General features: G+C 45.6%; 1 protein-coding gene and 1 pseudogene across 2 annotated transcripts; one reads left to right on the top strand and one right to left on the bottom strand.

Moving 5' to 3' along the window:
- Window positions 1–27816: 27816 nt before the first annotated feature.
- LOC125550324 lies at window positions 27817–30160 on the top strand. Of its 2 annotated transcripts, XR_007301580.1 has the most exons (4): window positions 27817–28138; window positions 28622–28707; window positions 29093–29174; window positions 29263–30160. XR_007301580.1 is itself a non-coding variant. In XM_048713295.1 (3 exons), the coding sequence occupies exons 1-3, from the start codon at window positions 27956–27958 to the stop codon at window positions 29127–29129; spliced, it is 306 nt and encodes a 101-aa protein (XP_048569252.1). In that variant the 5' UTR covers window positions 27817–27955; the 3' UTR covers window positions 29130–30160. The 2 variants fall into 2 exon arrangements, 1 of the variants encoding a protein (XP_048569252.1); XM_048713295.1 differs by having other exon boundaries at window positions 29093–30160.
- A 3231-nt stretch (window positions 30161–33391) lies between these two features.
- On the bottom strand, window positions 33392–33528 carry LOC125555121 (annotated as a pseudogene).
- Between the last annotated feature and the right edge of the window lie 38561 nt (window positions 33529–72089).

Below are 72089 nucleotides of genomic sequence, written 5' to 3'. Positions count from 1 at the left end.
ACTCAACTAGTGAGCATGTGCTTAGATTGTCTGGGTACTACAATCGCTTGAATCAAGTGGAAGTTAATCTTCCAGATAAGATAGTGATTGACAGAATTCTCTAGTCACCATCACCAAGTTAGTAGAACTTCGTGATGAACTATGATATGCAAGGGATAACGGAAACAATTCCCAAGCTCTTCGTGATGCTGAAATCGACGAAGGTAGAAATCAAGAAAAACATCAAGTGTTGATGGTTAACAAGACCACTAGTTTCAAGAAAAGGGCAAAGGAAAGAAGGGGAACTTCAAGAAGAACATCAAGCAAGTTGCTGCTCAAGTGAAGAAGCCCAAGTTTGGTCCTAAGCCTGAGACTAAGTGCTTCTACTGCAAAGGGACTGGTCACTGGAAGCGGAACTACCCCAAGTGACTGGCGGATAAGAAGGATGGCAAAGTGAACATAAGTATATTTGATATACATGTTATTGATGTGTACTTTACTAGTGTTTATAGCAACCCCTAAGTATTTGATACTAGTTCAGTTGCTAAGATTAGTAACTCGAAACGGGAGTTGCAGAATAAACAGAGACTAGTTAAGGGTGAAGTGACGATGTGTGTTGGAAGTGGTTCCAAGATTGATATGATCATCATCGCACACTCCCTATAATTTTGGGATTAGTGTTGAACCTAAATAAGTGTTATTTGGTGTTTGCGTTGAGCATGAATATGATTTGATCATGTTTATTGTAATACGGTTATTCATTTAAGTAAGAGAATAAATTGTTGTTCTGTTTACATGAATAAAACCTTATATGGTTACACACCCAATGAAAATAGTTTGTTGGATCTCGATCGTAGTGATACACATAATCATAATATTGAAACCAAAAGATGAAAAGTTAATAATGATAGTGCAACTTATTTGTGGCACTACCGTTTAGGTCATATTGGTGTAAAGCGCATGAAGAAACTCCATGCTGATGGGCTTTTAGAATCACTTGATAATGAATCAGTTGATGCTTGCGAACCATGACTCATGGGCAAGATGACTAAGACTCCGTTCTCCGGAGCGAGCAACTGACATATTGGAAATAATATATACTGATGTATGCGGTCCGATGAGTGTTAAGTGTTGGGAAACGTAGTAATTTCAAAAAAATTCCTACGCACACACAAGATCATGGTGATGCATAGCAACGAGAGGGGAGAGTGTTGTCTACGTACCCTCGTAGACCGAAACGGAAGCGTTGACGCAACATAGAGGAAGTAGTCGTACGTCTTCCCGATCCGACCGATCCAAGCACCGTTACTCCGGCACCTCCGAGTTCTTAGCACACGTACAGCTCGATGACACTCCCTGGGCTCCGATCCAGCAAAGCTTCGGGGATGAGTTCCGTCAGCACGACGGCGTGGTGATGATGATGATGTTCTACCGACGCAGGGCTTCGCCTAAGCACTACAACGATATGATCGAGGTGGAATATGGTGGCAGGGGGCACCGCGCACGGCTAAGGAACGATCACGAAGATCAAATTGTGTGTCCTAGGGTGCCCCCTTGCCTCCGTATATAAAGGATCCAAGGGGGGGGGGTGCGGCCGGCCCTAGAGGAGGCGCGCAGGAGGAGTCCTACTCCTACCGGGAGTAGGACTCCCCTCCCTTTCCTTGTCCAAGTAGGAGAGGTGGAAGGAGAGAAGGAAAAGGGGGGGCGCCGCCCCTCCCTCCTTGTCCAACTCGGACTAGGGGGAGAGGGGGCGCGCGACCTGCCCTGGCAGCCCCTTCCTCTTCTCCACTTTAGTCCCATGAGGCCCATTAACCCCCCGGGGGGTTCCGATAACCCCCCGGTGCTCCGGTTTTATCCGAAACTTCCCCGGAACACTTCCGGTGTCCGAATATAGTCATCCAATATATCAATCTTTATGTCTCGACCATTTCGAGACTCCTCGTCATGTCCGTGATCACATCCGGGACTCCGAACAACCTTCGGTACATCAAAATGCATAAACTCATAATAACTGTCATCGTAACGTTAAGCGTGCGGACCCTACGATTCGAGAACAATGTAGACATGACCGGGACACGTCTCCGGTCAATAACCAATAGCGGGACCTGGATGCCCATATTGGCTCCTACATATTCTACGAAGATCTTTATCGGTCAGACCGCATAACAACATATGTTGTTCCCTTTGTCATCGGTATGTTACTTGTCCGAGATTCGATCGTCGGTATCCAATACCTAGTTCAATCTCGTTACCGACAAGTCTCTTTACTCGTGTCGTAATACATCATCTCACAATTAACATATTAGTTGTAATGCTTGCAAGGCTTATGTGATGTGCATTACCGAGAGGGCCCAGAGATACCTCTCCAACAATCGGAGTGACAAATCCTAATCTCGAAATACGCCAACCCAACATGTACCTTTGGAGACACCTGTAGAGCTCCTTTATAATCATCTAGTTACGTTGTGACGTTTGGTAGCACACAAAGTGTTCCTCCGGCAAACGGGAGTTGCATAATCTCATAGTCATAGGAACATGTATAAGTCATGAAGAAAGCAATAGCAACATACTAAACGATCGGGTGCTAAGCTAATGGAATAGGTCATGTCAATCAGATCATTCAACTAATGATGTGATCTCGTTAATCAAATAACAACTTTTGTCATGGTTAGGAAACATAACCATCTTTGAATTAACGAGCTAGTCAAGTAGAGGCATACTAGTGACACTCTGTTTGTCTATGTATTCACACATGTATTATGTTTCCGGTTAATACAATTCTAGCATGAATAATAAACATTTATCATGATATAAGGAAATAAATAATAACTTTATTATTGCCTCTAGGGCATATTTCCTTCAGTCTCCCACTTGCACTAGAGTCAATAATCTAGATCACATCACCATGTGATTAACATCTATAGTTCACATCATCATGTGATTAACACCCATAGTTCACATCGCCATGTGACCAACACCCAAAGGGTTTACTAGATTCAGTAATCTAGTTCACATCGCTATGTGATTAATACCCAAAGAGTACTAAGGTATGATCATGTTTTGCTTGTGAGAGAATCTTAGTCAACCAGTCTGCCACATTCAGATCCACATGTATTTTGCAAATTTCTATGTCAACAATGCTCTGCATGGAGCTACTCTAGCCCACTTTCAATATGTATCTAGACCAAGACTTAGAGTCATCTAGATTAGTGTCAAAACTTGTATCAGCGTAACCCTTTACGACGAACCTTTTTGTCACGTCCATAATCGAGAAACATATCCTTATTTCACTAAGGATAATTCTGACCGCTGTCCAGTGATCTACTCCTAGATCACTATTGTACTCCCTTGCCAAATCAGTGCAGGGTATACAATAGATCTGGTATACAGCATGGCATACTTTATAGAGCCTATGGCTGAAGCATAGGGAACATCTTTCATTTTCTCTCTATCTTCTGCAGTGGTCGGGCATTGAGTCTTACTCAACTTTATACCTTGTAACACAGGCAAGAATCCTTTCTTTGCTTGATCCATTTTGAACTTCTTCAAAACTTTGTCAAGGTATGTGCTTTGTGAAAGTCCAATTAAGCGTCTTGATCTATCTCTATAGATCTTAATGCCCAATATGTAAGCAGCTTCACCGAGGTCTTTCTTTGAAAAACTCTTATTCAAGTATCCCTTTATGCTATCCAGAAATTCTATATCATTTCCAATTAGTAATATGTCATCCACATATAATATCAGAAATGCTACAGAGCTCCCACTCACTTTCTTGTAAATACAGGCTTCTCCAAAAGTCTGTATAAAACCAAATGCTTTGATCACACTATCAAAGCGTTTATTCCAACTCCGAGAGGCTTGCACCAGTCCATAAATGGATCGCTGGAGCTTGCACACTTTGTTAGCTCCCTTTGGATCGACAAAACCTTCTGGTTGCATCATATACAACTCTTCTTCCAGAAATCCATTTAGGAATGCAGTTTTGACATCCATCTGCCACATTTCATAATCATAAAATGCGGCAATTGCTAACATGATTCGGACAGACTTAAGCATCGCTATGGGTGAGAAGGTCTCATCGTAGTCAATCCCTTGAACTTGCCGAAAACCTTTTGCGACAAGTCGAGCTTTGTAGACAGTAATATTACCGTCAGCGTCAGTCTTCTTCTTGAAGATCCATTTATTCTCAATTGCTTGCCGATCATCGGGCAAGTCAACCAAAGTCCATACTTTGTTCTCATACATGGATCCCATCTTAGATTTCATGGCTTCAAGCCATTTTGCGGAATCTGGGCTCACCATCGCTTCTTCATAGTTCGTAGGTTCATCATGATCTAGTAGCATGACTTCCAGAATAGGATTACCGTACCACTCTGGTGCGGATCTTACTCTGGTTGATCCACGAGGTTCAGTAGTATCTTGTTCTGAAGTTTCATGATCATCATCATTAGCTTCCTCACTAACTGGTGTAGGTGTCACTGAAACAGTTTTCTGTGATGCACTACTTTCCAATAAAGGAGCAGGTACAGTTACCTCGTCAAGTTCTACTTTCCTCCCACTCACTTCTTTCGAGAGAAACTCCTTCTCTAGAAAGGATCCATTCTTAGTAACGAATGTCTTGCCTTCGGATCTGTGATAGAAGGTGTACCCAACAGTTTCCTTTGGGTATCCTATGAAGACACATTTCTCCGATTTGGGTTCGAGCTTATCAGGTTGAAGCTTTTTCACATAAGCATCGCAGCCCCAAACTTTAAGAAACAACAACTTTGGTTTCTTGCCAAACCATAGTTCATAAGGCGTCGTCTCAACGGATTTTGATGGTGCCCTATTTAACGTGAATGCGGCCGTCTCTAAAGCATAACCCCAAAATGATAGCGGTAAATCAGTAAGAGACATCATAGATCGCACCATATCTAGTAAAGTACGATTACGACGTTCGGACACACCATTACGCTGTGGTGTTCCGGGTGGCGTGAGTTGCGAAACTATTCCGCATTGTTTCAAATGTACACCAAACTCGTAACTCAAATATTCTCCTCCGCGATCAGATCGTAGAAACTTTATTTTCTTGTTATGATGATTTTCAACTTCACTCTGAAATTCTTTGAACTTTTCAAATGTTTCAGACTTATGTTTCATTAAGTAGATATACCCATATCTGCTTAAGTCATCTGTGAAGGTGAGAAAATAATGATATTCGCCACGAGCCTCAATATTCATTGGACCACATACATCTGTATGTATGATTTCCAACAAATCTGTTGCTCTCTCCATTGTACCGGAGAATGGTGTTTTAGTCATCTTGCCCATGAGGCATGGTTCGCAAGTACCAAGTGATTCATAATCAAGTGGCTCCAAAAGTCCATCAGTATGGAGTTTCTTCATGCGCTTTACACCGATATGACCTAAATGGCAGTGCCACAAATAAGTTGCACTATCATTATCAAATCTGCATCTTTTGGCTTCAACATTATGAATATGTGTATCACTACTATCGAGATTCATCAGAAATAGACCACTCTTCAAAGGTGCATGACCATATAAGATATTACTCATATAAATAGAACAACCATTATTCTCTGATTTAAATGAATAACCATCTCGCATCAAACAAGATCCATATATAATGTTCATGCTCAACGCTGGCACCAAATAACAATTATTTAGGTCTAATACTAATCCCGAAGGTAGATGTAGAGGTAGCGTGCCGACCGCGATCACATCGACTTTGGAACCATTTCCCACGCGCATCGTCACCTCGTCCTTTGCCAGTGTTCGCTTAATCCGTAGTCCCTGTTTCGAGTTGCAAATATTAGCAACAGAACCAGTATCAAATACCCAGGTGCTACTGCGAGCTCTAGTAAGGTACACATCAATAACATGTATATCACATATACCTTTGTTCACCTTGCCATCCTTCTTATCCGCCAAATACTTGGGGCAGTTCCGCTTCCAGTGACCAGTCTGCTTGCAGTAGAAGCACTCAGTTTTAGGCTTAGGTCCAGACTTGGGTTTCTTCTCTTGAGCAGCAACTTGCTTGCTGTTCTTCTTGAAGTTCCCCTTCTTCTTCCCTTTGCCCTTTTTCTTGAAACTAGTGGTCTTGTTGACCATCAACACTTGATGCTCCTTTTTGATTTCTACCTCCGCAGCTTTCAGCATTGCGAAGAGCTCGGGAATAGTCTTATTCATCCCTTGCATATTATAGTTCATCACGAAGCTCTTGTAGCTTGGTGGCAGTGATTGGAGAATTCTGTCAATGACGCAATCATCTGGAAGATTAACTCCCAATTGAATCAAGTGATTATTATACCCAGACATTTTGAGTATATGCTCACTGACAGAACTGTTCTCCTCCATCTTGCAGCTATAGAACTTATTGGAGACTTCATATCTCTCAATCCGAGCATTTGCTTGAAATATTAACTTCAACTCCTGGAACATCTCATATGCTCCATGACGTTCGAAACATCGTTGAAGTCCCGATTCTAAGCCGTAAAGCATGGCACACTGAACTATCGAGTAGTCATCAGTATTGTGACGCCCCCGATTTAATCGTACACCAATCATACACGCAAACGTGTACGATCAAGATCAGGGACTCACGGGAAGATATCACAACACAACTCTACAAATAAAATAAGTCATACAAGCATCATATTACAAGCCAGGGGCCTCGAGGGCTCGAATACAAGAGCTCGATCATAGACGAGTCAGCGGAAGCAACAATATCTGAGTACAGACATAAGTTAAACAAGGTTGCCTTAAGAAGGCTAGCACAAACTGGGATACGGATCGAAAGAGGCGCAGGCCTCCTGCTTGGGATCCTCCTAACTACTCCTGGTCGTCGTCAGCGGGCACCACGTAGTAGTAGGCACCTCCGGTGTAGTAGGAGTCGTCGTCGACGGTGGCGTCTGGCCCCTGGACTCCAGCATCTGGTTGCGACAACCAGAATGAAAGGAAAGGGGGAAAAGGAGGAGAAAGCAACCGTGAGTACTCATCCAAAGTACTCGCAAGCAAGGAGCTACACTACAATGTATGCATTGGTATCAAATGGAATAAGGCTATTATATGTGGACTGAACTGCAGAAAGCCGGAATAAGAGGGGGATAGCTAGTCCTTTCGAAGACTACGCTTCTGGCCACCTCCATCTTGCAGCAAGCAGAAGAGAGCAAAAGGTAAGTTCACCAAGTATCATCGCATAGCATAATCCTAACCGATGATCCTCCCCTCGTCGCCCTGTGAGAGAGCGACCACCGGTTGTATCTGGCACTTGGAAGGGTGTGTTTTATTAAGTATCCGGTTCTAGTTGTCATAAGGTCAAGGTACAACTCCAAATCGTCCTGTTACCGAAGATCACGGCTATTCGAATAGATTAACTTCCCTGCAGGGGTGCACTACATACCCCAACACGCTCGATCCCATTTGGCCGGACACACTTTCCTGGGTCATGCCCGGCCTCGGAAGATCAACACGTCGCAGCCCCACCTAGACCAACAGAGAGGTCAGCACGCCGGTCTAAACCTAAGCGCCTAGGGGTCTGGGCCCATCGCCCTTAGCACACCTGCACGTTGCGTGGGCGGCCGGAAGCAGACCTAGCCTAGTGGCGTTCCAGTCCAATCCAGCGCGCGCCGCTCCGTCGCTGACGTCAAGAAGGCTTCGGCTGATACCACGACGCCGGGATACCCATAACTACTCCCGCGTAGATGGTTAGTGCGTTTAGACCAAATGGCCAAACTCAGATCAAATACCCAGATCTCGTTAAGCGTGTTAAGTATCCGCGAACGTCGACCAGGGCCAGGCCCACCTCTCTCCTAGGTGGTCGGAACCTGCCCTGTCGCTCCGCCTCAAAGATCCACACAGAGGGCCGTTGGGACAAAGGTCCTTTTAGCCCCCAATCCGTGAATCACTCGCGGGTGCTCCACAAGCCGACCCGTCTTTAGTCACCACATGTATCATGTATAAAGCATATAGTATATACCCGTGATCAACTCCCGAGTGATCACGGCCCGATAGTATAGCATGGCAGACGGACAAGGATGTAGGGCCACTGATGAAAATACTAGCATCCTATACTAAGCAGTAGGATAGCAGGTAAAGGTAACAACAGTAGTAGCAAGGACAGGCTATGCAGCAGGATAGGATTAACGGAAAGCAGTAACATGCTACACTACTCTAATGCAAGCAATATAGAGAGTAGAGTAGGCGATATCTGGTGATCAAGGGGGGGGGCTTGCCTGGTTGCTCTGGAAAGAGAGAGGGGTCGTCAACTCCGTAGTCGTACTGGGTAGCAGCGGCCTCGGTCTTTGTGTATATCGAGAGAAGAGGGGGGAGAAACAATAAATATTTAAGCAAGCAGATGCATAGTGATGCATGACATGACAAGTAACGGCGTTAGAGGTGCCCTAACGCGGTATGAGGTGATACCGGTGAATGGGGGAAACATCGGGAAAGTATCCCCGGCGTTTCGCGTTTTCGGGCAGAGGGGCCGTAGGGGGAAAGTTGCGAGTTGGATAGGTTAGGAATGTGTGGCGGACGAACGGGCTGCGTATCCGGAATTGTCTCGTCGTCCTGAGCAACTTTCATGTTGAAAATATTTTAATCCGAGTTACGGATTAAAAGATATGATTTTCTAAAGATTTTAATAATTTCTGGAATTTAATTAATTATTTAAATCTAACATTATCCAAAACAGTGTTTGCTGACGTCAGCATGACGTCAGCAGTCAACAGGGGCGTTGACTGGTCAAACTGACGTGTGGGTCCAGCGGGGCCCACCTGTCATACCCTGTTTAGGCTAATCAGGTTTTAGCTAAACTAATCACAGTTTAATTAGACTAATTAGTTAATTTGATTAATCTAATTATGATTAATTAACTTAATTAATTCCTTAATTAATTAATTAATTATTTTTATTATTACTAATTTTAATTCCTTTTTTTAATAAAACGTTCTGGGGCCGTGGGGCCCCCATGTCATTGGCACTAGTGGCCAGAGTGGTTTCGGTGTTAGCGGGCGCTGGGCACCCGCCCGAACTGGCGCAGCGGGCGCCCGTCCGCGGCCAACGGGGAAGGGGGGGCACGGCGAGCCGGGGCGCAGGCTCGCCGGCGACGGCGACGGCGCACAGGGCGGAGCGGGGGAAACAGGGGCGCCACGGGGCCGGGCGCCGTGTGCAGAGGAGGCGGGGCACAGGCGGGTGAGGCCGGCAGGTAGCGGTGGTGGCCGGCCGCGGGCGTCGGCGACCAAAGCCACGCGTAGGCCGGCGTGGAGAGGCGAGGCCAAGGCGAGGGGAGACGAAGCGGGACGCGGGCCACGGCGAGGGAGGACGGCCGGGGCGCGCGAGGCCATGGCGCAGTCGGCACGGAGGGGGGGCGAGCAGGGAGGAGGGGCGCCCGTGCGGGCGGTTGACCAGGCGAGACGCGTCGGGACGGGGCGACGGCGCGCGGCCAGGGCGCGGCCCGAACGCGGTGAGCGCGAGTGCGCGCGGTAGAGGAGGTCGAGGCGTCGGGCGCGTGGCCTGGACGCGCGAGGGGCGCGCGGCGCACGCCGTCGGGCGCGGCGACTGGGTGCGGACGTCGCCGGCGACAGAGGGGAAAGGGAGGAGAGGAGCTCACGGGGAGGGACGCGTAGGGTCTCGGGAGCGAGCTCGGGGGAGGTTGGGGAGGCCGCCAGGGACGAGCGGGCGACGGGGAGCAGGCCGGCGGGGTAGGAGCTCCGGGCGGCGGCGTCGTTCCACGGCGAGGAGGACGGGGGCAGGCCGGGGCGCGGCGCCGTTATCCTCCCGATCCAATCGGGAGGGAGGAGGGAGAGTGGATGCGAGTGGGGGGGGTGGCTAGGGTTTCGGGGTCTCACCCGGGGGGAATAAGGAGAGAGGGGTGGGTTTGCCAGGCGGCCCGGTGGCCTGCTGGGCCGAAGCCCAGTGGGGGGGGAGGGAGGGGGGGTTCTCTTTATTTTTTTTTCTTTTTTGATTTTCTGTTTTTCTTTGCTTTTGTATTTTCTTTTATTATTTCTTTTTTCTGTTAAAAATCATTTAACCATTTAGCCATTTTATAAAAATATGTCTGTTGCACTATAATTACCTTTGTAATATTCGTATCAACCACACCGAACAATTTTATTTTAATTTTTGAAAAACTTTTATTGTTTTCATACAAATTTTGAATTTTGACACGGTTTCGAATTATTGCGAGGATAGCAACAGTAATCGGGAATGAACGTGCCATGATTAGCGTGGGGATTTATTGTAGCAAGATTATCCGGGCGTTACAAATCTCCTCCACTACAAGAAATCTCGTCCCGAGATTTTAGGAGGTAGAAGGAAACAGTACGGGGTATTCATCACGCAGGCGATCCTCGCGTTCCCAGGTGGCTTCGTCTTCAGAGTGATTCGACCACTGGACCTTGAGGAACTTGATCGCCTTCTGGCGTGTGCGGCGTTCAGCTTGGTCGAGAATGCGGACCGGATGCTCTTTATAGGAGAGGTCCTGCTGCAATTCGAGCACTTCATGATCCACCGCTCGGATTGGATCCTTGAAGCAACGACGGAGTTGTGACACATGGAACACATCGTGAACCTGAGAAAGGTTCGGCGGAAGCTCCAGTTGATATGCCACCTTTCCACGCCTTTCGAGAATAGTGAAGGGACCGATATAGCGAGGAGCTAGCTTGCCTTTGATCCCGAAGCGGTGAGCACTCTTCATTGGTGTAACTCGAAGATAAGCCTTTTCGCCAGGTTGATAGACCATGTCTTGGTGATGACGGTCATACTGACTTTTCTGTCGTGACTGAGCAGTCTTGAGATTCTCGCGAATAATGCGAACTTGTTCTTTGGTCTGTTGGATAATATCCGGACCGAAGAGTGGGCGTTCCCTAGTTTCTGACCAGTTCAGAGGGGTTCGACACTTTCGTCCATAAAGCACTTCGAAGGGGGACATCTTCAGACTAGCTTGATAGCTATTATTATAAGAGAACTCGGCATATGGAAGAGATTCCTCCCATTTCTTGCCGAATGAGATTACACAAGCTCGAAGCATGTCTTCGAGAACTTGGTTGACACGTTCAACTTGCCCTTGTGACTGCGGATGAAACGCAGTACTGAACGACAGATGAGTTCCCATAGCTTCTTGGAAACTCGCCCAAAACCTTGAAGTGAATAAGCTGCCACGGTCTGAGCTGATAACCAGTGGGATACCGTGAAGTGAAACAATTCTGGACATGTAGAGAGTAGCAAGCTGACTAGCCGTGATTGTCTCTTTGACCGCCAGAAAATGGGCAACTTTGGAAAGCCGGTCAATGACGACAAGAATAGCATCATTACCTTTCTGCGATTTGGGAAAACCAGTGACGAAGTCCATCTCAACATGGTCCCATTTCCATTCAGGAATAGAGATAGGTTGCAGAGTTCCAGCAGGCCTTTGATGCTCTGCTTTGATTCGGCGACAAATGTCACACTCAGCAACATAACGAGCAATGTCCTGCTTCATATTAGACCACCAGAATCTTTGACGAATATCCTGGTACATCTTTGTACTACCAGGATGGATGGACAGAGGCGTATCATGGGCTTCTTGCATAACCCTTTTAGTCTTATCCAGGTTTTTCTTCGAACATGGTACCACTAAGCGGCCTTTGAAATACAAGGCGCCATCGTCGGCGACCGTGAAGAATGAGGGCTTTCCCCTTTTGAGGTCGCGCTTAATCTTGAGGACTTCATCGTCACATTTCTGTAACCATTTGATGGTGTCCACAAGATCTGATTTCGCAACCAGGGTATTGAGAGAACCCTTGGAAACAACATGGAGGTTCTGTTTGGGGAAACCTTCGGGAGGGGGAGCGAGTGATCCCGGGGGAACAATATGGAGGTTCAGCCTTCTAAATTCTTCGGTAAGCGAGGACTGAACTTTATGAACCTGGAGGTGGTTGCCGTAAGACTTGCGGCTCAAGGCATCAGCCATCACATTAGCCTTGCCGGGGGTATATGATATATCCACGTCAAAGTCTGCAACAGTCTCCATCCATCTCTGCTGGCGTAGGTTCAAATCTGGCTGAGTAAACAGATACTTCAGACTTTGATGGTCGGTGAAGATCTCGCAACGATTACCGAGAAGGTAATGTCGCCACTGCTTCAGTGCATGAATGACAGCAGCAAGCTCGAGGTCGTGAACCGGGTAGTTTTCTTCGTGAGGGCGCAATTGACGAGAGGCATAAGCAATCACTCTGCGCTCCTGCATTAGGACACAGCCTAATCCTTGGCGGGAAGCGTCGCAGTAAATGACGAAGTCCTTCTTAGTATCAGGTGGTGCAAGCACGGGGGCAGAAGTCAACTTGTCTTTGAGCGCCTGGAAACTTTCCTGACACTTGTCTGTCCAGTCGAACTTGACACCCTTATGCAACAAATTAGTCAGAGGCCTGGCAATCTTGGAGAAGTTCTCGGAGGAGTCCAATCGAGAATAGCCTGAACTCGTTCAGGGTTGACGGCAATACCACTTGGAGATGACATGAAGATAGGTTACTTCGGGAAGCCAGAATTCACACTTGGAATACTTAGCATAACAGCTGATGTTCTCGAAGCTTCTCTAAGCACAAGACGCAGATGCCCAGCATGTTCTCCCTCGTTCTTGGAAAATACAAGGATATCGTCCAGATAAACCACGACGAACTTGTCGAGGTAATCCATGAATATATAATTCATCAGACGAGAGAAGGTGGCGGGAGCATTCGTTAAGCCGAATGACATGACGGTGTACTCATATGACCCATACCGAGTCACGAAGGCGGTTTTTGGGATGTCCTCTTCACGAACACGGATCTGGTGGTAACCCAACCTCAAGTCGAGTTTGGAGAACACTGATGAACCAGCCAGTTGATCATAAAGATCATTGATCCAAGGAAGAGGGTATTTATTCTGAATGGTAGCTTGGTTTATAGGACGGTAGTCTTGGACCAATCGGTTTGTCCCATCCTTCTTCCTAACAAAGAGAGAAGGTGCTCCCCAAGGAGAGCAACTTGGGCGAATGAAACCTTTGACAAGAGATTTGTCGATTTCCTCCTTAAGCTCAAGGAGTTCATGCGGCGGCATCTTGTAGGGTCGTTTAGCTATAGGGGTAGTGCCGGGTTTCAAGTCGATGATGAATTCGACAGCTCTAGCAGGGGGAATCCCTGGAAGTTCTTCTGGGAATACATCTTGGAATTCACGAACGACGGGAACGTTTTCAATGCCCTCGAGTGGTGCAGCGTTCAACGCATTCAAGGCATAAAGTCGTGCCTCGGCGTTCTGAACTAGATGAGCTTGATAAGCTATTATTTCATCAGAAGGGTGTAGCAAATGGACGACCTTAGTGGCGCAAACTATAGAAGCAGTATGCGCTTTTAACCAATTCATTCCCAGAATGAGATCAATGCTACAGGACTTCAGTACGATGGGAGAGACAAGGAATTCCAGTCCTTCGATTTCTACAGGGACGTCGTTGCAAATCATGGAGGTTCGACATTGGCCCGCAGGGGTGTGTACTAATAGTGAAACATCCATGTTCTCACATTTAATGTCGTGCAAGCATGCAAAACCTTCTGACATGAAAGAATGCGATGCACCTGTATCAAATAAAACGGATGCTGGTACTGAATTTACGAGGAGGGTACCCATCACAGTAGCAGGCTGGTCTTGAGCTTCGCTCAGATCAACGTGGTTGGCATGAACACGACCATAAGACTTGGCATTGTTGCTGCGGGGCTGGTTGCTTCCACGGCCAGTTGCTGGAAGGGCCAGTTGATTCGGGTTCTGGTTGCATTCCCTAGCACGATGCCCTGGTTGTCCACACTTGAAGCACAATCCATTATTGGGAGTGGGAACAGGAGCTTGTGGTGGTGGAGCTGGGAGTCTTGGCCGCCTAGTCGGAGGAGTAGGCAGACGAGGTGCAGCATAGGTCTGCCTTGGGGTAGGTGCATCCGGCTGGTACAAGCTATTGGGAATCCATATCTTGCGCTTCTGCGAGGACGGGCCCGAAGATGAGCCCGTGTCACGGTTGCGCCTGTGAGAGCTCTGGTATTCCTGCAGACCAGTTTCGACGTTGATGGCTTTGTTCACCAAGGTGGCGAAATCAGTAAAGTCATGCACTAGAAGTGCGAGCTTGATGTCAGCTTGAAGGCCATCACGGAACTTCTCCTGTCTGCGTGCATCAGTTGCAATGTCTTCTTCAGCATAGCGGGACAAGTCCAGAAACTCCCGCTGATAAGCTTCCACAGTTCTGTTGCCTTGGGTGAGGTTGCGGAACTCACGCTTCTTCCGGTCCATAACTCCCTGAGGAATGAAGCGAGCACGGAAGGCAGCTTGGAAGTCTGGCCAGGTGATGATTGTTCCAGCTGGCAGAGTACGCCTGTGGCTGTCCCACCATTGAGCCGCGGGTCCTTTCAGGAAGAAGGAAGCAAAGGTGACATAGCTGGCAGGGGCTACATCAGCAGACTCCATCTCATAGGTGATGTCACGGAGCCAGTCATCAGCATCCAGAGGCTGAGTTGAGCTGCGGTACACAGTTGGGTTCAGGCGCATGAAATCCTGCAGAGTCACTGGGGTTGGCTGCTGGTTCATATTGGGGCGAGGGAACTGAGCCATCATATTCTCCATGAACTGGCGATTCATCTCAAGCTGTTGGATCATACCAGCCATGTACTCAGGCGGTGGTGGGGCGTTGCCACCACGACCACGACCACCTGGTCTAACCATCCTGCTAATATTTAACAGGGATAGTTCAGCATTGAGAAATTTGCAAAAATAACAAGAGTCATTCATGATGAAACATGCACAACGAAAGCAGCACGATAGATACTACATAGTAGTCGGCATATCTTACAAAAGAGATCATGCATGGAGTTCGTTACACAGAGTTTTTGGTACATAGACTAAGACATCATAGGCGGCACGCAGGCTCGCGGCGAATGCATCTAACACTAACAAGCAAGTCTACATCAGTCCCACGCGGTACTGCGGAGGTAGGTGTAGCCCGACAGCTGGTAGTGACGCGAAGGGAAGACCTCCACGCGAGTAGCCTGGGGTCCGCGGATACTCTGGTGCGGAACCCGTTGCGCAGGTGGCAGGAGAGGGCCCAATGCAGGAGAGTAGCCTCCCACATCTGGCCAGCCGACGCCCTGGGGCATCACGGTCCGGGCAGGGTAGATCGCAGAACGCGACAGATTACCAGAGCGGACAGAGGGGTGCAACAGCGTCAGAGCACGATACAGGTGCTGACGGGTGGTGTACAACTCGTGGCGAAGAGCTCGGTTAGCTCTATCCAGCCCATCAGCATGCAGAACCAGGTTCTGATGGTAGAATGGCTCTCGGGTGACAGTGGAGTAGGCAGCAGTGTAGTAACCCTCCGCACCAACATCGGATGCAATAGCAATGTGCCTGAAGGGGGAGGTGTCCAACTCCTGATACTCTCCACGGAGACGTGTCAGAGCAGCATAAGCAGCATCGTGGACCGCCATATCGATAGTCACTCCAACACCATGAGCAGTGTGCAACACGGTAGTGGAGTCATACTCTCGAGAGTAGAGGTGGACGATGGCACGGTACTGCTCCTGGTTGAAGTCCTGATACTCCTCATAGACGGTGTACTCAGGGTGCCAGCGATAACCCAGATAGGTCATCATCTCAGCCAACACAGCAGGTGATCCTGAGGCACCAATGGCCGTCGTGTGGCGCACGACCTGCCTCGTGGGTTCCATCTGAAAACAAAGTTGTTTTCACAGGAGTCAAATGACAATGTGGATAATGTTCAAGTACTACTCTAAAGAATAACTAGGGCTTATCCAACTTTGGGGTGAATGTCGTAACGGGATCCTAGTGTCAGAGTTAGTAAATTCGTTTAACCCGAGTAGAAGGGAGTTCAGAGTCCCAGAGTAAAGGTCGAGGAGTAAAAGATCCTAGTACCACCCGATGGCGACGTGGGCCCATAAGGCACACAGCCAAGTTAGTAAAAGTTTTTGCAATGTCTAGACTCGATTTCGGCCAAGGAGTGTGGAAGGGGAGTTCCTACAGGCAGTCGGCTCTGATACCAACTTGTGACGCCCCCGATTTGACCGTACACTAATCATACACGCAAATGTGTACGATCAAGATCAGGGACTCACAGGAAGATATCACAACACAACTCTACAAATAAATAAGTCATACAAGCATCATATTACAAGCCAGGGGCCTCGAGGGCTCGAATACAAGAGCTCGATCATAGACGAGTCAGCGGAAGCAACAATATCTGAGTACAGACATAAGTTAAACAAGTTTGCCTTAAGAAGGCTAGCACAAACTGGGATACAGATCGAAAGAGGCGCAGGCCTCCTGCCTGGGATCCTCCTAACTACTCCTGGTCGTCGTCAGCGGGCATCACGTAGTAGTAGGCACCTCCGGTGTAGTAGGAGTCCGTCGTCGACGGTGGCGTCTGGCCCCTGGACTCCAGCATCTGGTTGCGACAACCAGAATGAAAGGAAAGGGGGAAAAGGAGGAGAAAGCAACCGTGAGTACTCATCCAAAGTACTCGCAAGCAAGGAGCTACACTACATATGCATGGGTATCAAATGGAGTAAGGGTATCATATGTGGACTGAACTGCAGAGTGCCGGAATAAGAGGGGGATAGCTAGTCCTATCGAAGACTACGCTTCTGGCCACCTCCATCTTGCAGCAAGCAGAAGAGAGCAAAAGGTAAGTTCACCAAGTATCATCGCATAGCATAATCCTAACCGATGATCCTCCCCTCGTCGCCCTGTGAGAGAGCGACCACCGGTTGTATCTGGCACTTGGAAGGGTGTGTTTTATTAAGTATCCGGTTCTAGTTGTCATAAGGTCAAGGTACAACTCCAAATCGTCCTGTTACCGAAGATCACGGCTATTCGAATAGATTAACTTCCCTGCAGGGGTGCACCACATACCCCAACACGCTCGATCCCATTTGGCCGGACACACTTTCCTGGGTCATGCCCGGCCTCGGAAGATCAACACGTCGCAGCCCCACCTAGACCAACAGAGAGGTCAGCACGCCGGTCTAAACCTAAGCGCCCAGGGGTCTGGGCCCATCGCCCTTAGCACACCTGCACGTTGCGTGGGCGGCCGGAAGCAGACCTAGCCTAGTGGCGTTCCAGTCCAATCCAGCGCGCGCCGCTCCGTCGCTGACGTCAAGAAGGCTTCGGCTGATACCACGACGCCGGGATACCCATAACTACTCCCGCGTAGATGGTTAGTGCGTTTAGACCAAATGGCCAAACTCAGATCAAATACCCAGATCTCGTTAAGCGTGTTAAGTATCCGCGAACGTCGACCAGGGCCAGGCCCACCTCTCTCCTAGGTGGTCGGAACCTGCCCTGTCGCTCCGCCTCAAAGATCCACACAGAGGGCCGTTGGGACAAAGGTCCTTTTAGCCCCCAATCCGTGAATCACTCGCGGGTGCTCCACAAGCCGACCCGTCTTTAGTCACCACATGTATCATGTATAAAGCATATAGTATATACCCGTGATCAACTCCCGAGTGATCACGGCCCGATAGTATAGCATGGCAGACGGACAAGGATGTAGGGCCACTGATGAAAATACTAGCATCCTATACTAAGCAGTAGGATAGCAGGTAAAGGTAATAACAGTAGTAGCAAGGACAGGCTATGCAGCAGTATAGGATTAACTGAAAGCAGTAACATGCTACACTACTCTAATGCAAGCAGTATAGAGAAGAGTAGGCGATATCTGGTGATCAAGGGGGGGGCTTGCCTGGTTGCTCTGGCAAGAGAGAGGGGTCGTCAACACCGTAGTCGATCGGGGCAGCAGCAGCGCCGGTCTCGGTGTCTATCGAGAGAAGAGGGGGGAGAAACAATAAATATTTAAGCAAGCAGATGCATAGTGATGCATGACATGACAAGTAACGGCGTTAGAGGTGCCCTAACGCGGTATGAGGTGATACCGGTGAAGGGGGGAAACATCCGGGAAAGTATCCCCGGCGTTTCGCGTTTTCGGGCAGAGGGGCCGTAGGGGGAAAGTTGCGAGTTGGATAGGTTAGGAATGTGTGGCGGACGAACGGGCTGCGTATCCGGAATTGTCTCGTCGTTCTGAGCAACTTTCATGTTGAAAATATTTTAATCCGAGTTACGGATTAAAAGATATGATTTTCTAAAGATTTTAATAATTTCTGGCATTTAATTAATTATTTAAATATAACATTATCCAAAACAGTGTTTGCTGACGTCATCATGACGTCAGCATGACGTCAGCAGTCAACAGGGGCGTTGACTGGTCAAACTGACGTGTGGGTCCAGCGGGGCCCACCTGTCATACCCTGTTTAGGCTAATCAGGTTTTAGTTTAACTAATCACAGTTTAATTAGACTAATTAGTTAATTTGATTAATCTAATTATGATTAATTAACTTAATTAATTCCTTAATTAATTAATTATTTTTATTATTACTAATTTTAATTCCTTTTTTTAATAAAACGTTCTGGGGCCGTGGGGCCCCCATGTCATTGGCACTAGTGGCCAGAGTGGTTTCGGTGTTAGCGGGCGCTGGGCACCCGCCCGAACTGGCGCAGCGGGCGCCCGTCCGCGGCCAACGGGGAAGGGGGGGCACGGCGAGCCGGGGCGCAGGCTCGCCGGCGACGGCGACGGCGCACAGGGCGGAGCGGGGGAAACAGGGGCGCCACGGGGCCGGGCGCCGTGTGCAGAGGAGGCGGGGCACAGGCGGGTGAGGCCGGCAGGTAGCGGTGGTGGCCGGCCGCGGGCGTCGGCGACCAAAGCCACGCGCAGGCCGGCGTGGAGAGGCGAGGCCAAGGCGAGGGGAGACGAAGCGGGACGCGGGCCACGGCGAGGGAGGACGGCCGGGGCGCGCGAGGCCATGGCGCAGTCGGCACACAGGGGGGGGGGCGAGCAGGGAGGAGGGGCGCCCGTGCGGGCGGTTGACCAGGCGAGACGCGTCGGGATGGGGCGACGGCGCGCGGCCAGGGCGCGGCCCGAACGCGGTGAGCGCGAGTGCGCGCAGTAGAGGAGGTCGAGGCGTCGGGCGCGTGGCCTGGACGCGCGAGGGGCGCGCGGCGCACGCCGTCGGGCGCGGCGACTGGGTGCGGACGTCGCCGGCGATAGAGGGGAAAGGGAGGAGAGGAGCTCACGGGGAGGGACGCGTAGGGTCTCGGGAGCGAGCTCGGGGGAGGTTGGGGAGGCCGCCGGGGACGAGCGGGCGACGGGGAGCAGGCCGGCGGGGTAGGAGCTCTGGGCAGCGGCGTCGTTCCACGGCGAGGAGGACGGGGGCAGGCCGGGGCGCGGCGCCGTTATCCTCCCGATCCAATCGGGAGGGAGGAGGGAGAGTGGATGCGAGTGGGGGGGGTGGCTAGGGTTTCGGGGTCTCACCCGGGGGGAATAAGGAGAGAGGGGTGGGTTTGCCAGGCGGCCCGGTGGCCTGCTGGGCCGAAGCCCAGTGGGGGGGGAGGGGGTGTTCTCTTTTTTTTTCTTTTTTGATTTTCTGTTTTTCTTTGCTTTTGTATTTTCTTTTATTATTTCTTTTCTGTTTAAATCATTTAATCCATTTAGCCATTTTATAAAAATATGTCTGTTGCACTAAAATTACCTTTGTAATATTCGTCAACCACCGAACAATTTTATTTTAATTTTTGAAAACTTTTATTGTTTTCATCAATTTGAATTTTGAATTTGAACGGTTTTGAATTATTGCGAGGATAGCAACAGTAATCGGGATGACGTGCCATGATTAGCGTGGGATTACTGTAGCAAGATTATCCGGGCGTTACAAATCTCCTCCACTACAAGAAATCTCGTCCCGAGATTTTAGGAGGTAGAAGGAAACAGTACGGGGTATTCATCACGCAGGCGATCCTCGCGTTCCCAGGTGGCTTCGTCTTCAGAGTATAGAGAAGAGTAGGCGATATCTGGTGATCAAGGGGGGGGGGGCTTGCCTGGTTGCTCTGGCAAGAGAGAGGGGTCGTCAACACCGTAGTCGATCGGGGCAGCAGCAGCGTCGGTCTCGGTGTCTATCAAGAGAAGAAGGGGGAGAAACAATAAATATTTAAGCAAGCAGATGCATAGTGATGCATGACATGACAAGTAACGGTGTTAGAGGTGCCCTAACGCGGTATGAGGTGATACCGGTGAAGGGGGGAAACATCCGGGAAAGTATCCCCGGCGTTTCGCGTTTTCGGGCAGAGGGGCCGTAGGGGGAAAGTTGCGAGTTGGATAGGTTAGGAATGTGTGGCGGACGAACGGGCTGCGTATCCGGAATTGTCTCGTCGTTCTGAGCAACTTTCATGTTGAAAATATTTTAATCCGAGTTACGGATTAAAAGATATGATTTTCTAAAGATTTTAATAATTTCTGGAATTTAATTAATTATTTAAATCTAACATTATCCAAAACAGTGTTTGCTGACGTCATCATGACGTCAGCAGTCAACAGGGGCGTTGACTGGTCAAACTGACGTGTGGGTCCAGCGGGGCCCACCTGTCATACCCTGTTTAGGCTAATCAGGTTTTAGCTAAACTAATCACAGTTTAATTAGACTAATTAGTTAATTTTGATTAATCTAATTATGATTAATTAACTTAATTAATTCCTTAATTAATTAATTAATTAATTATTTTATTATTATTAATTTTAATTCCCTTTTTTTTAATAAAACGTTCTGGGGCCGTGGGGCCCCCATGTCATTGGCACTAGTGGCCAGAGTGGTTTCGGTGTTAGCGGGCGCTGGGCACCCGCCCGAACTGGCGCAGCGGGCGCCCGTCCGCGGCCAACGGGGAAGGGGGGGCACGGCGAGCCGGGGCGCAGGCTCGCCGGCGGCGGCGACGGCGCACAGGGCGGAGCGGGGGAAACAGGGGCGCCACGGGGCCGGGCGCCGTGTGCAGAGGAGGCGGGGCACAGGCGGGTGAGGCCGGCAGGTAGCGGTGGTGGCCGGCCGCGGGCGTCGGCGACCAAAGCCACGCGCAGGCCGGCGTGGAGAGGCGAGGCCAAGGCGAGGGGAGACGAAGCGGGACGCGGGCCACGGCGAGGGAGGACGGCCGGGGCGCGCGAGGCCATGGCGCAGTCGGCACGGAGGGGGGGCGAGCAGGGAGGAGGGGCGCCCGTGCGGGCGGTTGACCAGGCGAGACGCGTCGGGACGGGGCGACGGCGCGCGGCCAGGGCGCGGCCCGAACGCGGTGAGCGCGCGTGCGCGCGGTAGAGGAGGTCGAGGCGTCGGGCGCGTGGCCTGGACGCGCGAGGGGCGCGCGGCGCACGCCGTCGGGCGCGGCGACTGGGTGCGGACGTCGCCGGCGACAGAGGGGAAAGGGAGGAGAGGAGCTCACGGGGAGGGACGCGTAGGGTCTCGGGAGCGAGCTCGGGGGAGGTTGGGGAGGCCGCCGGGGACGAGCGGGCGACGGGGAGCAGGCCGGCGGGGTAGGAGCTCCGGGCGGCGGCGTCGTTCCACGGCGAGGAGGACGGGGGCAGGCCGGGGCGCGGCGCCGTTATCCTCCCGATCCAATCGGGAGGGAGGGGGGAGAGTGGATGCGAGTGGGGGTGGCTAGGGTTTCGGGGTCTCACCCGGGGGAATAAGGAGGGGGTGGGTTTGCCAGGCGGCCCGGTGGCCTGCTGGGCCGAAGCCCAGTGGGGGGGGAGGGGGTGTTTTCTTTTTTTTCTTTTTTGATTTTCTGTTTTTCTTTCCTTTTGTATTTTCTTTTATTATTTCTTTTCTGTTTAAATCATTTAATCCATTTAGCCATTTTATAAAAATATGTCTGTTGCACTATAATTACCTTTGTAATATTCGTCAACCACCGAACAATTTTATTTTAATTTTTGAAAACTTTTATTGTTTTCATCAATTTGAATTTTGAATTTGAACGGTTTCGAATTATTGCGAGGATAGCAACAGTAATCGGGATGACGTGCCATGATTAGCGTGGGATTACTGTAGCAAGATTATCCGGGCGTTAGCTGCATATAGGCAGTCTCGAAGAGTTCGCCATGAAGGAAAGCATTGCTGACATCAAGTTGGCGTAGGCTCCAACCGCGCGAAACAGCTAGAGTGAGGACGAGTCGGACGGTTGCCGGCTTAACAACCGGACTGAAGGTGTCGAGGTAGTCAACGCCATAGCGTTGAGTGAAGCCCTTAGCCACGAGACGAGCCTTGTACTTGTCGATGCTACCGCCGGCGTGTTCTTTGATCTTGAAAATCCACTTGCACCCAATGACATTCTGTCCCGGCGGTCGAGGGACGAGCGTCCAGGTGCGGTTCTCCTGCAGAGCGGCGAACTCAAGCACCATGGCTTGACGCCAGAATGAATCTGTCATTGCAGAGCGGTAGGACGTAGGCGCCGCAAGGAACGCCCGACCACGCGGGTCATAGAGAACTGTGCCATCAGTAGGCACCCGAGGCCTGACGATGTTGTTGCGGAGCCGAGTAGTAACACCATGCCGAACGGCCGGCGTCGGAGCAGCCATAACAGGAGATGTGGCAATGCGTGCGACGCCACGATGTCCGACTGCGTGGTGTTGGATGAACCAGACGAGGACGGACCGGGCGAACAGTGGCGGAGCTAGGAAAATTATATGACAGGGGCCGACTAAAGAGCACAACACTTTTGTACAGAAATTTTTGCAAACAAAATGAAACAAATAAAGTGTCAAAATATACTTCATTAATTATACCACCATTCATTGTCGACAGCAAAAGGATGTACACTTCTCAAATTGGTCATCGCCCAAAAGAAAAATCTAGACAACAAAAGATAGACGAACTAACTAGTTTTATGTAAATGGCACTCGGCGTGACGATTCATCGAACTCATCAATAATTGCATTTGTTGATATTCCAGCCGCAATCTCCTTTTCAATATAAATTACGAGGCAATCCCTTAGAAATCCATCTTCCATTTTAGTCCGAAGCCTTGTCTTCACAAGTTTCATGGCAGAAAATGCACGTTCTGTCGTTGCCGTTGAAACCGGTAGAGTAAGAACAAGTCGAATCAGTTTGTTCATGAAGAAATAGTTAGTACAGTACTAATACCAACTAATACATAATTCACGGAGGGAAAATCAACTAATAGATAAGAGGAGAAATTATATACCTATCAATCAAATGATATTCATCCGATTTCCCGGTTGCTGCAAGTTGTTGACAAAATTCTGATATACTTGTCAAATTTTGAAACTTTGGGTTAGTGGGTACAACATTTTCATAATGTCGCAACTGACACCTTAGATTGTTCCTTTCTTGTTCTTCAAAATCAGCTGGATAGAATTTTGATGCTAGAGAACATATATTATCAATGTTAAATGATCTGAATGAATTACTAGGGTCCAAGAAGGTGCATAGAATTAGAAGCTCTGTTGCTTGTTTGTTGAATCTACAATTCAACTCTTGTGCTTGCTGATCAACGGCAACCATGAAAACGTCACACCGATAATGATGCTCAACTGTAGTCTCATCATCCGCACGTGAGTTAATGAAATCCACATAGAAGTCATCGAAATGTGGTGTTGGAACTCCATGTTTCCCACAAAATGAAAGCACATCAGCTTTAAGCTTGTTCCAACCATTATCTCTTAGTTCCTGAATCAACACTTTTGTAGTTTTAACATCATCCATGGCATTCACAATATCTTGAGATTTTTGTTGCAACTTTTTGCATAGCAAGTCTGTGATTCCCATAAGTTCTTTCATGACATGAAGAACAAATATGAAGTCAAAAGACATCATCAACTTAACAGCACCAGAAGCCTTTGCTTGTGCTGAAGGTGAGGTACCTGAACCTTTGGCAGTAGCAATGCTTTTAAGTACCAAGAATGTAGGTTTGTATAGTTTCAAAAGGCTGCAGATAGAAGCATAGTGAGAACTCCACCTAGTGTCACAAGGCCGCTATAAAGTTCCTACTTGATTAGCCCCACTTCCGGTTTCAAGCTCACTAAGCTCAATTAGATGCTCCATTTCAGCCACTTGATTAACTTGCAGCTCATCATTTCTCTTGCTCGAAGACACAACCGTGTTGACAACAAGAGCAAGATGATTGAAAAAGTTGTGAACATCGGCTACTTTTTTAGATGCAGCAACAAGAGCAAGCTGCAATTGATGAGCAAAACAGTGAATGTAATATGCGTAAGGACACTCTTCCATGAACTTGGCTTGTAGACCATTCCACTCTCCACGCATGTTACTAGCACCATCATACCCCTGTCCACGAATATTGTTCACAACTAATCCATGTTGAGCCAACACAGAAGTTAACTTCCCTTTTAGAGTAGCTGAAGATGTATCGGAGACATGAACAATATCAAGAAAACGTTCACAAGTGAAACCAGGTTTGTCCACAAAACGAATAACCACTGCCATTTGCTCTCTTTTGGATTCATCTCTTGACTCGTCTACAAGCAAGCAGAACTTTGCATCCCCAATTTCTTTACGAATTTCTTTTTGCACATTAAAAGCAATCATATGCAGAAGTTCTTTCTGAATTGTAGGTGAGGTATACTTAGCATTCCCAGGAGCATTACCCAATACAACCGCACCAATTTCCTCATCATAAGAAGCTACCAATTTGACCATTTCAAGAAAATTACCTTGGTTCCTTGAATCAAGACTTTCATCATGTCCACGGAAGGGGAAAGCTTGGAATGCTAACCACCGTAGTGCATCGATTGTTACTCTAAGACGAAGCCTATTCTTCTTGATGTCCTCTTATGTTTGCTTCACCACTAATTGTTTCATATGGCATTTCTTATTCTTCAAATTATCATGACATTTGACAGTAAAACTATGAGCGGCTTTACTATCCTTTCCCATGTGAGTCAAGAATGCGCATTTGTTTCCATCATTAACTCGCTTCCATTTTCTGAATCCTTGCACTGTAAACACATTAGACCCTTTTTTTCCAAGTGGCTTCTTATAAAACAAAAAGCATGGAAAACAATAGACTGCATATTTCAATGGTGAATATTCCAACCAAGGGAAGGATTTAAACCAATGATACTGAAACTTGCGTTGATGGACTACTGAATCATCAAGAGGGTACTCATCCATTTCAATCTGATATGCTCCATGCTTCATATATGCATTACGAGCTTGTTCTTGAGCATTATTGGAGGATAATCTCAAATTTGGCATCGCAAACCCGGATCCCTTTCTACTATCAGAACAGAAGCATCATCGTTCCCTCCCTCTCTCTGAACCTCAGGCGGTGTTGATGTTGCAATTTCTTCTTCTACTACTGGTTCTTGTTCATCCACCAAGTGAGGGCTGGCCCCCAAATTATTTTCTACAGAAGCATCAACTCTTGCTTTCTTCTCAAAAAAGGAATGCATTGTTACAGACTTTCTTTTATGTTTGGCCATGATTATTCTGTACAAATTGAACAGAATCGACTATTAGAAACTCACCTATTTAGAGAAATTAACAATCCGTATCCTTTAGCCGTTGCTTTGTTCGTGGTCTGCTCTTGTACTCCTGGCCGGTTGATGGCTTTATTAATTCAAAGTCAGGCTCCTCTGGAGCCTTCGTTAAAAAAAATTAACAATCAAAAAAAACAAATACCAGATCTGAAATTTAGATGTGAGAAAGAGAGAGGAACTGGGAAGAATTTGTACCTCGAAGAAGAGCAGCAGACAGCCGACGGGAGAGGAACTGTGACAGATTTGGGACCTGGCCGCCTCGCTGGTTGTCTCCTTGGAGGGTTCGAGCATGGGGGAGGAGAGACCGGGAGGGGAGGGGACCAAGAGAGCCAAAGAAATTTGGGGAAGAGAATTCACGTGTGCTGGAGAAGAAACAGGGGCGGTGGGCTTGGCTGCCTCACCTCACGGGTTCTCTTGGGATATACTAGAATAAATACTAATGGGAAAAGTCAAGATCACTGGTAGAAAAAGAGCCTTTAGTCTCGGTTCGTAAGGGCCTTTAGTCCCGGTTGCGGAACCGGGACTAAAGGCCCTCCACGTGGCCGGTCCACCTTTAGTCCCGGTTGGTAACACCAACCGGTACTAAAGGAAATTTTCTGATTTTTTTTTGAATTTTTTTTTGAATTTTTTTTTCAAATTTCTGAATTATTTTAACCTCTAATCTCTAATCACCCTTCATCACTGCTCAATTTAATCTCTAATCACCCCTCATCATTCCAAATCATATAACTTCCCGAACGGTCACCCATCCTCTCACTACTCCAGCCTAAGCACGCTTAACTTTCGGGTTCTATTCTCCCTCGTTTCCAAGTCTGCACTTGTTGTTTTCCTGACAATAGTAAGATGTCAATCCTATTAACCCTCAGGAATTTAGCTTGAGCATGAAGTCACATATTTCACTGTTTGAGTTTAAAAACTATTGTTCTAAAAAACAATAATTTTTTAGTAACACTAATATTTCTTGAATAAGTAGTTTGACCATTGTTTGACCACAGTTTATCCATAGTTTGACCAGATTTGACCAAAATTCAAAAAAGGTGAGATAATTATTTAATAACACTAATATTCTTGAATAATTATTTAGTAACACTAATACTTCTTGAATAAGTAGTTTGACCAGATTTACTGAAAATTTAAAAAAACTGAAATTTGAGCATAACTTTTTTTCCTTTTGGAATTTGAGGATTCTACAAATTTGCAAACAGGCCGTAGGCGGTCTCCATCGGATGTAAATTTTTGAGTAGATGATTTTTCATATAAAAAACTTTTTAATCCGAGTTCGTATGCAAAAGTTATGCCCATTTTACAAATTCCAGAGAGATTTTGTAAATAAAGTCGAAATTCATATTTGTAAATTTTTCCAACAACTAGACCACATATCACATGGGAAACTTATTTTATTTTATTTTTATTGACATTTCCATCATTTTCTTTTGTTTTTTCTAAAACTGAAAAGGCGGTCCACGGGAGGGGGGGGGGAGTGGGGGGAGTTTGAAAATGGGACCTTTAGTACCGGTTCGTGCCATGAACCGGTACTAATGCCTCAAAACTCATTAGTCCCGGTTGGTGGCACCAACCGAGACTAAAGGTCTAACCTTTAGTACCGGTTGGTGCCACCAACTGGGATCAATGGGCATCGCATCCTTTAGTCCCGGTTCGTGGCACGAACCGGGACTAAAGGGCCCAGGTGAACCGGGACTAATGCCTTAGCCGCACGAACCGGGATAAATGCACCCATTGGTCAAAAATCACTGATGTAATGAGTATATTAGCTTGTTGGCCCGGGCCCGGGCCCCTGCTGGCCCCCCTGTGGCTCCGCCATTTTTTTTGAGCATCAGTATAAACACAAGCACGCGCATACACTCATCCCTATGAACGCACACACGCACACCCTACACCAGGATTTGAACCTTGGTGGGTTGGGAATATCACTGTCCACCTAACCAACTCAACCACATGTTGATTGGCGTGGCTCCGCCATTGGGTGTGATGGAAGTGCTTCGTTCCTTTCGCTTGCCACGTTCTATCCCATCGTGTGGACTTTTTTTTTTGAGCATTCATTGTGTGGACTTGATGCGTGTGACGCATGGAGTACCTGCCTTCGATCATATCTCTTTTTTCATCTTGGGCCTGTAACATTTTTCATGTGTGTTTTCTTTTTTTTAGAACGAAGGCTTAAAAAGAATTCGGCTTTGAATTAACAAAGGCATCAACCGGCCAGAATTACAACTTCAAATAACATCAAATACCAACTAAAAAAAATAAAACAGCACGTGTGTTTTCTTAAGCGGTTGGCACTTTAACCGAGCCATGTGGGTTGTACGTGTCCTGCGTTGCGATTTCACATATATTTTTCTTGTCTCTCTCGAAGCCTCGAGTCCAATCCCGTGTCATCGCTGCGCCACCCTTTCCTAATATCTAATATAAAAGGGCATCAGACGGACTCTCTTCTCATCTCTCTGTGCCCCCTCCCGCCGCATCCCCATCCCCTTCTCTTCTTTGCGGATGCGCTCGCTTTGGCTAGGCTAGGGTCGTTGCCGAGGCGTGGAGGCGCCCCAGTTCCCCATCTCCCCCCTCAGTGATGGAGAGGTGCGAGATGGATGTGGGGAGGAGCGGGCATGGTGCAGTCTGCAGTGGCCCAAGGAGACGTTGGCCTGGCAGCGGCGGCGGGAGCGGTTGGAGGCGACCACGGGCATCCAGTCGTCACGGCAAGGGGCCGGTGATGTGGCTGCTCAAGGTCCGGTTCATCTTGGATGTCACGGAGGTAACCCATATCCGAGCAGTACTTTACTCCAATCGCATGACACGCTGCTCCCACCTGTGAGGCTAAATCCCCATATTATCCATCCAAATCGGTCGTGTTCTCTGAATGATGTGTTGTGAGCTTCATGGTTGGGTGCAGACTCCTGCTTAAAGTTTACAATCGAACACAGTTTCCGGGATGGATGAGTGGTGTGCCTAATTTGTTTCTGAAAATTCCAAGGTTTCTATGTGGTTTCAGTAAAAAAAATTGATTGGGATAAGTTTGATTGATCTGATGATTCTGTTGTTTCTTACTGTCAAGAAAAAGTTGATCTCATGTTGTTTATATTTTATTATATGGGATTTATTTTGCAGTGATTGAGTGGTAAGAACCGACAATTAATCGACTTAATTAATTACATTTTTAGTGTTTGCATTATATATCAGTTCAGTTTTTATGCAAAATATGGGTACTCTGACCACTCCATGCCATGGGTACGTGCAGCCTTGCCTCATTGGACATGTTCCGCGTGCCCGGTGCCTGCCTGTGCGAGCAGGCGTCGACGGGGCAGAAGGCGGCCCTGTACACTGGTTTGTTCCTGCTCTGCCTGAATTTCGAAAAATAACTTTTCACGAGTTCTTCAAGTTCAGTAGAGTTAGTCTATGGATTTCTTTTCCTAGCATTAACTTCTACTTGTGTTTATTCGACGCAAGAATTGTAGAGCCATGGATGCAAGAAAATAAATTTGGGTCTGGTATTCCAATATGAGTCATTTTGAGAAGTGAAAAATGAAGACCCTTAATTGCAAACCAGCAAACAGAACAAGAAATAAAATTTTATTGATCCCAAATGACAACGCATCTGCTCTCTGTTTCTACAAGTTCATTTCATTCTACAAGCTTCTCCAATAATTACCTATAATTTTTTATATATAGCATTACCAATCGTCTGAACTATTGCTTGTGAACATTGCAGGCAACGCTTCCTGCACTCGAAAAACCTCGGACAGTGAAGAACATGGGAGTGCAAGGACACATTCTGTATTCTTGATATAATGGTAGGAAGTACTATGTAAATAGTGTTTTTGTAGTGACACTGACAAAGCTTATGCATGAGATAGAGCTTCGTTGTACATTACTTTGCAGGTTTCAAGCCTTTTGATGGAAGCTCCTGTATCTTCCTAGCAAGGCTGATGGACTCTGGTGCTTGGTGAATGTTGCCCAGCCCTAGACGTCTTCTTAAGTTTTGCATAAATACATCATCTGGGCTAATCAATTTATATGAAAACAAATCAGTAGTGATTTCGTCAAATATATGGGTTATTTTGATGACAGTTTGCTTCTCTCCCTAGCTGATCAAATCAACTATTTTAATCTCATTGAACAGCTAGATGAATTGAGGTGCTAATTAAATTAATATGCCCCCACCAATTTATTATGTACTAATTGAATTAATATGCTCTCACAGGTTTATTAGGTGATAACTAAAACGAACATTCTTTGGCTGACATTTGAAGTAAGATTTAAAACAACCTACAGAACAAACTGGAGAGGGTGCACATCAGATGGCTCCCTCCCATGGAGAATGAACTGAAGATTAATATTGATGGCACTTTCCACCCTGAACCGAACGCTGGCGGTTGGGGTGCAGTCATCAGGAATCATAAAGGAGAGGTAAAAGTATGTGGAGCACTTACATGGAGATCAGGCTGTTATATGGGGTGCCTAGCTAGGAATGGATAAAGGAGCCAGACCTATTGGCCTTGAAACAGATTCAGTGCTGCTGAAGAAGGGGGTAAACAATGATGAATGTGGCCTCTCTGCTCTCTACCTAGGCTTAGAGGAGATCAAGGAATATCTGAAGCAAAACTTTGAAGTGTGTCGTTTTACTTCTCCTAAGAGGAACTGTAATAAAGCAGGCCATTGTTTCGCTAGCTATGGTTGTACCTTAAGCATGTATGATCATCTTCAAACAGATCATGTAATTCCACTTGTATCGGACCTGGTGGCGACTCTTCTCTAATTTCTGCATACGTCTCCCCTAGATATGGACCACCCTGCTTTTGCATTATCTGTTTTCAAACAACAAGAAACTTAGTTTTCTAAATTCATAGAACTAATATGCCAGTTAGAATGCGCTAGTATATGCGCCCTTTGCTTTTAAATAATAAGTTGTGTAAAAGAAACTGACGTGTAAAGCTTGATCATTCTAATTTGTGTACATATGTACATTATTGAGGGGATGATCTAAGGTAATGAAGCGTAAGGGGATTAAGTAAAGTTTTATTTAGTAGTTGTGATCTGTGATAGATGATAAAAATGACAATTGCTCATGCATTGTTTTTTTTAACAAGATTCGCATTATGTCATCATTTTGACATTCTGCTTCAGTATATGTCCATGCAGATAGAACGAGCATCTGGCTGATGAAACTGCTTGGCTAGCGGGTATTCTGAGTTATTGTATTAAGATCAGATAGTTTCCTTTTCAGTTCTATATGCACATGCACATAGGTGTGTGCCAGTATTGGATCAACATTTCATTGAACATTCTATTTGCAAGATATATGCTCATGTGATAATTGTTTGAAACTACTAACAGAGTGTTTGTCAATCTAATTATATGTTGTTGTCTAATCTCATCCTCCAACGAGCACAACATAAGAAAATGAGCAGGCCTTCAGGCGTTAATGGGCCATTTCTGCCGATGGGCTCTGGCCCAAGTAATCTCAGCCCAGTATAGATGATTTATTTTTCTGGTTTTAGCTACTGCACTGGACTCTCTAATAGGTTGCCGTGGGTATTTTGGACTAAAATATTTCTGGCATTTTTCTGTCTTCCAGTACATTTTAAGTTATTTGCCCAAAAAAAGGACATTTTAAGTTTATATTTTATGTTTTTGCACTGTTTTATATATAAATTGCCGAAAATACCATGTACTAAAATTGTCATTTTTTTGCATTGAATTAAACCAATGTGATATTTTATTCAGGTTTTATGATGTGTTAATTAAATTTTATGTTTAATTTGTGGATTATATGACTTCAAATTTAATTTTGAAGAATGTCGTATTATTTTTATTAGTCATTACATGAGCTTGCACAAGCTCTTTACCGCTTCGTCGCTAACACTTACCTGGCAGGTGGCCATGAAAATGATTGGAATCATAAAACATCACCAAATTAGCAAATTTGGTCCTTACTATTGAAATGCAGTTACCACTGTATGAAATGTAACTCTTGTTTTATGTAATAAAATCTCGCATTTCAAGATGCCTTATCGCCTATCCTAGCTTAACTCCACTATAAGATATCCATCCAAATTCTCCATCATTTACCATGGTAATTCTACATCCAGTACCACTATCACTACATGATTTAAATCACTTATGTACCAACCAGATTTACCCTTTCCTTCCCTTGTATGAACTATTTTGCAATGAGTCAAGTCTTGGGCCGAGTTACCAAGAATTACAAAGAAACTAAATAGCTTATAAATTCATGTGGCGCGGCGTGCCGCCGCGCACTACCCACTAGTATCCAACAAAGAGGAAGCAAAATCTACCCGCTAGTATCCAACAAAGAGGAAGCAAAATCTCTTACGTGATCAACCTGTGCTACTGGCTGGGAATGAGACAGAGGGATAGGTGTAGTTACGGGTTGAATGGGTGTTGGTAGAATTGAGTTAGCAAATGGGAAGACATGTTCATCAAAGATGACATCGCGTGAGATATAGACCCGACCTGTGGATCGATCCAAACATTTATAACCCTTGTGCATGCTACTATATCCGAGAAAAACGCATTGGCGAGACCGAAAATCAAGTTTATGATTGTTGTACGGTGGTCTCAGGTTAGGCCAACACGCGCAGCCAAAAACACGTAGACGAGAATAATCAGGCTTTTCATGGAATAGCATGGCAAGGGGTGTGAAGTTTTGAATGGTGCCGCTCGGCATGCGATTGATTAGGTAGCAGGCAGTGAGGAAAGCTTCATCCCAAAAACGAAGGGGAAGCGACGAGTGTGCAAGTAGGGCAATGCCTGTTTCGACTATGTGTCGGTGCTTTCGTTCTGTGATGCCATTTTGCTGGGAGGTGTGCGGGCAAGTAACACGGTGAGCGATGCCGACACGAGAAAAATATTGGCGACGATATTCAACCCCCCCCCCCCCCCCCCAGTCTGACTGCACCGCGCGAATTTTGGTGTTAAGAAGTCGCTCAACATGGTTTTGAAAAACATACAATATGTTTTCAACATCAGATTTTTGCTTAATCAGATAAATCCAAATAAAGCGACTAAAATCATCCAAGAAACTCACGTAATACTTACTCCGCCAACAGAAGTACGAGCCGGCCCCACACATCGGTGTGAACTAGCTCAAGCGGAGAGTTGGTTACATGAGAGGAATTATTATACGGAAGTTGATGAACTTTACCACGTTGGCAAGCATCACATACTAAAGACTCACAAGACGGTGCACAAGCAAGTTTATTCAACCTAATGACGGAATCGACGATGCTAGATGAAGGATGGCCGAGCCTCTTGTGCCAATGATCAGAGGTGAGCTTGACAACGAAGAGGACGTGCCGACTGGACTGCCCGAACGATGAAGACACATGGGAGCTTGGCACCGGGTAGAGACCGCCGTGGCTCCTACCTTGCAGAAGGACCCTCCTCGTGACTTGATCCTTCACACGAAAAAAGTCAGGATACATCTTGGCAAAAGCACGGTTATCAGAAACAAGTTTATGAGTTGAAATAAGATGTTTGTGCAAGCCTGGAACGTGAAGGACATTTTTTAGATGGAGGGGTTTGTGTGAGCCAGTAAGCATAGATTGACCAACGTGAGAGATTTGCAAACCTGCTCCGTTGGCTACATGGACCTTATCCTTGCCGCTGTAGCGATCATGGACAGTGAGGCGATCAAGGTCGCTAGTGAGGTGATCCGTTGCTCCAGAGTCGAGGTACCAGTTGGTGTCGACGGAATAGCCGCCATGGCCGCCGGTGTTGGCAGGGTTGCCGAAGCGCTCGGTGTTGCCGGCGTTTCCGGCGTTGCCGAAGCGCTCGTGGTTATCCTCAGCCTGATACGCATGGTTGAAACGTTGCCTGCACCTCAATGCATCATGCCCATACTTCTGGCAGACTTGGCAGGTGGGTTTGTTGCGGCTGCGGCCTCCACGGCCACGGCCCTGCCCATGGCCACCACGACCTCCACCGTGAGCTGCTGCATTGGCGGAGGAGAAGATCTCGCCGATTGAAGTCTGCTGCTCAAGACGAAGCTCGGCGCTAAGCAAATACGCATAGAAACTAGCGAGGCTCACTGGCTCATTACGCGCCGTGATTGAAGCAACAAGGGGCTCATATTCTGAGCCCAGACCAGCGAGCATGTAGCCGAGAACCTCCTCATCGGAGATGGGCTTGCCAACGGACGCCATAGCATCAGCGTAGCCCTTCATCTTGTTGTAGTATGCAGCAGCAGATAGGTCCTTCTTCTTCTGGTTGGAGAGCATGTAGCGGATTTGCATCATGCGTGCACGATTTTGCGAGGAAAACATCGTGTGCAGCGCATCCCAGACGGCACGAGAGGTGTGGAGCTGGGTCAATTGCCCGATGATGTCCTCAGTCATGGAGGATAGCAGGGCGATGAGGACCACCTGGTCCTGTTGATACCAGCGAAGGAACGCCGGATTGGCCACGACACGGGCAGCATCGCGGGTGCCCTCGGTGATGGTCTCCGGTGGAGCAGGATTAGAGCCATCGACATAGCCGAAGGAGCCCTGCGCGCGAAGGACGGGGACGACCTGAGTTTTCCACAGAAGAAAATTCTCCCTCGTGAGGCGGATGGTGATCAAGTTGGCGATGTCAACAATGGAGGCGGAGCCGGACGAGGCCATTGCGCCGGAGGTGCCATCACTGGAAGCAGGGGTGGTGGACATGGTGAGGAAAAGGGTCGAGCTCTGATTACCAAGTAAAAAGATGTTGTTTGCCGTGATACTTCTCAATAGAATTCAGCTGTTTATATACAGCTCGTACAACTTCAGTTACACCCTGGCTACTGGCCATCTTCCCCTGCTCGGTGCGTTTCACCCTCGATGGTCCCTGGCTGTGCAGGCGTCTGGCCTGCCTCTAGGTTGCGGGTGATTCTGGTGGTCGGGATCCAGATTGGGGGAAACCCCTGGTCGGCTCCAGCCGGCCGCGACGACGACGACGTCCGCGGGCGCCGATTTCTTCGTGGAGACGTCGGTCGAGGTCTGCCCTTCCACACCCCACCACCTTGCTTCTCGGGTGAAAACCTAACTCCGGTGGGCAGCGGCGGCGTCCTTGGCGCCGTGACCTTCTTGAAGGCGTCGCCTTGAGGGCAGTGTGGTGGCGGGCTCAGTATGGGGTCGGTGACAGCAGCCGAGGATCGAGGGACCAGTGGGCGCCTTTTTTGGTGGAGCGGTGCTTCATCCTACACATTGATGACGGCAGATCTCGGCGGCGTGGTGCAGTGGAGACTCGGCGCCCGATGCGCGGTGATGGACTCGCGCAGGTGGGGGCAGTTGTCTAGCATCATGGTGGCGTCGATGGCAGAGTGGCCTGACAAGGTAGAAGCCTCAATATCTGCTCTGAAGACGGACCTGCGGAAGATGGCGGCGACGACACATGTGAGTGCGTCAGACCAGTTTATGCCCCAGACCCGGTATGTGGCTCGGCTGGGGCTTCTGGCTTTTGATGATAGGCTTAGGTAGAATCTCTTCATCATATGGATAGGAGTAGTGGCATATGTTGCCAAGATGGCGGATTCAGGCATATTGTTGTAATACTTTGTAAGGTCCTCGAGAATAATCAATAAAGTGGCCGTATGCATCTCCTAGATGCAGAGGCCGGGGGTCATCCTCCTTTTCTAAAAAAACTTCAGTTACACATCAAGAGATGGTGGATAATTAAGAGTGAGGTCTGTAGACCTCTTATATTCTAGCACTAAGCCATAATGCTAGAGCACTAACGTAATACAACTAACAGGGGAAATATAATGAATCAAACTACAGAACGATGTGAAGCTGGTGTTGGAGCTTCTTGCCTTCCTTCCTCCACTGGTGGACACATGGCGTAGGTGTCCGCTCCTCCTTCCTGGCATCACCACTCAAAACAATGGTATAACAGGAGAAAAAAGGTCAGGAAACTCAAGTAACAAGGCATGGATTTTTTGCTGAACGAAAGTAACAGTGAAACTACACATGCAGTAGGACGGCTGAGATGCGCATCGCGAGGCCTTATGTGTGAAAGTAACAGTGAAACTACACAATAACTTATGTGTGAATAGTATGGTAATATACACACCGCATACCTTATAGGTTACATAGAATACATTGTGGTATCTTTTGACCAGGGAATTTTTTTTTATGGAAACGCACACCATCGGTAACTTCGGTGTGAATAACATGGTAATACACACCATAGACCAGATAACTTATGTTGAAAGACCATGATAACTTTCACCCGGGAGGGCGGGGGGGGGGGGGGGGGTTGTAAAAAAAAACGGGGTTTTTCAAACATACCTCGGTATCTTACTTTGTAACATTATGGTAATTTTATGCACCACAGATCTGATAATCTGATAACTTATATACAAACATTATGGTAACTTTAACCCAAGAGAAGAATAAAATGTTGAAACATACCCTCCCCCACCTAAATTTCTATGTTTGCATGGTAATTTACACACCACAAACCTCGTAACTTACGTTGAAACATTGTGGTGACCTTTTCATCCGGCGGGAAAAAAGTGTCAGACATACCCCAGTATCTTTTGTGTAAACAATATGGCAAATTATATATGAATTATGTAAATATAGCATGAATACTTAAAAAATTACAGATATATTTGAGACGTATCAACATCCCCAAGCTTAATCATTGCTCATCCTCGAGTAGGTAGATGATAAAAGAATAATTTTGAAGTTTGAATGCTAGAATACAACAAACCTTTGATCAAATAGAGAATGATAGTCCAATAACCACCTAGAGACTCCATAGTTCGTTGAAGTTGGGTAACGGCCCGTTGAAGACGTTCCGGTCGAGTTGAAGTTCTTGGAGTTCTGGAAGTTTTGCGACGAAGTCCAACGGGCCGGAGAGGAAGTTACCGCTCATATCCAAGCGAGTGAGGGGTCGGCTTGAGAACATCGCCAGAAAATGCCGGTGAGCAGGTTGTCCGGCAAGTAGAGAGTGTTGAGGACGGTGAACGTGTCGGAGTAGCTGAGGAAACGCGAGAGCATCCCTGTGACGCTAGCGTTGTTGGCAATGTGAACACCAGGGGGGCGCTGCCCCCCCCCACTTTGGGGAAATGGGAAGAATATTTTTCTGGAGGTCTTCGATGTGGAAAAAATATGTTTCGGAAGTTTTGCAATGAAGTCCAACGCCCCCAGAGGAAGTTATCACTCAGATCCAAGTGAGTGAGGGTTCGGCTTGAGAACATCATCAGAACCTCGCCGGTGAGCCAATTTTTTGCCAAGGAGAGAGTGTCGAGGGTGGTGAATGTGCCGGAGTAGCTGAGGTATCTCGAGAGCGTCCCAGTGACGCTAGCATTCTTGGCAATGTAGTCTCGGAGGTTGCCAATCCAGTGAGGATTATTTGGGAGATCCCACCCCTCAAGCTGCGAGTTGTTGCTGATGGTGACAACTTGCATCTCGGTTATACCTGGCCATACCTTGGGCCGGGCCGGGCCTAGCCAAGCCCGACGAAAAAAACCCAGGCCCGAGCCCGGCCCGGCCCGGCCATCGGGCCTGTTTTTTGGGCCCAAGCCTGGCCCGAACACATAAAAGCCCGTCGGGCTTCGGGCCGGCCCGGCCCGACCTTTAGAGAAATGCAAAAACGACGGGCCCGGGCCCGGCCCGGCCCGGCCTTCGGGCTCAAAATCTAGGCCCGAGCCCGGCCCGAGGGCAGCGTCGGGCCGGGCCGGGTCGGGCCGGGCTTCCCATGGCCAGGTATGATCTCGGTTGACCGCATGCACGTGCTCCCGGTCCCGGTGAGCGTTCGCGCTCGCCACGAGGAGATCCAACACCATCACACCTGTCTTCCGGCCAACCTCATCAACAACCGCAAATATGCCCTAGATTCACCTCTAAAGGACACCTAGTTCCGCGATGAGCATGACCTGCAACGGCAGTCGTATTTTTGCTGGCTCTCCTCAAAGCCTTCCATATTGTGGCACTCAAAAGGTTAAGAAAAATTGGTGATCATTGCACCATGTACTGGCTAGTATAACAAAAAAAGTAGTTAGTAACAAGGAATCGACAGTCGTCGCACCAAGCATCCAAAGTCTAGTCGCGGATATACACACGGGCACACGCGCCATATGTGTGTGTGGGCGCGCGCGCTTGTATCACTAGTCTTCATGTGGTTCTAGTATTTGGAAAGTACTGGAGGGTTTCCTTATAAGCTGGTAGTCGTGCCTCTCCCTCGGTGGTATGGGACTAAAATGTCTCGTGCAATGCAAGCGGTTCCTTAATGTGATGTAATACATTTTTCTTCTATTGCCCCCATGATAGTTTAAGAGGTTTCCCCTCTTTCTTTTATTGAGCTTATTGTTTTGGCAAAGGAGATGGCATTTTCTCATTTTTCTAAAATTTGGCTGGACTTCTCCATCTTTTTGGTGGGCCTTAAATTTCATTTATGCTCCACTTTACCACAATCGTAAGTTCATAGACTTCAAATGTATTACAACACAATAAAAGGTTGGTCATTGAAAACAATTTGTGATTTTTAAGTTCTGTGCCAATGAAAATTTACTTGGAATGACCTTACTCAGTCATGACTAGGTAGGCATAGTGGACACTTTATGACATAAACTTTGGTACAAGGATTTTTCGATGCACAATTAGTATTTCTGCTTAGTATAGGGAAATGTCTGGAAAAGACTGGGAGAAACCACTCTAGTGAGCATAGAAACCACAATCATGCATTTTTAGTAGTAATGTTATTGAGAAAACATAAACATGTTGATAACCTACAAACTTCAATACAACCAAGGCAGAATTAAAATTTATCAAACATGTATAAACATGTGCCAAGTCAATCATTTGCCGTTCATTGGGAGATACTTACCACCATAACATGATAGATTTAATAAAATTATGCAACTAATGTGCTTTGTCATCATTGTATAACTCCATATTTGATTAAAGATATGGGCTATCGTAGTTAGAGCATCTCCAATAGATGGTCCATATGTAAAAATAACCAAATTTTGGAGCTTCAAGAGAAAAAGCGCTGCTCCAACAGATGGTCCATATGTAAAAAAAAATTACATCACCGCCTCCCGGAGATGTAAAATTGAAAACTTTGTGATGCAAATTTACATCATGGGATACAAGTGATGTAAAACTGTGGCCACCCATTCACCGCCCCCGCCTTCTGCCCCCGCCATGGCCGAAGCCGAAGACCCCGCCGCCTTCGCCGCCGGCACCGCAGTCGGTGGGCTGACCTGTTGGGGAACGTAGTAATTTCAAAAAAATTCCTACGCACACGCAAGATCATGGTGATGCATAGCAACAAGAGGGGAGAGTGTTGTCTACGTACCCTCGTAGACCGACAGCGGAAGCATTATGACAACGCGGTTGATGTAGTCGTACGTCTTCACGGCCCGACCGATCAAGCACCAAAACTACGGCACCTCCGAGTTTTAGCACACGTTCAGCTCGATGACGATCCCCGGACTCTGATCCAGCAAAGTGTCGGGGATGAGTTCCGTCAGCACGACGGCGTGGTGACGATCTTGATGTTCTACCGTCGCAAGGCTTCGCCTAAGCACCGCTACAATATTATCGAGGATTATGGTGGAGGGGGGCACCGCACACGGCTAAGAGAACGATCACCAAGATCAACTTGTGTGTCTAGAGGTGCCCCCCAGCCCTCGTATATAAAGGAGCAAGGGGGGAGGCCGACCCTTGTGGGCGCGCCAAGGAGGAGGAGTCCTACTCCTAGTAGGAGTAGGACTCCCCTCTTTCCTACTCCTACTAGGAGGGGGAAAGGAAGGGGGAGAGGGAGAAGGAAAGGGGGGCGCCGCCCCCCTTCTCCTAGTCCAATTCGAACCAGAGGGGGAGGGGGCGCGCGGCCCACCCTGGCCGCCCCTCTCTCTCTCCACTAAGGCCCATCAGGCCCATTACTTCTCCCGGGGGGGTCCGGTAACCCTCCGGCACTCCGGTTTTCTCCGAAATCACCCGGAACACTTCTAGTGTCCGAATATAGCCGCTTCCAATATATCAATCTTTATGTCTCGACCATTTCGAGACTCCTCGTTATGTCCGTGATCACATCCGGGACTCCGACCAACCTTCGGTACATCAAAACTTATAAACTCATAATATAAATGTCATCGAAACCTTAAGCGTGCGGACCCTACGGGTTCGAGAACAATGTAGACATGACCGAGACACGTCTCCGGTCAATAACCAATAGCGGAACCTGGATGCTCATATTGGCTCCTACATATTCTTCGAAGATCTTTATTGGTCAGACCACATAACAACATACGTTGTTCCCTTTGTCATCGGTATTTTACTTGCCCGAGATTCGATCGTCGGTATCTCAATACCTAGTTCAATCTCGTTGCCGACAAGTCTCTTTTCTCGTTCCGTAATACATCATCCCGCAACTAACTCATTAGTTGCAATGCTTGCAAGGCTTAGGTGATGTGCATTACCGAGAGGGCCAAGAGATACCTCTCCGACATTCGGAGTGACAAATCCTAGTCTCGAAATACGCCAACCCAACAAGTACCTTCGGAGACACCTGTAGAGCACCTTTATAATCACCCAGTTACGTTGTGACGTTTGGTAGCACACAAAGTGTTCCTCCGGTAAACGGGAGTTGCACAATCTCATAGTCATAGGAACATGTATAAGTCATGAAGAAAGCAATAGCAACATACTAAACGATCAGGTGCTAAGCTTAACGGAATGGGTCATGTCAATCACATCATTCTCCTAATGATGTGATCCCGTTAATCAAATGACAACTCATGTCTATGGTTAGGAAACATAACCGTCTTTAATTAACGAGCTAGTCAAGTAGAGGCATACTAGTGACACTCTGTTTGTCTATGTATTCACACATGTATTATGTTTCCGGTTAATACAATTCTAGCATGAATAATAAACATTTATCATGAATAAGGAAATAAATAATAACTTTATTATTGCCTCTAGGGCATATTTCCTTTAGTCTCCCACTTGCACTAGAATCAATAATCTAGATCACATCACCATGTGATTGTTGGAAATATGCCCTAGAGGCAATAATAAAAGCTTTATTATTATATTTCCTTGTTCATGATAATTGTCTTTATTCATGCTATAATTGTGTTATCCGGAAATCGTAATACATGTGTGAATAACAGACACCAAACATGTCCCTAGTAAGCCTCTAGTTGACTAGCTCGTTGATCAACAGATAGTCATGGTTTCCTGACTATGGACATTGGATGTCATTGATAACGAGATCACATCATTAGGAGAATGATGTGATGGACAAGACCCAATCCTAAACATAGCACAAGATCGTATAGTTCGTTTGCTAGAGTTTTCCAATGTCAAAGTATCTTTTCCTTAGACCATGAGATCGTGTAACTCCCGGATGCCGTAGGAGTGCTTTGGGTATACCAAACGTCACAACGTAACTGGGTGACTATAAAGGTAGACTACGGGTATCTCCGAAAGTGTCTGTTGGGTTGACATGGATCAAGACTGGGATTTGTCACTCCGTATGACGGAGAGGTATCGCTGGGCCCACTCGGTAATGCATCATCATAATGAGCTCAAAGTGACCAAGTGTCTGGTCACAGGATCATGCATTACGGTACGAGTAAAGTGACTTGCCGGTAACGAGATTGAACGAGGTATTGGGATACCGACGATCGAATCTCGGGCAAGTAACATATCGATTGACAAAGGGAATTGCATACGGGGTTGATTGAATCCTCGACATCGTGGTTCATCCGATGAGATCATCGTGGAGCATGTGGGAGCCAACATGGGTATCCAGATCCCGCTGTTGGTTATTGACCGGAGAGTCGTCTCGGTCATGTCTGCTTGTCTCCCGAACCCGTAGGGTCTACACACTTAAGGTTCGGTGATGCTAGGGTTGTGAAGATATGAATATGCAGTAACCCGAATGTTGTTCGGAGTCCCGGATGAGATCCCGGACGTCACGAGGAGTTCCGGAATGGTCCGAAGGTAAAGAATTATATATAGGAAGTGCTGTTTCGGCCATCGGGACAAGTTTCGGGGTCACCGGTATTGTACCGGGACCACCGGAAGGGTCCCGGGGGTCCACCGGGTGGGGCCACCTATCCCGGGGGGGGGGCCCATGGGCTGACATGGGAGGGAACCCAGCCCAAAGTGGGCTGGGGCGCCACTCCCCTAGGGCCCATGCGGCTAGGGTTGAGGGGAAACCCTAGAGGGGGCGCCCCCTTGCTTGGGGGGCAAGCCCCCCACCCTAGGCCGCCGCCCCCCTAGTAGATTCCATCTACTAGGGCCGGCGCCCCCCCCCTAGCACCCCTATATATAGTGGGGGAGAGGAGGGACTTCATACACCAGCCCCTGGCACCTCCCTCTCTCCCCGTTACGTCTCTCTCTCGTAGTATAGGCAAAGCCCTGCTACTGTGACGCCCTGCATCCACCACCACGCCGTCGTGCTGCTGGATCTTCATCAACCTCTCCTTCCCCTTGCTGGATCAAGAAGGAGGAGACGTCTCCCGTCCCGTACGTGTGTTGAACGCGGAGGTGCCGTCCGTTCGGCGCTTGGTCATCGGTGATTTGGATCACGTCGTGTACGACTACATCATCACCGTTCTTTGAACGCTTCCGCACGCGATCTACAAAGGTATGTAGATGCATCCGATGACTCATTGCTAGATGAACTCCTAGATGGATCTTGGTGAAACTAGTAGGAAATTTTTTGTTTTCTACAACGTTCCCCAACAGTGATTAACATCGATAGTTCACATCATCATGTGATTAACACCCATAGTTCACATCGCCATGTGACCAACACCGAAAGGGTTTACTAGATTCAGTAATCTAGGTCACATCGCTATGTGATTAACACCCAAAGAGTACTAAGGTGTGATCATGTTTTGCTTGTGAGAGAATCTTAGTCAACGGGTCTTTCACATTCAGATCCGCATGTATTTTGCAAATTTCTATGTCAACAATGCTCTGCATGGAGCTACTCTAGCTAATTGCTCCCACTTTCAATATGCATCCAGATTGAGACTTAGAATCATCTGGATCAGTGTCAAAGTTTGCATCGACGTAACCCTTTACGACGAACCTTTTGTCACCTCCATAATCGAGAAACATATCCTTATTCAACTAAGGATAATTTTGACCGCTGTCCAGTGATCTACTCCTAGATCACTATTGTACTCCCTTGCCAAAATCAGTGTAGGGTATACAATAGATCTGGTACACAGCATGGCATACTTTATAGAACCTATGGCTGAGGCATAGGGAATGACTTTCATTCTCTTTCTATCTTCTGCCGTGGTCGGGTTTTGAGTCTTACTCAATTTCACACCTTGTAACATAGGCAAGAAATCTTTCTTTGATTGTTCCATTTTGAACTACTTCAAAATCTTGTCAAGGTATGTACTCATTGAAAAAACTTATCAAGCGTTTTGATCTATCTCTATAGATCTTGATGCTCAATATGTAAGCAGCTTCACCGAGGTCCTTCTTGGAAAAACTCCTTTCAAATACTCCTTTATGCTTTGCTGAATAATTCTACATTATTTCTGATCAAGAATATGTCATTTACATATACTTATCAGAAATGCTGTAGTGCTCCCACTCACTTTCTTGTAAATAAAGGCTTCACCGCAAGTCTGTATAAAACTATATGCTTTGATCAACTTATCAAAGCGTATATTCCAACTCCGAGATTCTTGCACCAGTCCATAGATGGATCGCTGGAGCTTGCATATTTTGTTAGCACCTTTAGGATTGACAAAACCTTCTGGTTGCATCATATACAACTCTTCTTTAATAAATCCATTAAGAAATGTAGTTTTTTTTATCTATTTGCCAGATTTCATAAGATGCGGCTATTGCTAACATGATTCGGACAGACTTAAGCATAGATACGAGTGAGAAACTCTCATCGTAGTCAACACCTTGAACTTGTCGAAACCTTTTGCGACAATTCTAGCTTTGTAGATAGTAACACTACTATCAGCGTCCGTCTTCCTCTTGAAGATCCATTTATTTTGTATGGCTTGCCGGTCATCGGGCAAGTCAATCAAAGTCCATACTTTGTTCTCATATATGGATCTCATCTCAGATTTCATGGCCTCAAGCCATTTTGCGGAATCTGGGCTTATCATCGCTTCTTCATAGTTCGTAGGTTCGTCATGGTCTAGTAGCATGACCTCCAGAACAGGATTACCGTACCACTCTGGTGCGGATCTCACTCTGGTTTACCTACGAGGTTCGGTAGTAACTTGATCTGAAGTTATATGATCATCATCATTAGCTTCCTCACTAATTGGTGTAGTAGTTACATGAACAGATTTCTATGATGAACTACTTTCCAATAAGGGAGCAGGTATAGCTACCTCATCAAGTTCTACTTTCCTCCCACTCACTTCTTTCGAGAGAAAACCCTTCTCTAGAAAGGATCCATTCTTAGCAACGAATGTCTTGCCTTTGGATCTGTGATAGAAGTTGTACCCAACTGTCTCCTTTGGGTATCCTATGAAGACATATTTTTCCGATTTGGGTTTGAGCTTATCAGGATGAAACTTTTTCATATAAGCATCCCAACCCCAAACTTTAAGAAACGACAACTTTGGTTTCTTGCCATACCACAGTTCAGATTGTGTCGTCTCAACGGACTTAGATGGTGCCCTTTTTAACGTGAATGCAGCTGTCTTTAATGCATAACCCCAAAAACAATAGTGGTAAATCGGTAAGAAACATCATAGATTGCACTATATCCAATAAAGTACGGTTATGACGTTTGGACACACCATTATGCTGTGGTGTTCCAGGTGGCGTGAGTAGTGAAACTATTTCACATTGTTTTAACTGAAGGCCAAATTCGTAACTCAAATACTCTTCTCCACGATCAGATTGTAGAAAATTTATTTTCTTGTTACGATGATTTTCCACTTCACTCTGAAATTATATGAACTTTTCAATTGTTTCAGACTTCTATTTCATTAAGTAGATATACCCATATCTGCTCAAATCATCTGTGAAGGTCAGAAAATAATGATACTTGTCGCGAGCCTCAATACTCATTGGACTGCATACATTAGTATGTATTATTTCCAATAAGTCAGTTGCTCGCTCAATTGTTCCGGAGAATGGAGTCTTAGTCATCTTGCCCATGAGGCATGGTACGCAAGCATCAAGTGATTCCAAAAGTCCATTAGCATGGAGTTTCTTCATGCGCTTTACACCAATATGACCTAAACGGCAGTGCCATAAATAAGTTGCACTATCATTATTAACTTTGCATCTTTTGGCTTCAATATTATGAATATGTGTATCACTACGATCGAGATCCAACGAGCCATTTTCGTTGGGTGTGTGATCATATAAGGTTTTATTCATGTAAACAGAACAACAATTATTCTCTTACTTACATGAATAACCGTATTTCAATAAACATGATCAAATCATATTCATGCTCAACGCAAACACCAAATAACACTTATTTAGGTTCAACACTAATCCCGAAAGTATAGGGAGTGTGCGATGATGATCATATCAATCTTGGAACCACTTCCCACACACATCGTCACTTCACCCTTAACTAGTCTCTGTTTATTCTGCAACTCCCGTTTTGAGTTACTACTTTTAGCAATTGAACTAGTATCAAATACTGAGGGGTTTCTATGAACACTAGTAGAGTACACATCAATAACATGTATATCCAATATACCTTTGTTCACTTTGCCATCCTTCTTATCCGCCAAATACTTGGAGTAGTTTCGCTTCCAGTGACCAGTTCTTTTGCAGTAGAAGCCCTCAGTCTCAGGCTTAGGTCCAGACTTGGGCTTCTTCACTTGAGCAGCAACTCGCTTGCCGTTCTTCCTGAAGTTCCCCTTCTTCCCTTTGCCCTTTTATTGAAACTAGTGGTCTTGTCAACCATCAAAACTTGATGTTTTTCTTGATTTCTACCTTCGTCGATTTCAGCATCATGAAGAGCTTGGGAATCGTTTCCGTTATCCCTTGCATATTATAGTTCATCACGAAGTTCTAGTAACTTGGTGATAGTGACTAGAGAACTCTGTCAATCACTATCTTATCTGGAAGATTAACTCCCACTTGATTCAAGTGATTGTAGTACCCAGACAATCTAAGCACATGCTCACTGCTTGAGCTATTCTCCTCCATCTTTTAGCTACAGAACTTGTTGGAGACTTCATATCTCTCAACTCGGGTATTTGCTTGAAATATTAACTTCAACTCCTGGAACATCTCATATGGTCCATGACGTTCAAAATGACTTTGAAGTCCCGATTGTAAGCCGTTAAGCATGGTGCACTAAACTATCAAGTAGTCATCATATTGAGCTAGCCAAACGTTCATAACGTCTGCATCTGCTCCTGCAATAGGTCCGTCACCTGGCGATGCATCAAGGACATAATTCTTCTGTGCAGCAATGAGGATAAACCTCAGATCACGGATCCAATCCGCATCATTGCTACTAACATCTTTCAACTTAGTTTTCTCTAGGAACATATCAAAAATAAAATAGGGGAGCTAAGCGCGAGCAATTGATCTACAACATATATATATATATGCAAATACTACCAGGACTAAGTTCATGATAAATTAAAGTTCAATTAATCATATTACTTAAGAACTCCCACTTAGAAAGAGATCCCTCTAATCCTCTAAGTGATCACATGATCCAAATCAACTAAATCATAACCGATCATCACGTGAAATGGAGTAGCTTTCAATGGTGAACATCAATACGTTGATCATATCTACTATATGATTCACGCTCGACCTTTCGGTCTCAGTGTTTCGAGGCCATATGTGCATATGCTAGGCTCGTCAAGTTTAACCTGAGTATTCTGCATGTGCAAAACTGGCTTGCACCCGTTGTAGATGGACGTAGAGCTTATCACACCTGATCATCATGTGGTGTCTGGGCACGACGAACTTTGGCAACGGTGCATAGTCAGGGAGAACACTTTTATCTTGAAATTTAGTGAGAGATCATCTTATAATGCTACCGTCAATCAAAGCAAGATAAGATGCATAAAAGATAAACATCACATGCAATCAATATAAGTGATATGATATGGCCATCATCATCTTGTGCTTGTGATCTCCATCTCCGAAGCACCTCCATGATCGCCATCGTCACCGGCGCGACACCTTGATCTCCATCGTAGCATCGTTGTCGTCTCGCCAATCTTATGCTTCTACGACTATCGCTACCGCTTAGTGATAAAGTAAAGCATTACAGGGCGATTGCATTGCATACAATAAAGCGACAACCATATATGGCTCCTGCCAGTTGTCGATAACTCGGTTACAAAACATGATCATCTCATACAATAAAATTTAGCATCATGTCTTGACCATATCACATCACAACATGCCCTGCAAAAACAAGTTAGACGTCCTCTACTTTGTTGTTGCAAGTTTTACGTGGTTGCTACGGGCTTAAGCAAGAACCAATCTTACCTACGCATCAAAACCACAACGATAGTTTGTCAAGTTGGTGCTGTTTTAACCTTCGCAAGGACCGGGCGTAGCCACACTCGGTTCAACTAAAGTTGGAGAAACTGTCACCCGCAAGCCACCTATGTGCAAAGCACGTCGGGAGAACCGGTCTCGCGTAAGCGTACGCGTAATGTCGGTCCGGGCCGCTTCATCCAACAATACCGCCGAACCAAAGTATGACATGCTGGTAAGCAGTATGACTTATATCGCCCACAACTCACTTGTGTTCTACTCGTGCATATAACATCAAACCATAAAACCTAGGCTCTGATACCACTGTTGGGAAACGTAGTAATTTCAAAAAATTTCCTACGCACACACAAGATCATGGTGATGCATAGCAACAAGAGGGGAGAGTGTTGTCTACGTACCCTCGTAGACCGAAACGGATGCGTTGACGCAACGTAGAGGAAGTAGTCGTACGTCTTCCCGATCCGACCGATCCAAGCACCGTTACTCCGGCACCTCTGAGTTCTTAGCACACGTACAGCTCGATGACACTCCCCGGGCTCCGATCCAGCAAAGCTTCGGGAATGAGTTCCGTCAGCACGACGGCGTGGTGACGATGATGATGTTCTACCGACGCAGGGCTTCGCCTAAGCACTACAACGATATGATCGAGGTGGAATATGGTGGCAGGGGGCAGCGCACACGGCTAAGGAACGATCACGAAGATCAACTTGTGTGTCCTAGGGTGCCCCCTTGCCTCCGTATATAAAGGATCCAAGGGGGGTGCGGCCGTCCCTAGAGGAGGCACGCAGGAGGAGTCCTACTCCTACCGGGAGTAGGACTCCCCTCCCTTTCCTTGTCCAAGTAGGAGAGGTGGAAGGAGAGAAGGAAAAGGGGGGGCGCCGCCCCTTCCTCCTTGTCCAATTCGGACTAGGGGGAGAGGGGGCGCGCGGCCTGCCTTGGCAGCCCCTTCCTCTTCTCCACTTTAGGCCCATGAGGCCCATTAACCCCCCGGGGGGTTCCGGTAACCCCCGGTGCTCCGGTTTTATCCGAAACTTCCCCGGAACACTTCCGGTGTCCGAACATAGTCATCCAATATATCAATCTTTATGTCTCGACCATTTCGAGACTCCTCGTCATGTCCGTGATCACATCCGTGACTCCGAACAACCTTCGGTACATCAAAATGCATAAACTCATAATAACTGTCATCGTAACGTTAAGCGTGCGGACCCTACGGTTCGAGAACAATGTAGACATGACCGGGACACGTCTCCGGTCAATAACCAATAGCAGGACCTGGATGCCCATATTGGCTCCTACATATTCTACGAAGATCTTTATCGGTCAGACCGCATAACAACATACGTTGTTCCCTTTGTCATCGGTATGTTACTTGTCCAAGATTCGATCGTCGGTATCCAATACCTAGTTCAATCTCGTTACCGCCAAGTCTCTTTACTCGTTCTGTAATACATCATCTCACAACTAACATATTAGTTGTAATGCTTGCAAGGCTTATGTGATGTGCATTACCAAGAGGGCCCAGAGATACCTCTCCGACAATCGGAGTGACAAATCCTAATCTCGAAATACGCCAACCCAACATGTACCTTTGGAGACACCTGTAGAGCTCCTTTATAATCACCGAGTTACATTGTGACGTTTGGTAGCACACAAAGTGTTCCTCCGGCAAACGGGAGTTGCATAATCTCATAGTCATAGGAACATGTATAAGTCATGAAGAAAGCAATAGCAACATACTAAACGATCGAGTGCTAAGCTAATGGAATAGGTCATGTCAATCAGATCATTCAACTAATGATGTGATCTCGTTAATCAAATAACAACGCTTTGTTCATGGTTAGGAAACATAACCATCTTTGATTAACGAGCTAGTCAAGTAGAGGCACACTAGTGACACTCTGTTTGTCTATGTATTCACACATGTATTATGTTTCCGGTTAATACAATTCTAGCATGAATAATAAACATTTATCATGATACAAGGAAATAAATAATAACTTTATTATTGCCTCTAGGGCATATTTCCTTCATTAAGGCTCACGGCAAGTATCGTTATTTTCTGAACTTCACAGATGTTTTGAGCAGATATGGGTATATCTACTTGATGAAACATAAGTCTGAAACATTTGAAAAGTTCAAAGAATTTCAGAGTGAAGTGGAAAATCATCGTGACAAGAAAATAAAGTTTCTACGATCTGATCGCGGAGACAAATATTTGAGTTACGAGTTTGGTCTTCAGTTAAAAACAATGTGAAATAGTTTCACTACTCACGCCACCTGGAACACCACAATGTAATGGTGTGTCCGAACGTCATAACCGTACTTTATTAGATATGGTGCGACCTATGATGTTTCTTACCGATTTACCACTATCGTTTTGGGGTTATGCATTAAAGACAGCTGCATTCACGTTTAAAAGGGCACCATCTAAATCCGTTGAGACGACACAATCTGAATTGTGGTTTAGCAAGAAACCAAAGTTGTCGTTTCTTATAGTTTGGGATTGTGATGCTTATATGAAAAGGTTTCATCCTGATAAGCTCAAAACCAAATCGAAGAAATATGTCTTCATAGGATACCCAAAGGAAACTGTTGGGTACACCTTCTATCACAGATCCGAAGGCAAATTCGTTGCCAAGAATGGATCCTTTCCAGAGAAGGAGTTTCTCTCGAAAGAAGTGAGTGGGAGGAAAGTAGAAAACTTGATAAGGTAATTGTACCTTCTCCCTTATTGGAAAGTAGTTCATCACAAAAATCTGTTCTTGTGACTTCTACACCAATTAGTGAGGAAGCTAATGATGATGATCATGTAAGTTCAGATCAAGTTACTACCGAATCTCGTAGGTAAACCAGAGTGAGATCCGCACCAGAGTGGTACGGTAATCCTGTTCTGGAGGTCATGTTACTTGACCATGACGGACCTACGAACTATGAGGAAGCGATGATGAGCCCAGATTCCGCGAAATGGTTTGAGGCCATGAAATCTGAGATATGATCCATGTATGAGAACAAAGTTTGGACTTTGGTTGACTTGCCCGATGATCGGCAAGCAATTGGGAATAAATGGATCTTCAAGAGGAAGACGGACGCTGATAGTAGTGTTACTATCTAAAAAGCTAGAATTGTCGCAAAAGGTTTTTCGACAAGTTCAAGGTGTTGACTACGATGAGAGCTTCACACTCGTATCTATGCTTGAGTCTGTCCGAATCATGTTAGTAATTGCCGCATTTTATGAAATCTGGCAAATGGATAAACAAAACTGCATTCCTTAATGGATTTATTAAAGAAGAGTTGTATATGATGCAACCAGAAGGTTTTGTCAATCCGAAAGATGCTAACAAAATGTGCAAGCTCCAGCGATCCATCTGTGAACTGGTGCAAGCATCTCGGAATTGGAATATACGCTTTGATGAGTTGATCAAAGCATATAGTTTTATACAGACTTGCGGTGAAGCCTGTATTTACAAGAAAGTGAGTGGGAGCACTACAGCATTTCTGGTAAGTATATGTGAATGACATATTGTTGATCGGAAATAATGTAGAGTTATTCTGTAAAGCATAAAGGAGTGTTTGAAAGAAGTTTTTCAAAGAAAGACTTCGGTGAAGCTGCTTACATATTGAGCTCCAAGATCTATAGAGATAGATCAAGACGCTTGATTAGTTTTTTCAATGAGTACATACCTTGACAAGATTTTGAAGTAGTTCAAAATGGAGCAGTCAAAGAAAGAGTTCTTGCCTGTATTACAAGGTGTGAAGTTGAGTAAGACTCAAAGCCCGACCACGGCAGAAGATAGAAAGAGAATGAAAGTCATTTCCTATGCCTTGGCCATAGGTTCTATAAAGTATGTCATGCTGTATACCAGATCTATTGTATACCCTGCACTGATTTGGCAAGGGAGTACAATAGTGATCTAGGAGTAGATCACTGGACAGCGGTCAGAATTATCCTTAGTGAAATAAGGATATGTTTCTCGATTATGGACGTGACAAAAAGGTTCGTCGTAAAGGGTTACGCTGATACAAGTTTTGACACTAATCTAGATGACTCTAAGTCTTGGTCTAGATACATATTGAAAGTGGGCTAGAGTAGCTCCATGCAGAGCATTGTTGACATAGAAATTTGCAAAATACATGTGGATCTGAATGTGGCAGACTGGTTGACTAAGATTCTCTCACAAGCAAAACATGATCATACCTTAGTACTCTTTGGGTATTAATCACATAGCGATGTGAACTAGATTACTGAATCTAGTAAACCCTTTGGGTGTTGGTCACATGGCGATGTGAACTATGGGTGTTAATCACATGATGATGTGAACTATAGATGTTAATCACATGGTGATGTGATCTAGATTATTGACTCTAGTGCAAGTGGGAGACTGAAGGAAATATGCCCTAGAGGCAATAATAAAGTTATTATTTATTTCCTTATATCATGATAAATGTTTATTATTCATGCTAGAATTGTATTAACCGGAAACATAATACATGTGTGAATACATAGACAAACAGAGTGTCACTAGTATGCCTCTACTTGACTAGCTCGTTAATCAAAGATGGTTATGTTTCCTAACCATGGACAAAGAGTTGTTATTTGATTAACGGGATCACATCATTAGATGAATGATCTGATTGACATGACCCATTCCATTAGCTTATCACCCGATCGTTTAGTATGTTGCTATTGCTTTCTTCATGACTTATACATGTTCCTATGACTATGAGATTATGCAACTCCCGTTTGCCGGAGGAACACTTTGTGTGCTACCAAACGTCACAACGTAACTGGGTGATTATAAAGGAGCTCTACAGGTGTCTCCAAAGGTACATGTTGGGTTGGCGTATTTCGAGATTAGGATTTGTCACTCCGATTGTCGGAGAGGTATCTCTGGGCCCTCTCGGTAATGCACATCACTTAAGCCTTGCAAGCATTGCAACTAATGAGTTAGTTGCGGGATGATGTATTACAGAACGAGTAAAGAGACTTGCCGGTAACGAGATTGAACTAGGTATTGGATACCGATGATCAAATCTCGGGCAAGTAACATACCGATGACAAAGGGAACAACGTATGTTGTTATGCGGTCTGACCGATAAAGATCTTCGTAGAATATGTAGGAGCCAATATGGGCATCCAGGTCCCGCTATTGGTTATTGACCGGAGACATGTCTCGGTCATGTCTACATCGTTCTCGAACCCGTAGGGTCCACACGCTTAAGGTTTCGATGACAGTTATATTATGAGATTATGAGTTTTGATGTACCGAAGGAGTTCGGAGTCCCGGATGAGATCGGGGACATGACGAGGAGTCTCGAAATGGTCGAGACGTAAAGATCGATATATTGGACGACTATATTCGGACATCGGAAAGGTTCCGAGTGATTCGGGTATTTTTCGGAGTACCGGGTAGTTACGGGAGAAGCAATGGGCCTTGATGGGCTTTAGTGGGAAGAGGAGAAAGGGCCAAGGGGCTGCTGCGCCCCCCCTCCCCTCTAGTCCGAATTGGACGAGGGAAAAGGGGGCCGACCACCTTTCCTTCTCCTCCACTTCCTTCTCCCTTCCTCCCCTCTTGGTGGACTCCTACTAGGACTTGGAGTCCTAGTAGGACTCCACATCCTGGCCACACCAATTGCCTTGGCCGGCCTCCTCCTCCTCCATCCTTTATATACTGAGGCAAGGGGCACCCCATGAACACAAGTTGATCTTCGTGCTCGTTCCTTAGCCGTGTGCGGTGCCCCCTTCCACCATAGTCCACCTCGATCATATTGTAGCGGTGCTTAGGCAAAGCCCTGCGACGGTAGAACATCAAGATCGTCACCACGCCGTCGTGCTGACGGAACTCCTCCCCGACGCTTTGCTGGATCGGAGCCCGGGGATCGTCATCGAGCTGAACGTGTGCTAGAACTCGGAGGTGCCGTAGTTTCGGTGCTTGATCGTTCGGGCCTTGGAGACGTACGACTACATCAACCAAACACTTCCGTTGTCGATCTACAAGGGTACGTAGATCACACTCTCCCCTTCTCGTTGCTATGCATCACCATGATCTTGCGTGTGCGTAGGAATTTTTTTTGAAATTACTACGTTCCCCAACAGGAACTTGTACTTGTACTTGCGCGGGTTCTCACCCGCTATCTGTGCATCAGTTTCCATTGAGTACTTTAGAAAGTACGCATTCATCTTGTCAAATGTGTATTGAACTATTGCCGTCACGGGTAATCCACGTGCACCTTTGAGCACCCTATTGAAGCATTCGTCCATATTGCTTGTCATTTGACCGTATCTTCGGCCATCTTCATCAAAAGCATGTGCCCACTTGTTCCGGTGTTGAATGTGCCTATTCATAAAGTCTTGACCCCTGTGATCAAGTTTTTTGTGTGTGAGCAATTTGTTCAACAAAGTGGCGAACCGCTTCTCAGAGAAAGCAAGACAACAATCTTGAAGATCATCGGACAACTCCTTAAGGCCACATGCCCTATAGAAGTTCGAACAAAAGTGCCTCATGCACCATCGATGGTGCAACGGAGCATGCCCGGGAATGTCAATCTCCACCGTGTTAAGAATTCCTGCATGCCGATCCGATATGACACAAATTTCCCTTTGAGCGGGTAACACCTTCGTCCTCAAAAGACGCATAAACCACTCCCAGTTTTCATTGTTCTCCGCCTCAACCAAAGCAAATGCCAATGGCAACACCCGGTTATTGGCATCACTTGCTATCGCAACCAACAAGGTGCCCTTGTATTGTCCGATCAAGAACGTGCCATCAATGGCGATGACCGGCCTACAGTGTTCGAAAGCCCTCACGCATTGCTCGAATGCCCAAAATGCATGGCCAAATACTCGGACTTTCTTTCCTTCATAAACCGTTGTTTGGTGCCCATGAGGCTCGACAACATGAACCATGCCCGGGTTTGTGGCGGCCATGGCTAACAACAACCTAGGGATTCGGTTGTATGCTTCCTCCCAAGTACCATACAACATCTTAAATGCGGCTTGCTTTGCCTTCCATGCCTTGCCGTACTTCACCTTGTAATGAAAGATGGCTTTCACAAGGTCAATGACATGTTGGACGCTCATTGTTGGAAGTGTGGATATTGAGTTGGAGAGCCTGTAAGCGATGAACTCGGACGTGAGTTGTCTATGGTCTTGGGACACAATATTGCCATCCACCCTTTTGCCTCGGCACATGTGAGTTGGCACACAACTCACTACGTGCCAAGCGGGACCTCCTTTCCATGGTCTTGCACGCACAATCCACGGACATATTTCATCTTCACATGCACATGCAACCGTGTAGCGCACATTGACGTCCGAGTGCACCACCTTGTGTGGACGATAATGCGTAACCGAGTAGTTGTCGAGCCACATCTTCAATTCCAAGAAGGTTTCGAACTTAGACCCTTTAGCAATCCGGTTCTTGTCGTCTCCCAAATCACGGTGAGAGCTTAGCCTAACCCCAAGAGATATAGATTTGCCACCATCCATAACGGCTTCATCCACGAGACTAACATCCTTGAACAATGGTGTCTTGTGATCCCGACCGAATACCTTCTCGAAAGCTTCGGCCTCCTTCACCGTGAACCCCTCCTCATCAACTTGTTCATCGGGACCTTCGTCATCCGAATCCGATGCATATGCACGGGAAAAAGGGTAGGAATGGTCCATTGTCTCTTGAAAATGATATTTGTCAAGATCACCCACATTGTTGTCATGGAGATCAACTTCATTGTCATCGTCTGCATACTCATCATTGTCCTCTTGCAAAGCTTCATCTTGGTTGTTTGTAAACGGGCTCAATGTTGGCCTCACTTCTTGGGTCAAAATAGGTTCAACAATTTCATCTCGCTTCAAGGGTGGGGGGCTACTAGCAACCAAAGGGGAGGGTTTCCAGTTCAAGTCCAAATGCAAATTTGAATCAACCTTCTTCGTTGCAAATAACTCAAGAGCCTTGTCAAGTGAATCGGCCACCGTTTCCTTGTATGCAACCCAATGTTGCTCCGAGTTGATACGCATTGTCTTCCAACGGATGTGCATTCCAAAACCTACATAATGCCTTCCCTCCAACTCAACGATATCACTAGGGTCCATCCAATTCAAATCTTTCCTCACTTGTTGCAAGAGCTCCGCATAGCTAGGACTACTATCAAACACCATATCTAGCTCATCCGGATCCGGTTCAATATTGCCTTTCAAGAAGGCGTCTTTGTCCCCATGATGAACAAACACACATGTTCTTCCCATCCCTATAAGCATTCAAACAACACAACGTAACATTGCTTCCATGAGTACTAATTTAAGGATTAACACGGAATACAAACCCTAATATATATATATCAAACAACAACCCTAACCCTAACCATAACCCTAACCCTAACCATAACCCTAACAATAACCCTAACCCTAGCACCAACATAAGAACACCCATAAGAGTAACCCTAACATACTAACAAAGCCTAATCATAGGAAATTGGCAAACAAAGATCTCACATCTCCATGCAAATCTCTAGATCCAAACAAAACTAGGGTTTCCCCAAACTAGCATTACTTGGATCAAAACAAGGGGATCAGAGAAGATTACCTTGAGGGAGGGTATGACTTCGAAATCCACGGACAAATTCTTCAAATTTGCAAGTTTTGGGAGAGGATTTGAGAGGGGGAGAGAGTGAAAGAGGGGGCAAAGCTCGGGTTGGGGGGGGGGGGGGGGGGGGGGGGGGGGGGGGGGGGCCAAGCCGCTGGATAAGTCACAGTGCAGCGCCTACGGGCCGGGCGCTGCACATTACATGTGTGGCGCCTAGCTCGGAGGCGCTGCACTATTGGGTGCGGGCCCAAGGGCTGCCACGGTGGACAGGCGTGCAACGCCCCAGAGCTGGGCGTTGCACCGTAGGGTGTGGCGCCTGCGTGGCGGGCGCTACACAAAAGGGTTAGTGCTGTGAAATAGTTTCACGGGCGGTTCATTCCATAAATTGATTTCGTCCCAAGGTCAAAATTGTCAAATTTGCCACTCGCATCGTCCACATCTACTGGTACACCATTGCCCTGATGATTCTAGGTCTCAAAACTAGGATCTGATGACCGATCGACCACACGAGGTGTGCCATAGTTATAGTACGCCAGGGGTGCGTACGTGCCTTTGGTGACAGGTTTGGCATGCACCGTGGATCACGGAAATTCTATCAACTCTACATAGTCCATACCATATCTACACATAGTCCATACCATATCTTCGCAAATTCCATAATTGCATATAACTAACCTCTACTCCTAATGGAGCAGTTGGTAGTCTCGCTTTCAGGTTTTTTTCGTCCCACCTTCCATGGTTTTTTTGGTACCTCCTCCCACATTCATTGGTTTTTTTTCGTAGATTTTTTTCGTCCCCTCCCCCACTTCATCGGTTTATTTTCGCGTCACCCTCTCACACAACGAAAGAAATCTGAACAGATTCCATAGTGGTGCAAGTTATTTAGTAATATAGAATCAATCACGAACAATCTCTAAAGATCAAATCTAAATTAATTAACCTTACCTTAAATCACTCAATCACATTAATTAGAAAACAAATAATTGATTTTCAGAAAAATCACTCAATCACATTAACCTTACCTTCACTCACGGATGGTAATCAATCTCCAAATAAAGGAAACAATACATCGAGGGAGCAGCAAATAAACTCCCTTTCTTATGACATGTATATGGTATTCCCTTCCCTCTCCGTTGTCGAGCATTCTTAATTCTCGAGGCTGATGCTTGGGCTGCATCACCGAGGACGGCGAGGCCAGGTGCCGCGGCACCGCGTTGGCCGCGGCCGGTGAAGGGGGCGAAAAAGGGCGGCTTCCCTGGCCCTGGCCATGACCGTGGCCCTGGGAGTTGGTGCGGTGGAAGCGGCACTTGAAGGACCCGGCGTGGGTGGCCGGCGCGCAGACGCACTTGGAAGCGGGCCCGTGGCCCGCGTCGGACGGCGCCGACGCCGACCAGGGCCACCTCCTCCGCGTATTCTTGGAGCTGTGGCTGGCTGATTTACATGAAATTAATTCCCTTAGTTGTGGTGGCAAATATAATACACATAATCCATATTATTATGCACTAGCGTGTGTGTATGTGAAATAGATGGATTTTGGTCCCGTACCCAATAAGATAGATATGTGTGTGTGTATATTAGAGAGAGAGAGGGAGAGGGGGAGAGAGAGTGAGGAACAGGGAGGGATATAGTGTGTATGTGAGGATTTGATGGTAAAAAAGGTCGCCAATATCACTTGATATGTATGAGAATATTAATATTGAACTCTTAAATTTAATGTGGCCTCGCTGCAACGCACGGGCGTTCTTCTAGTTAAGCTACAGTATGCCAGAGGTGCGTGCAATGACACATATACCATGGCATACCGCGAGAACATCTCTAATAGAAGATCTAGATGTAAAAATACAACTTTTGCATCTTCAGAGGCCAAAAACGTTGCTCCAACAGATGGTGTAGATGTAAAAAAACGTTGTTTTGGGCTTGTCCTGCTGTGCCCCCAGCGTGACTTTATGACTTGATTGTACTCTGTACTGATGTGTTGGATGCTTGGTTCGTTGCTTTATAATATAAAGTGGGGGAAACCTTTTTTCTTAAAAAAATACGTCTGCGCCTCCCGAAGATGTAAACTACAATACTTACATCTCCACCTATAGGAGATGTATATTTGCCAACCGCCGCTTCCTTTCACTTCCCTCCCTTCTTCCATCCACCTCCCGCCGAACCGCCGCCGTCGGGCGCCCGCCCCCTCGCCAGATCCGGCCCCGCCGTCGTGCGCCGCCTAACGCCGCGAATCGGCCTCGTCCCCGCTCGATTCGTCCTCTTCTCCTCACCGCCTAGTCAGCCTCATCGCCGCCCGATTCATCGCCCCCGCCGTTCCTCCGCCGGCCACACTCCGTCGCTGTCCCACCCTACTTCCGGCCGCCGCCACACGCCGTGGTTCCGCCACCCGATTCGTCACACCGACCCTCCTCTGCCGGCCCCAATCCCCCGCCACCCCAATCCAGCTCCGTCCACAACGCCCCGCCCCGTCGCTACGTCGCCTTGCCCCGCGGCCGCACCGACCCGCCCCGCCGTCGCCATGCTGTCGAGGAAGACCCCGAGGGGCAAGACGGGGTTCTTCGGCGTGAGGGCGAAGCCTTCCGACAGCTTCGGGCAAGATTTTAGCGACGTCGGCCGCCGCTATTGGCTCGGGACCTACCCCACTGTCCACGAGGCCGCACGTGCGTACGACGTGGCGGTGTGGCGTGCCGGGAGGCCGAAGAAGGACCTCAACTTCCCGGAGATCAAGACCCAGGCAGCTGCGGAGTTGCTCATGCCGGGAGGCATTCGCATGGAGGAGATCACGGCGAAGAAGAAGAAGAAGAAGAAGAAGAGAGGCCCGCCATTGTTTGAAATGAAGTAATAGTTGAATTTGCTATGTTTAAAATATAGGTTTCAAATGAAATAGTAGTTGAAGTCTAGTTTTACATCTCCATTTGCATCTTCTATTGGAGTTGCTCTTTTAAACTCCGTTTTGCATCATCTGTTGGAGTTGGCATTTTTTTAAGATGCAAAAAGCACTTTTTGAAGATGTAAATTATACAACACCTAGTTTTACATCTTAAAATTTGCATCTTCTATAGGAGATGCTCTAACTTCGCAATTAAACCTAGAATTACCTAAATTTATATGGATTATGTTCCATATCTTTTGGGCAAAGCAACTCTAGCGCGTGCATGGAGTGGAATTATGGCAATGTATGTCATTCTATCCGGAAGATTGGTCGAATCTTGAGAAATCAGTTCTTCCAAATTTGAAAGATTGTGATGTTCATCTTGTAGTGGCAGTGTACATCTTTTTGCTGAGCTAGCTAGTGGAAAAGCTCCAACCTGCAACCACACCATCAAGGGACATGATTATACCATGGGGTATTATCTTGTCGGTGGTATCTATTGTTTGTGGTCAATATTTGTGAAGACCGCCAGTAACCCAAAAGGCAGGAAACAATCTATTTTTGCCCAAGCACAAGAAGCATGCTGAAAGAATATTGAAAGGGCATTTGGTGTGTTGCAAACTCGGTTTGTCATTGTTCGAGGTCCTGCTTGCTTCTGGGATAAGAAATCCCTCTCAAATATCATGAGTGCATGTGTAGTTCTACACAACATAATCATCGAGGATGAGAGGGATTTAAACTTAGAGTTTTACTATGAAAATATTGGTTCGTGTCAAGCCTGCCAGGAATCCAGATCAAATCAATGCATTTCTTGAGACCTACTAGAAGATTCAGGACAATGCCACACACACCCAGCTCCGTAATGATCTCATTGAGCACCAGTGGCAACTGTATGGGAGATAGACTCCCATTTTATTCATTTGATCTTATTTGTATTCATGTGTGATTTGAACAATTCTTTTTATTCCGGACCATTTGATTGTTTTAATTATTCACATTTGAGCAGTTGTTGTAATTGAGATGATGTATGATGTTAAAAGATTTCATTTATATTGTCGTTGTATTGAGATTTTATTGTTTGGAGATACAAACTTGGGCAGCCCGGTGCATATTGGAGAGGTGGAGAGAGCCCCGGGCGGCCACATGGATGAGATGGTCTCCCGATGGTGTTCGCTCTGTGGCCGGTGCCTAGTATAGCAAATGTATAACTTTTTTTGACATGTTTACTGCAAGTAAAAAAAGTACGGGTTTGCTATTTTTCAATCAACTGAAATTCAATTCGCTTTCATTCAAATATGTGGTTGTTCAAACTCGCGCGGAGATTCACGCTGGGAGATGGCGCTTCTCGGCTGGTTTTGTCATGACGGGCATGTTTTTCTTTTCGGGTGAGCCCGTTATGGTCTGTTTTGGTATGCTGTCTTCCCCCTTTTGTTTCTGAAATTTCATTTCCCCACTTCCATTCGAAAAGGGTAGAGAGAGAGAGAGAGAGAGAAACCTACAGCTGCGGAGGAGGTGAGAGCGCAGGAGGCGATTTCTTCACAATTCATGCGATTTCTTAGTCTTCTTCAGTTTGATTTCCGCTCCGGTTCCTCATGGTTTCGTTTTGTTGTCGTCGGCTTCCCCCATTTCCCACTGGATTTCATGTTTCTGTGCTCAATCCTTTCCAGATCTGTTGTTTGCTTCGATTCACTGGCGTTTGTTCAAGATATATGTGTTTGTGTGGATGCAGCGGTGGATGTACATGTAGGTACCGATGCAGATATTTGAATCCCATGTTGTTTGATGTTAGTTGCATTCGTTCGATTCCGCTAGCATTTGATGTAGATGCAGGCGGTCGATTCGTCTGTTCTGGTCTTTCTTTGTTGTAGATGTAGAGTTTGATAGTTTTAGCAGTGGGTCCCTTTCTAGTGTTATGTATTTTGAGGTGATTTTTGGTTATCCCCTTGTAGTGGTTTGTTGTTTGATCCCCTGGTCGTCTAATTTGTTTTAGACCCCCCTACTCATTTGATTTTATGTTGGCCCTTTTGATATAGATGTAGGTGGATCAATCCCCTGGCCTTTTGAGTCTCATGGTCTTTTGTGTGGATGTATGTGTTTATTTCCCCTTTGACTTTTGTGTTTCACAGTTTCAGTTTGTATAAGGGGCTTTCATGCTGAGTGTTCCAATGTAGTGTTCACTTGCAACCGCTGCGGTGAGCTGTTGATACTTTTAGTAGCTTAGAAATTTAGGTTGGTACTGTATTCAGGTTCTGTAATCTGCACTTTAGTGCTATGTAATTAGTGTTCAGGTAGGCAGGTAGCTTTCTCATTGCTTTTTACAGTTTGTTCTATGCTTCCTAGTTATTTGTAGTTGGTATCCTCGTAGAGTTGATGGCCAGGTGTTTTTTGCCTTTAGTTTAGTGCCTTATTTATTTATGTCATTTATTGTTTTATTTTTCATCATGCTAGTGAGTTCAGAAGTTTGTAGTTGTCACGCCCCAAGACCGGGCCTAGCCGAGACAGCCGCCGCGTGCCTATAGACCAGAGGCCTATAGTCACGCAAGGCATGATAAAGCAGGCATTAACCAATAGTGGATCACAAAAGCTCATATATTAACTATACAAATTCCTTTACATTTACAGATAGCCAAAATAAATGATATTCTCTAGCCGTTTCCCACCCATTGGTCCAACCTATTCTTCGACGACATCTTCTCGGCATGCTTAAGTTACATTGTCTGCATCTAGAAAACAACAGAGAAAGTAAGGGTGAGTACGACAAGTCATACTCAGCAAGTAGGTACTTCACTATTCAACAAGAGTAGAATTTAAGGATATTGATACAGTAACAACAGGTTGACTGTATCTAAAGGAGCATAAATAACGTGACAAATTGCTGGGGCCAATTTCATTGGAAATAGGTAAAAGAACATCATAACCGGATATAATGAAAATGGACCAAGAAATCATTGGCATCACACATGACCGCAAGCTTCCCAACCCGGGAGTCACAGGGGTGAAATTTCACACTTTTACGCTCTTAAGAGGGGGTACTTCGACGTCGACAGCCTCGACTAGAACCACACAGGTTCTAGAAAAGCAGAGCTCTTGTATCCACTAAGACCCGGACGCCTGGACCCACTGATGTCGGTCACTCCTACGGATCCATCACCGACACGTTCCTGAACAAGGTCCGTCCTTAGCGGAGAACTCAGACAGTCCCATACCTGAACTGTGACCGGTACAATATGTTTGCCGTCGTGACACCAATATAGATGGATGCATGTTTGAATCAACGATAGGATCATTGAAATATTAGTCAAAGACAATACACTCATGACTTTTCATGAGTTCCTCCAAAATACTCCGATTCCATCAACAAATGGATTATGAGGAAAACACATCCCACTCTCAAGGATCAACACAGGATCAACAAGGATCAACAAGGATCAAGGTGCAATAATATTACTAGATAATCAAGGAAGACAACAATAAGGCGAGATCAGGGAGTTTAGCAAAGCAGCTACTTGCCTAGATATTAGAAATTATTCTTCATGGCATCAGATAAATATTTCCTCCGATCGACCGCTGGTATATAACGCCGCATCAGTTATCATAGTATATTTATGTTCTACACATAGCATATACAGCGTGATTATCCCTTCTATGCAGTGGATGCAACATCTCCTCCTCGCTCTGCCCTCTCATCTGAACTCAGGTTCTATGCGTCTCTCTCCTTCTCCCAATAGTGTGTGAGGTGCGAAGTGAGCAGCAGCAGCAAACAACTATATATAGGGAGCGAGCACAACCTAAGCACACTCAAATATCTAGCCGCAGTGACCCTTTGGCCCTTGACCCTTCAGGTTGACCTTTTGAGTTGGTAAAAAGTCACTAGCCGACGCCCCTTCCAGTGAAGAAATACAACTGGCCCTTGAACCTGACCATGTAGCAATTCCACGTAGATGGCTCGAGCTTCCTAGCCATTCCTATGCTGCCAGCGCATGTATGCATGTGTCCATGCAGATAAATATCTTCCGACTATCACATCTCCCTTGGCCAAACATAACACAACTCCATTGATGTGAAGCCACGTCGCCTCTCTCATGCATAGGATTTTACTTAGCTTGTAAGGATAGTACATACGTGTGCATTCTCATCATTACATGCATGCACATCTTCTAGTATTTGGCCATCTTCTCATTACTAGCTAGCCTGTACTATTCACTAATTTGTATTACTTTGCATGCTAATGCCATAACGTGAGTGCATGGATGCTAGTCTATGTGCACATATACATACTTACTTAGTGTGTAATTATATCCATCTAATATTTTATGCATGCAAAAATGACAGTTCTATTTTAATTGCTTGAATCAATAATCTAGCATATCTTATTTGCTCAAATATTTTATGTTAAACAGATAATAGAAATTTAATTACTCATCTTAATTTAAATTAATAACCAAAAAATATGGGTTATTACAGTAGTATCTTTTAAATTTGTATCACCCTAGTGAATTCCATAATTTTTCAGTACCGCGGGTTCCATAAGAAAGTAGCGCTAGTTCCATGTTTTCCAATAGTTTCTCGTATTTATTTTCTATGCATAATTTTGATTTACTTTTGTGTGCCGGAGAGTCAAAATAAATATAGTTATTCATACTAACTTATACATTTTGTGAACTAAACATTTTTCTAAAATCATGATCATATTGAATATATTATGTAACTAAAATAGTATTTTGTAATAAAAGTTGCATTATTGTTTCTTTTCAGTACATTGCGCGTTAGATTTTTATAGAACCAAATCATATTAAATGTGAGAAAATAAGGAACAAAGAAATTGCATGGCTCTTAGCTTAATTTGCCACACTTGCATACATGTTGTTTCTAAATGCATTGTGCCTTAAAAAATATTTAAACCATATCCTATAAGAAAATAAAAGTTCACATTCCTCCTCGGTTTATTCTGTTACACTTTGGATGAATATAGTTTGCCTGACTTTGTGTTCATCCTTAAATAACTTAGTATAGATATCTAAAGTGTTTGGTATAAGAAATATCTTGAAAACAATCTATGGCTTGTAGATATAGGAAAATAGGAAAAAAAATCTAAAGCATATTTATCATGTTTACGAAGAACTCGTCACTGAATCATTTGCATGTTGCATTATCTTTTTTCTGGTCAAATGTGTCTTGCATATTGCAATAGGTTCGACAAATCTATTGATGGCATATGGTAATTAAATAGCACCATTGTAGCTAAGATGACCTTCAGTACAACATGTAGGGCACTCAGTTGAAGGTATGCTAGTGGTCTAACTAGACTAGGCATCGCCACTCAGTTTATTTGTTTTGCAGTCGAGCAACCCCTTCTCCATGTCGGGGCATAGTTGGTGTTTGATCATTGAGGTATTAAATCCTATGGCAACACCTCTGTCCCAATGGTGGGGGTTGGGGAGAAGTAAGAGCGTCTCCAATAGATATTTTGGTGCTCCAAACCGATGATGTAAAAATTTGAAGCACCAAAAAATGCTTTTTAAATCTTCGAAAAAGGCTCAACTCCAACAGATAGTCTAAAACGGAGATGTAAATAAATGAGCAACTCCAACAGATGGTTCAAAACAAAGATGTAAAACCGGTCGGCAGCCGCGCGACTATTGTTCAGCCTCTGTACAGCCGCGGTTTTGCATTCAAATATCACTTAAAATTTGAAATAAAGTGCATCGTCATCATAGTTCAAATCCTAACAGAAGTGCATCATCATCATCATAGTTTGAAATCCCTCTACCAAAAGTGCAATGTCCCAAAGTTTTTCAGCCTACAACTTAAAATGCACATGAATATCATTCATGCGGGTCATCAACACCACCGGTGTTGCGAACGATCATCATCATCATCACCGGCTTCTTTGTCGACGTTGTGAAGCAGTGAAGCAACGTTGCCGAGAGCACGACCGGAAGCACCTTCATTGCCTCCCATGCCGGTCATGTTGCCGCCATAGCCACCTCCATAGCCACCCATCATGTTGCCACAAAAGCCACCTCCCATACTGGTCATGTTGCCTCCGAAGCCACCTCCCATGCCACCAAAGCCACCTTCCATGTTGCCACCGAAGCCACCTGCCATGTTTCCGCCAAATGCACCATTCATGGCACCTCCCATCATGTTCATGTAGCCACCCATGTCACCTCCCATGCCTCCTCCCATCATCATTTGCCTCATGAGCATTTGCTTTTTCATGAGCATTTCATCCCGAGAAAGTTCAACATAGGCCTTTGCCTTGGGATCAAGAGTAGATGTGTCCATGAACATAAACTTGAGTGCCTTCTCCTCGACCATCTTCATCTCCTCGGCCGCGGCCTTTTTCTCCTGTAGGTCCACCTTCCTCTCCTCGGGTGCCGCCCTCTTCTCTTTGGCCGCCACCCTCTGAAGGAAATATGCCCTAGAGGCAATAATAAAGTTATTATTTATTTCCTTATTTCATGATAAATGTTTATTATTCATGCTAGAATTGTATTAACCGGAAACATAATACATGTGTGAATACATAGACAAACATAGTGTCACTAGTATGCCTCTACTTGACTAGCTCGTTGATCAAAGATGGTTAAGTTTCCTAGCCATAGACATGAGTTGTCATTTGATTAACGGGATCACATCATTAGGAGAATGATGTGATTGACTTGACCCATTCCGTTAGCTTAGCAATCGATCGTTTAGTATGTTGCTATTGCTTTCTTCATGACTTATACATGTTCCTATGACTATGCGATTATGCAACTCCCATTTACCGGAGGAACACTTTGTGTGCTACCAAACGTCACAACGTAACTGGGTGATTATAAAGGAGCTCTACAGGTGTATCCAAAGGTACTTGTTGGGTTGGCGTATTTCGAGATTAGGATTTGTCACTCCGATTGTCGGAGAGGTATCTCTGGGCCCTCTCGGTAATGCACATCACTTAAGCCTTGCAAGCATTGCAACTAATGAGTTAGTTGTGAGATGATGTATTACGGAACGAGTAAAGAGACTTGCCGGTAACGAGATTGAACTAGGTATTGAGATACCGACGATCGAATCTCGGGCAAGTAACATACCGATGACAAAGGGAACGACGTATGTTGTTATGCGGTCTAACCGATAAAGATCTTCGTAGAATATGTAGGAGCCAATATGGGCATCCAGGTCCCGCTATTGGTTATTGACAAGAGAGGTGTCTCGGTCATGTCTACATAGTTCTCGAACCCGTAGGGTCCACACGCTTAACGTTCGTTGACGATATAGTACTATGAGTTATGTATGTTGGTGACCAAATGTTGTTCGGAGTTTTGGATGAGATCACAGATATGACGAGGAACTCCGGAATGGTCCGGAAGTAAAGATTGATATATGTGGATACTAGTGTTTGATCTCCGGAAAGGTTCCGGAATCCATCGGAAGGGGTTCCGGATGTTTCCCGAAATGTTTGGGCACGAGAACACTTTATCTGGGCCAAAGGGGAAAGCCCACGAGGTTTTTGGAAAGCGCAAAAGGAAGTTTTGCGGAGTCCAGGGGCCAGATGCCAGGGTCCCTGGCGTCTGGGTCCAGACGCCGGGAACCCTGGCGTCTGGCCCTGGAGTCCGAGAAGGACTCTTGCCTTTCGGGTGAAACCGACTTTGTGGAGGCTTTTACTCCAAGTTTCGACCCCAAGGCTCAACATATAAATAGAGGGGTAGGGCTAGCACCCAAAAGACATCAAGAAACACCAAGTCGTGTGCCGGCAACCCCGTCTCCTCTAGTTTATCCTCCGTCATAGTTTTCGTAGTGCTTAGGCGAAGCCCTGCGAAGATTGTTCTTCACCAACACCGTCACCACACCGTCGTGCTGCCGGAACTCATCTACTACTTCGCCCCTCTTGCTGGATCGAGAAGGCGAGGACGTCACCGAGCCGAACATGTGCAGAACTCGGAGGTGCCGTGCTTTCGGTGCTTGGATCGGTCGGATCGTGAAGACGTATGACTACATCAACCGCATTGATATAACGCTTCCGCTTACGGTCTACGAGGGTACGTAGACAACACTCTCCCCTCTCGTTGCTATGCATACCATGATCTTGCGTGTGCGTAGGAAATTGTTTGAAATTACTACGTTCCCTAACACCCTCTGCTACCTCTTGAGCACTGCGTTGGATTTCCCCGAAGAGGAGAGGATGATGCAGAAAAGTAGCGTAAGTATTTCCCTCAGTTTTTGAGAACCAAGGTATCAATCTAGTAGGAGGCCACGCGAGAGTCCCTTGTACCTACACAAAAACAATAGCTCCCTTCACGGTCACTTACGAGAGTGAGATCTGATAGAGATGATAGATAATATTTTTGGTATTTTTGGTATAGAGATGCAAAGTAAAAAGTAAAAGGTAAAGTAAAAAAGCAAAGCAATAATAAAGTGATGGAGATTGATATGATGAGAATAGACCCGGGGGCCATAGGTTTCACTAGTGGCTTCTCTCAAGAGCATAAGTATTTCTACGGTGGGTGAACAAATTACTGTTGAGCAATTGACAGAATTGAGCATAGTTATGAGAATATCTAGGTATGATCATGTATATAGGCATCACGTCCGTGACAAGTAGACCGACTCCTGCCTGCATCTACTACTATTACTCCACTCATCGACCGCTATCCAGCATGCATCTAGAGTATTAAGTTAAAAACAGAGTAACGCCTTAAGCAAGATGACATGATGTAGAGGGATAAATTCATGCAATATGATATAAACTCCATCTTGTTATCCTTGATGGCAACAATACAATACGTGCCTTGCTGCCCCTTCTGTCATTGGGAAAGGACACTGCAAGATTGAACCCAAAGCTAAGCACTTCTCCCATGGCAAGAAAAAAACCAATCTAGTAGGACAAACCAAATTGATAATTCGAAGAGACTTGCAAAGATAACCAATCATACATAAAAGAATTCAGAGAAGATTCAAATATTATTCATAGATAGACTTGATCATAAACCCACAATTCATCGGTCTCAACAAACACACCGCAAAAAGAAGATTACATCGAATAGATCTCCACGAGAGAGGGGGAGAACATTGTATTGAGATCCAAAAATAGAGAAGAAGCCATCTAGCTAATAACTATGGACCCGAAGGTCTGAGGTAAACTACTCACAATTCATCAGAGAGGTTATGATGATGTAGAGGCCCTCCGTGATGACGGCCCTCTCTGGCGGAGCTCCGGAACAGGTCCAAGATGGGATCTCATGGATACAGAAAGTTGCGGCGCTGGAATTAGGTTTTTTTTGCTCCGTTTTTGATCATTTGGGGGTATGTTGGTATATATAGGAGGAAGGAGTACGTCGGTGGAGCTCCGAGGGGCCCATGAGGCAGGGGGCGCGCCCTAGGAGGGTGCGCCCCCCACCCTCGTGACCGCCTCTTGGCTTCCTTGGAGTAGGGTCCAAGTCTCCTGGATCACGTTCGGTGAGAAAATCACGTTCCCGAAGATTTCATTCCGTTTGGACTCCGTTTGATATTTCGTTTCTTCGAAACACTGAAATAGGCAAAAAACAGCAATTCTTGGCTGGGCCTCCGGTTAATAGGTTAGTCCCAAAAATAATATAAAAGTGGAAAATAAAGCACAATATAGTCCAAAACAGTAGATAATATAGCATGGAGCAATCAAAAATTATAGATACGTTGGAGACGTATCAGGCATCCCCAAGCTTAATTCCTGCTCGTCCTCGAGTAGGTAAATGATAAAAAGAGAATTTTTGATGCGGAGTGCTACTTGGCATAATTTCAATGTAAATCTTCTTAATTGTGGTATGAATATTCAGATCCAAAAAATTCAAGACAAAAGTTCATGTTGACATAAAAAAATAATACTTCAAGCATACTAACAAAGCAATTATGTCTTCTCAAAATAACATGGCCAAAGAAAGCTATCCCTACAAAATCATATAGTCTTGCTATGCTCTATCTTCACCACACAAAGTATTTAAATCATGCACAACCCCGATGACAAGCCAAGAAATTGTTTCATACTTTAACATTTTCAAAACTTTTTCAATCTTCACGCAATACATGAGCGTGAGCCATGGATATAGCACTATATGTGGAATTGAATGGTGGTTGTGGAGAAGACAAAAAAAAGAGGGGAAGATAGTCTCACATCAACTAGGCGTATCAACGGGCTATGGAGATGCCCATCAATAGATATGAATGTGAGTGAGTAGGGATTTCCATGCAACGGATGCACTAGAGCTATAAGTATATGAAAGCTCAACAAAAGAAACTAAGTGGGTGTGCATCCAACTCGCTTGCTCACGAAGACCTAGGGCAAATTGAGGAAGCCCATCATTGGAATATACAAGCCAAGTTCTATAATGAAAATTTTCCACTAGTATATGAAAGTGACAAAATGAGAGACTCTCTATCATGAAGATCATGGTGCTACTTTGAAGCACAAGTGTGGTAAAAGGATAGTAACATTGTCCCTTCTCTCTTTTTCTCTCATTTTTTATAATTATTTTATTTGGGCCTTTTCTCTTTTTTTATGGCCTCTTTTCTCTCTTTTTTTTATTTTTCGTCCGGAGTCTCATCCCGACTTGTGGGGGAATCATAGTCTCCATCATCTTTTCCTCACTTGGGACAATGCTCTAAAAATGATGATCATCACACTTTTATTTTTCTTACAACTCAACAATTACAACTCAATACTTAGAACAAAATATGACTCTATATGAATGCCTCCGGCGGTGTACCGGTATATGCAATGAATCAAGAGTGACATGTATGAAAGAATTATGAACGGTGGCTTTGCCACAAATACGATGTCCACTACATGATCATGCTAGCAATATGACAATGATGGAGCGTGTCATAATAAACGGAACGGTGGAAAGTTGCATGGCCATATATCTCGGAATGGCTATGGAAATGCCATGATAGGTAGGTATGGTGGCTGTTTTGAGGAAGGTATATGGTGGGTGTATGATATCGGCGAAAGGTGCGCGGTATTAGAGAGGCTAGAAATGGTGGAAGGATGGGAAAAAGTGCGTATAATCCATGGACTCAACATTAGTCATAAAGAACTCATATACTTATTGCAAAAATCTAGAAGTTACCAAAGCAAAGTATTACGCGCATGCTCCTAGGGGGATAGATAGGTAGGAAAAGACCATCGCTCGTCCCCGACCGCCACTCATAAGGAAGACAATCAATAAATAAATCATGCTCCGACTTCATCACATAACGGTTCACCATACGTGCATGCTACGGGAATCACAAACTTTAACACAAGTATTTCTTAAATTCACAACTACTCAACTAGCATGACTCTAATATCACCATCTTCATATCTCAAAACAATTATCAAGCATCAATCTTTTATTAGTATTCAACGCACTCAAGAAAGTTTCACAAATCTTGAATACCAAGCATATTATTATTAAGCGAATTACCATGCTATTAAAGACTCTCAAAATAATCTAAGTGAAGCATGAGAGATCAATGGTTTCTTTAAAACAAATCCACCACCGTGCTCTAAAAGATATAAGTGAAGCACATAGAGCAAAATTATAAAGCTCAAAAGATATAAGTGAAGCACAAGAGCAAAACTATATAGCTCAAAAGATATAAGTGAAGCACATAGAGTATTCTATCAATTTCCAATTTTTGTATAGCTTTCTCAAAAGGTGTGTACAGCAAGGATGATTGTGGCACACTAACAAACAAATACTCAAATAATACAAGACGCTCCAAGCAAAACACATATCATGTGGTGAATAAAAATATAGCTCCAAGTAAAATTACCGATGGAAGTAGACGAAAGAGGGGATGCCTTCCGGGGCATCCCCAAGCTTTGACTTTTTGGTGTCCTTAGATTATCTTGGGGGTGCCATGAGCATCCCGAAGCTTAGGCTCTTGCCAATCCTTGCTCCATAATCCATCAAAAGAATTCACCCAAAACTTGAAAACTTCACAACACAAAACTCAATAGAAATCTCGTGAGCTCCGTTAGCGAAAGAAAACAAAAGACCACTTCAAGGTACTGTAATAAACTCATTATTTATTTATATTGGTGTTAAACCTACTTTATTCCAACTTTTCTATGGATTATAAACTATTTTACTAGCCATAGATTCATCAAAATAAGCAAACAACACACGAAAAACAGAATCTATCAAAAACAGAACAGTCTGTAGTAATCTGTAACTAACGCAAACCTCTGGAACTCCAAAAAATCTACCAAAATAGGAAGACCTAGACAATTTGTTTATTGATCAGCAGCAATTGGAATCAGTATTTTATCACGTTCTGGTGATTTTGACAATTCGGGCACTGAGCACAAAGTTTCTGGAAATTACAGCAAGATCAAATAACTATCTTCCAAGAAGATCCTATAGGTCTAACTTGGCACAAACACTAAATTAAACATAAAACCACATCTAAACAGAAGGTAGATGGATTACTTATTCCTAAACAGAAGAAAAAACAAAAAAACTAATAATAAAATTGGGTTGCCTCCCAACAAGCGCTATCGTTTAACGCCCCTAGCTAGGCATAAAAGCGAGGATAGATCTAGGTATTGCCATCTTAGATAGGCAATTCTTCAATGATGCATCTACCTTCCTTAGGAATTTTCTTCTTTCTAGTAATTATCAAACTTTTAGGCACAAGATCGAAAAAATCATTGGTAGCAAATGGTTCCTTAATGATAGCAAAAAGATCGGGATGAATACTTATAGATTTAAGATCCGCAGTTTCATTACTAGAGGATTCACCCTTATTTTTAGGAACATACATAAGCTTGGAAATTTTAGTAGGAGGACTTGGAGTATTCTTTACGGAAGAAAAAGCGGTTCCCAAGTTTGTAATGATACCCTCAAGTTTATCGATGCTAGTGGAATCTAGATTTATTTTCTCGTTAACTATGGGTTCCTTTTCCTTAAGATTTTTCAAAGTCATTCCTACCTTAGATCCATATTGGGTAATTTGATTGTGGATCTTTTTATCTAGATTTTCAATTGATTCGATGGTAGCAACTTTATTTTCAATAATTTCAAGCCTTTGCATAACATGCTCCAAAGTTAACATAGTTCCATTAACCAAAAGAGGTGGTAAGCCAAATAAATCTATCATAGCATTATAAGAATCAAAAGTATGGCTACCCAAGAAATTCCCTCTGGTAATGGTATCAAGGATATATCTATACCAAGGACTAGCACCTACATAAAAATTGCGAAGAAGAACTGAAGTAGATTGCTTCCTGGTAGATCTGTTTTGAGCATTGCAAATTCTATACCAAGCATCTTTTAGATTTTTCCCCTCCCTTTGTTTAAAATTTAGAACTTCATTCTCGGGAGACAACGGAGAAGATATAAGACTAGCCATGACGACAAGGCAAGCGAGAAAAAGGCAAACGGAAAAGAGAGGGCGAATAAAACGGCAAGGGTGAAGTGGGGGAGAGGAAAACGAGAGGCAAATGTCAACTAATGTAATTCAGGAGATAGGGATTGTGATGGGTACTTGGTATGTTGACTTTTCCACAGACTCCCCGGCAACGGCGCCAGAAATTCTTCTTGCTACCTCTTGAGCACTGCGTTGGATTTCCCCGAAGAGGAGAGGATGATGCAGCAAAGTAGCGTAAGTATTTCCTTCGGTTTTTGAGAACCAAGGTATCAATCCAGTAGGAGGCCACGCGAGAGTCCCTCGTACCTACACAAAAACAATAGCTCCTCGCAACCAACGTGATTAGGGGTTGTCAATCGCTTCACGGCCACTTACGAGAGTGAGATCTGATAGAGATGATAGATAATATTTTTGGTATTTTTGGTATAGAGATGCAAAGTAAAA

Source organism: Triticum urartu, chromosome 4, assembly GCF_003073215.2.
Source record: "Triticum urartu cultivar G1812 chromosome 4, Tu2.1, whole genome shotgun sequence".
NCBI lineage: Eukaryota > Viridiplantae > Streptophyta > Magnoliopsida > Poales > Poaceae > Triticum > Triticum urartu.
The sequence above is the reverse complement of the archived record's forward strand: the minus strand, read 5'-3'. Positions and strand labels throughout refer to the sequence as shown.

What these genes read in the sequence shown, in the direction of transcription:
- LOC125550324 (XM_048713295.1), top strand. Translation starts at nt 27,956, where the DNA reads ATGGAGAGGTGCGAGATGGATGTGGGGAGGAGCGGGCATGGTGCAGTC. An exon ending in TCATCTTGGATGTCACGGAG is followed by an intron (nt 28,139 to 28,621) that starts GTAACCCATATC and finishes GGGTACGTGCAG; the next exon opens with CCTTGCCTCATTGGACATGT. An exon ending in GAAGGCGGCCCTGTACACTG is followed by an intron (nt 28,708 to 29,092) that starts GTTTGTTCCTGC and finishes TGAACATTGCAG; the next exon opens with GCAACGCTTCCTGCACTCGA.